Consider the following 72089-nt stretch of genomic DNA (forward strand, 5'->3'; position numbering starts at 1 on the left):
TGAATAAAACTTCAAAACTTCAAGGAAAAAGCTCTGAAAGAAAAAGAATGCAAGTAAAAAAAAAACTGCTACTATTAATTCGAACTTCTGTCGTTGCCTGTTTTGCTAATTAACGAGAGTCATATAGTCAAAATTTAATTATGACTCTTTAGAATAAAATGATTAGAAAAATAAAATCTTTCCACCGATTCAAACGGATTGAAATTTGAAATACTTAATTTTTTTTCTCAGCACTGAGGGTGGTTTGTTTCCTTGGCTCAAAACCACATAGTTTTGATGGCTTTAGTGGCATCATCATTTGGCACCAAAACGACGTCGTTTTGTCGTTTTGGTGCCTGTAGTTCCAGCAGTGCAGCAAGAGTTGCTGGATTCCCGAGTCCGAAGGTCCTTATTATCCTTAACTCAATAGTTCGCGTCTTATCCTTAATTCAATCAGTAACAAGCACAGCAATAAATCCCAAATGCACCAACCAAGTGCACTAATGGTGCACCGACCGTCATGCGGGGCTAAATATCTCTTAGGGCTAACTAACGAGAGCTCTAGAGTCAAAAATTAATTATGATCCTTTAGGATAAAATGATTAGAAAAATACGATCTTCGTACCGGTTTAAACGGATTGAAAATTAGAGCACTTACTTTTTTATATATTAATTTTTCAACGTATACCTCTTTGAACAGTTTATATATTAAAAAATATAGTTAAAAAATTAAGTATTTCAAATTTTAATCCGTTTAAATCGGTGGGAAGATTTTATTTTTTTGATTATTTTATTCTACAGAGTCATAGTTAAATTTTGGCTCTAGGACTCTCGTTAGTTAACCTAAGAGATATTTGGTTCTATGATTTTCTTAAGGATAATTAACGAGAGCCATATAGTCAAAATTTAATTATGACTCTGTAGAATAAAATGATCAGAAAAATAAAATCTTCTCACCGATTCAAACGGAATGAAATTTTGAATGCTTAATTTTTTTTTCTCAGCACTGAGGGTGGTTTGTTTCATTGGCTCAAAACGACGTAGTTTTGATGGCTTTAGTATGGCTTTAGGGACATCCTCATTTGGCACCAAAACGACGTCGTTTTGGTGCCTGTAGTTCCAGCAGTGCAGCAAGAGCTGCTGGATCCCCGAGTCCCTTAACTCAATCAGTAACAAGCACAGCAATAAATCCTAAATGCACCAACCAAGTGAACTAATGGTGTACCGACTGTCATGCGGGGCCAATTTTGGGTCCCGCACGGATAATCCGATTCGTTCAATAGTTTTTAAAAAACAAAATCGAGTAGACTCATAAAAAATCAACTCGACCCATATGTGTAGGCTCTCGATCCATGTAATCTAAATGAAAAAATAGATGCTTGGATTGAGAACCTACACGTATCGAATTGAGCTGATTTTCATTAGACCGACTCCTTAATTTTTAAAAAAAAATTATGGAACTACTCGAATTCTTCGTGCGTGATCTGAAACAGGCCCCCCTTAACGATCGGTGCACTGGTGCATTCGATGGTCGATGTCCGTAGCAAAGTTGTTTTGTTTTGGGGCTAATAATTTAGATAAACACAAAACAAAAAGCTGTTCGATCTTTCCAGAAGAGAAAATCAGAAGACCCAATAATGAAGACTCCGGCCTGTCTGAACGATACATGTGAGCCTATGAGGTGTCCTTATCCATTCCGACACGTGTCATTCAAAAATTCTTTTTATCAATCAGTGGCTTCGCTCCGGTCAAAGAAAAAGATCAGTGGCTTCGCTGTATGGATAATTGGTAGGCTTAAAAGTAAGTAGTAGTACAAGCTTATCTTTATAATAATTAAAAAAAGACAAAAAATCTGAATATACTTATGAAACCAATACCGCCTAACACATTTGTTCTTCACATTTAATCGCCATCTGATGTAATAACTTCGTCACCTGGCTAGTTACATGGGCTATGTTTAGCCTATCGTCAAGTTTAGGGCCGGTCTTGATTTTTTTAAAATAAAGTTTATAGATGAGACCATTTCTGTTGTACTATTATTAGAGCTATTAAAGTAGAAGAGTCCCTAAAATTCATAAATTTTTGAAAGGCTAAGGAACGCACCTCGAGTTTTAGTCAAAAAGATTAAAAGACAAACCAAAAAATATGAGACAGATTTTTTGGTATGAAAGTAGAAGGGTCCCCAATGTTTAAAGTTTTTAGGTCTCTAGATTTGATCAAGTTATGTGATAAGCCAAAAAGACAGATTTTTTAGTTTATTTTTGTCTTTATTTAAACAATATTGAGTTACGATCAAAATTTTGTACTTTTTGAATATCTCTCGTTGAGACAAAAAAATATTCACAAATATAGAGACGTGAACTAACAACTGCAAAAAAAATTCAATATAGAAAAAAAAAACCCCTACTAACTTATTTTAGCCAAACCAACCCTTACTCATTTTCATAATCGTCAGTCTCAAATTTTTAATGACTTGGTATGTTTTTTAGAAAACGCTTTTGCGCTTGCACTCGTACACGTGGAAACACATTATGTGAGAGAGCACCACCACTTATCACCTAAAACTTAACTTGACGAAGATGCCATGTGGAGCCTAATCTGAGCCTCACAAAAATAAAAAAAAAAAAAAATCATAAATTTTAAAATATTTTTTTATGGGGTACTATAAAAAAATCAGCTCTAATGAATATAAGTAGGTATGTTTTCTTAAATACGTAGGGACGAAACTTTCAGTATTTTATGAGATCCAGAATAGACCCCACATGACGTGGGATGGCCTTATATGGTGGTTCGGTACGGTGGACGTAGCACGTTTGTTTGATTTTGTAACCGGTTGAACAGGTTATAGCAGGTTAAAATGGCATGTTGGCATCTGAACTGATTATAAGTAGGCTGAACTGAGTGAGATACCAGAAAAACAATCACCACTCAGTGTAGTAGCAGTAACCTAACCTTTCCTCTTTCTTCTTGATCTCCTATATCTCCTTCCAAACTCCACCATCAAATCTCCATCAAACAACAATGCCGATCAACCGCATAGCCGTAGGCACGCGTGACGAAGCAACCCACCCGGACGCCCTCAAGGCGGCTCTGGCGGAGTTCATCTCCACCCTAATCTTCGTCTTCGCCGGAGAAGGCTCCGGCATGGCCTTCAACAAGCTGACCAGCGACGGCTCCGCCACCCCCGCCGGCCTTGTCGCGGCCGCGATCGCCCACGCATTCGCCCTGTTCGTGGCGGTTTCCGTCGGGGCTAACATCTCCGGTGGACACGTTAATCCTGCTGTGACGTTCGGGGCTTTTGTTGGCGGGCATATTACTCTCTTGCGTGGGATTCTCTACTGGATTGCTCAGTTGTTGGGGTCCACGGTGGCTTGTTTGTTGCTCAAGTTCGTGACGAATGGCATGGTGAGCTTGGCACTGTCTCTAATGCTTGTTAAAATCAGTTGCTCTGTGTTGCTATGACGAATGTGAATCGTACCTTAGGTTTAAAAAGATTCAAAACAAGAAGCATTATTATCATTATATATTATTACGTGTAAAATCTTGAGTTGTTTACTACATGTAGGCATTGATTTCACGGATTTGTTCCACTGACTATAAAATAAATCTTTATTTTTTAAAATTAAATGTGATGTTTTATGAGAGAATGATCTATCTCGTAAAATAGAAAATAAGTACTTAAAAGATAAAAAACCTTAGTGAAACCTTAGAAATCTGTCAAATAATAGATTTTAATATGCCTGTGTGGTATTTTGCAAGACAATAGGATCATACATCGAAATTTTATTTCGTTATTTCTAGATCTTTTATTGCTACAGAAATTTTATTTTGTTATGATTCAAAACATATTTAAAAATACACGATGTATGTTGGTACGCAAACTTGTGTTTTCTATGTAGAGTTTATATTGTACTTTCATTACTAACCTAAAAGTCTCAGATCAAAAAAATTAAAAATAAAGAACTCAACTTTAACTTTTTTTTCGTAAGTGACCATAAATGAACCAAATCAAAGCTATTGTCTGACGACTAATAGCAATCGAAATTGGGCCCACCTTTTTTTATCGGCAAAAAGAAAAGAGTATATTAATTAATTATTGAAACAAATTACGACGATTAAAAGGATTCAAAAATTAAAATTGGGCCGACCTTAAATTTTCCGATCGTCTTTCTTACATTTTTGCTACTTTAGGTACAACTTCTAACTGGAAGAGGAAGAAATAAAAATGCACCTTGAGTGATTTGGACTAAATTTATTATTTAGAGACAGTTAAGATTTTGGTGTTTTAGTGAAGAACTTCTATATATATATATAGTATAGATTTTGGTCATGACTTTTGGAATCAATTATTCTTTCAGCAATAGAAGTTGAAATATAGAATACGGACCAAAAATTTCAAAGAAGTTCTGATAAGTTGAACAAACTCGTTGTTCCTATCTCCAATAATTATTACCATAATTTCTTTTGAACATCTTTTTAGTATTTTTTTTTTTACTTTTCGTAATGATATTTTACATTTTTAAATTAAACTGATCAAGACAAATGAATATTTTGGAATCATTGACGTGAATCTAACAAACATTCGAAAAGGATCAATAAGAAATATAGTGGCAATAATTTTGGCCCAACTGTCTCTTATTTAAAGGAGATTTGGATCCTTAACCACCCTAATTTCTTGTTTTTCTTAATTGTTGTAGACTACATCGGCATTTTCGTTGTCCTCGGGAGTGGGTGTATGGAACGCCTTTGTACTCGAGATCGTGATGACCTTCGGCCTAGTCTACACCGTCTACGCCACCGCATTGGATCCGAAGAAGGGGGATTTGGGAATTATAGCACCAATCGCGATCGGGTTCATCGTGGGCGCTAATATTCTGGTGGGTGGAGCCTTTGACGGTGCTTCAATGAACCCGGCCGTATCGTTCGGGCCGGCCTTGGTGAGCTGGACGTGGGGCAACCACTGGGTCTATTGGGCTGGGCCTCTTGTCGGCGGCGGGCTTGCTGGGCTAATCTATGAGTTGTTTTTCATGACCCGCCACACCCACGAACAGCTGCCCACAACTGACTACTAAGGCCACTGATGAGTACTATTTTACTACTTGTTTTCTCAAGGGTTTATTTTCTTCTTGTCAATAATTTGTGAGCGTTGGTCTTTTCTGCCTTTTGTGGGAGTCATTGGAATAATTGTTGTTTGTGTGCTTTCTGGGATGTGGTCCAGTACTGTTCGGTTGTGTTGTTTGGTCGGTTGTGTGCATGATTCCACTTTTTTGGGTCTCGTTTCAATTTCATTATCACTTTCAACTTTCTTGTCCTTCTTTCATCTCATTTCTTTTCTACTCTTGTGTAAATAATAATACCATCAGCCGTTTTCCACGCGTTCCCTTTAGTTTTTTTTTTTTTTTATAAAAAAACTCTTATTCACAGATTAATAGAAATTCTCTTTAAATTTGCAGTTCAAAAAAATAATACTACCAGCCGTAATGAGCTCTGCTAACAGCAGAGACAATTCGCAGAGAACCACGAAGAGACAAACGCGTTTGGCCCTATTTCGGATCCCAAAAAAATCTAGAAAAATATCCATAAATTTTTGAATATTATTTTATGGGGCCCTGTAAAAAATCAGCTCCAGTGGATATCGGTAACTATTATTTTTTGATCCGTGGGGGCGAAACTGCTCAGTTCGCCCTTACGAATCAAAAAGTAATACTTACCGATATCCACTGGAGCTGATTTTTTACAGGGCCCCATAAAATAATATTCAAAAATTTATGAATATTTTTCTAGATTTTTTTGAGACCCGAAATGGGGCCAAACACATTTGTCTCTGCGTGGTTCTCTGCAAATTGTCTCTGCTCATAGTTTTTTTGGTAATTAATATTGTACGCTAATAAGTATTCTTTTTTTTTTTTTTTTGTCTCAGCGCTAATAAGTATTCTTTTGTACCAATATTTACTTCTTAATGTGTCAAGCATCAATCACATGAATATGGAGGTAAAACGTTTGATGTGGCCATTTCATTGATCTTCTATTAATTAATTGTAATTACGCAAAACAAAGTTTTCATGTGGCCACAAAGTAGGAGTATGGAAGAAGCTAAAACACGCTTGGTTTAATAGGTAAGCATATGAAGATTCTCGCGCGGCCAATATTTGGGTTCAAGTTTCTATAGTTGCTTGGTTGCACTAAAAATACTCTTCGACATTCACTTCAACCCGATGTGAGTCCGGTGAGATCTTGTTCAAATGAGTTTTGTGTGGTGCTTGCAGTGTTTGGATGACAGATATCTTTGGGGGAATGGGAATGTGATTCCGAAACTCTTACATTTCTATGTTTGTGAAGAATGAGAATTAGAATGAGATTACTGATGTTCCAATCCAAGAGGAATTACATTGCTGAATACATGAGAAGAATCTGATCCCTCCTACCCCCAATGGGAATCTTGAATTCCTGGCTCGATCAATATAAAAAGAAAACGTTTGACTTTAGGATATTTTCAAAATAAATGATTCCTACAGAAGATTACTTAATTAATCCAAATGTCGGAATAGAATTACTCTGGGTATCGAATTACTAGAAATTTGATTTATGGTAATCGAATTCATATTCCTACAAAAGATTATGGGCATCCAAACTGAGTCTAAGGTAATACTTCATAAAGAAAAGTATTAAGTTTCCGTTCTGCAAAAGTTCTTATTATTTAATTAAGTACTTACTTTTCACTTTACAGGACAGATTATTCTCTCACAATATATCTCCTTTAATTAATTCAAAAGATAAGTACTTATACCACGGTTATACAAATTGGTTATATATACCATTATGAGCAATATTTGGATCGACATTGCTAACTTAAAAATCTTTGAGTTTGGGTTACACCATTGTAGACACCCTTAAGCTAGCCAATAAACTCCAGATCTTTGAGTTTGGGTCGAGGTCGTTGGAGTTTTAACTGAGACGGAGCCTTAGCCTTAGGATGGTCTGTGATGGTGCAATTCGTCCTTAACTCGGAGCAACTCGTGCGGCGTGACTCGGTGTGACTTAGTGGGTGACTCAATGAGCTACTCGATTGGGTGACTTATTACAAGTTATTGACAGATTGTTCCTTTTTCTCTTTTTCAGATTGTAGCCTTTTGCCTTCGTTTTGAGGATTGTTGTTCTTGTATTTTTGTTGGGCCTCCATTGGGAGATCGTTGTTATTTGGTTTGTCCTACTCTTGTGCAAACATTTCTTCCCTTTCGTGAGACTTTTTCACCCTTTTGGGATTGTGTGGAGTGTTTTGATATGATGACAGTAAGTTTTCGGAGTGGTGACAATTCTGTGACGCATAATATAACTCAGAATATAATGGCCGGGGTGCATACTTGTCTTGTATCATGTTCCTGTTGTACTATTTTCTTGAACACAAAGACTATCATCAAGAGGAGAGAACCGTCAATGTTCTTGAAAAGAAGTGTCTAAATTGTCTTATTTAGAACATGACAAAACAAGAAGAAGACGTCCTGGAATTGTTAGGTAAACCAACCCATCCGACAACGTGACTTCTTTCATTTTTTCTTGGTTTCATTTCTTGATAGAGTTTCAAATCACCGAATACCCCTTTATAAAAAGGGCTGGATTTTTGGTCATGTCATGTCATTCACTTTCAAGAAATTCTCATTGGTTATCTAATTGTTTTTTTTTTTTTATAGACAACAAAATTTTATTAAAAACTTGACAAATGATACATCGAGAAGAAAGCAAATACAGACCACTAAGAAAGAGGTACTGTATAAGCCCGAGGGAAAACAAAAATAAAAAAGAAGATTACATTCAATGGAAATATAAGTACAATATTGTTTTTCAAACTTGATCCCAACAAAAATATATGTTGGTCTGCGGTTTAAATTGAAGAATAATTACTGTTTCCATATTGGATAAAACATATACCTACTCATTTTAATTTCTCTTTTTTACATCTTATATATATCTTCTCCACTGGCTATTATTTCACGAAAGTGATCCACAGTTTCTGGTCTGAACAAAAAAAAAGAAAAAAAAAAAAGGCTTCTGGTTATATATGAAGTACTGAAATGGTTGGAAGTCTATTGATCATAAGTTCTCTGGGTAAAATGACCATAGTAAAAAAGAGCATTATACAAAATCAAATGAGTGTATCGTATTCATTGTTTCTAAGAGAAGAAAAGAATTTAATGCTTACGCTCTTTCTGTCCCTCTGTCCCATGTTGTTTGCTAACTATTGAAGATCATGTCATTAATTTTGAACTCCAAAAATAAATGAGTGATGCTATATGTACCAACTACACAAAAAAGGAGTGCTCGGATCAAACACCCTACACATCTTGGATGCCGTTGATTCCCACGCGGGGCCCATCGGTTTTTTTTTATAGAATTTTTGGATGGCTTGGATCGGCCGTCCGGTGACCAGAGACGGCCCGCCGGTGGCCGTCGGTACGATTTCCCTCCCCCCTCAGTCGGTACTTATATCTTTTTCCAAAATAAATTACTTCTCAAAATAATTTCTTAAACTTTTTTGCACTGTTTCAAGATATTCCAATGAGTACTCTATGGTACAGAGAAGTTAATCCCAAAGGGCTTGGCTAGTGGCATGGGATAAGAAATAAGTGTTTGTATTCTATGACGGTATATGTTCGAATTTCACAGAGGTCAAATATTTCAAACCTTGGACCCACTAAAAGGTTTGCCAGTTGTTAACTTAGGCCCTGATACTTTGGTATGACGGCGAATAGTTGGGCTGGTAATATTGCTTGGCTGACACTTTGTAGTTGTCGAACGATATAAAGGAAGCAGCAGTTGAACATTTCAGCAACAATTTCAAAGAGGATATATATAGCAGTTAGACTAGTGCTGTGGGAGTCTTTCTCGGGAGGCTAACACCAGAAACTACAGTCCAACTTGGTAAGGCTTTTGAAGAGGGGGAGATACTAGTTGCTCAGAAGGAGTGCAGTAATCTGAACGCTCCGAGCCTGGATGGCTTTAATTTCTCCTTTGTAAAGCAAGGTTGGGGTTTCATGAAGGGTTTGATCATGCAGTTCTTCTCTGAATTTCATTCTAACGGTACAAAAGGTATCAACTCGACTTTTGTTGCTTTGATTTCTAAGGTCGATTACCCTTTGTCATTTAAAGAATATAGACCCATTACCATGGGAGGATGTGTAACGCCCCGATTTTCCAAAGAATTTCGGAAGCATTAACCCTAAAATACACTGAATTTTACAAAATATTAGGCCCCTATTTATCCTTATACAAAAATTACAATCTCAAAATAATACAAAAATCTATGTAACAAAAGCAACTCCAGAGCGACTCTAGTTTTGATACGAAATTCCAAGCAATGTTGGCCCAGACTCCGTTCCAGGGGGTCCCACCTGTATCAACTGCTCCACTGTGGAATCCTGCACACTCTGGCAAATTGAACGCCGAAGCAAACGATTTGCCAGGATACAAACGTATCCTGAGTGATAATTCACTAAGTAGAAATCCTAAAACCCAATACCACAATATGCAGATCAACAATATAATAATTCATAATACACCGAAGGTACAAAATAATAACACATCGTCTTTTTCTTTACTATCCATCATCTTACATGTAATCTAAGGATTCTCTCCGCGAGATCCTTTCCTCCCACATCCACTAACTACAATCGTCTCATGGGTCCACCCTTCCTCTTGCTTGTCCTGCACCAGGGTCCTAGGTGAGCGCATCTAAGTTATGTACCGAGTATGTTCTCACTTAAGACCATAACAGGAGGATCGAGTCATCCCATGACGTATCGTACATTAGGGTCGGACATCCACTACCCCACGCTAACTATAACCGTCTCATGGGACCCATTCTCTTTCTCCAAGAGAAACTTCTCATGACGTATCATACATTAACGTCTCACTAACTATAACCGTCTCATGGGACCCATTCTCTTCCTCGAAGAGAAACTTCCCATGACGTATCATACGTTAGCGTCACAACACCGGGCCCCTCAGGTAACCCATTTCAACACAGGGCCCCATAGGTTACCCTTGCCATCACCATGGCTCAAATCACAATCCACACAATCACACTTCCAACACTTTATCAATTTCCATTTACTTAACATCGTCTACATGAGTCACTACTCGTAACCACCCAGGGAACCTATTTGTCCAATCTACAGCCACAACAAAATATCGCACGGTTCAATATTTCAACTAAAAGTACTAACAACACATAACCATGCGATAAAATTAATCCTGTCATAGAATTAATCATGCGAGTAACAAAATAATATTCAGTCAAACAATTAATTACTACACTTAAAATTAAGTCTGTTTCTCTCATTTAGAAATTTTATAAAACATTTCTACTATTTATACATTTTTCTTTAACTATCGTATTATTCATAGATTTTACAAACAAATTTTTATTGGAAAATACTTATTGCTAAATTTAGTATTTACTAACTATATTAAATATTAATATGAGATTTTTATAACAATAAAATTATGCGAGGCTATTCTAGTTAATATTTATTAAAGTTAAAGATTAACTAATATATAATCTAAAATATTTCTTGTTTACAATCTAAATAAATTTTTACTAGTAAAATATTCTTGTTAATATTTCATAAACATTTATCTACCCCAATAATTTATTAAACACGTAAACGTCCACTCAAATACAAATTAACAATGCAACATCAATAATAATTTCACAATCAAACATTTGTTAAACGATCATAAATTTTCACAAGGTATAACACTAATCATTCCAGCACAACCAGATTAAATTTTAATATAAACAGGACTAAAAATAAATTAACAATTTAACAGCAGATCATCATCTTCAATAAACTTTAAATCTAAGTAACTCCATTAAAATGCAGATAAAGGTTTTGGGTTTCCGGAAAACTACCTCAAACGCGATTCTAAGTTCGGATAAGTGTTATACGGTGTCCGTAGATCGCTGTGGTGGTTTTGAAATCTCGAGGCAGCGTCCGGCGGCACTCTGATAGGGCCCACAGCAGCGGTATGCCCACGAAACTCACGGCATGCACACACCTACGGTCACAACTCTCTCTCTCTCTCTCTCTATTCTAGACTCAACAATAGAATTGGGAGTGAAATAATCTACTGGTGTTCAATTTTCGGATTATGTGGGTATGTATAATGAGAAAGAATAAGATAGTAAGAAGGTGAGAGGATAAGTGTAAAAGTGGTGGAATGAGGAAGGAGAGTGATACTGATAACGATAAAAAGATAGGGGACAAGTGCCACATTTGGGGGGGGTTTCAATTCTAATGTATGTGGACGCATGTATGTACAGGGTGAGAATGTATCTGGACGCTTTTATGTATAGGATGAGAGATAGAGAAGAGGAGAGTTAGTTTGAATAGAGTTCTACTTAGGGTTTAGATAGGAAAGATAAGAGATGAATATGAATCACTGATTTCTTGTATATCTAAAGTTTAAATACATATCTTATACAATAATGCAAATAATATCAATTGCACACATAATAATATATTTTAATTATTCAATCTAATTAATTATTGAATTAGGAATTTAAAAATATAAATTTGTATTAAAAAAAATTGGGTCAAAAATCCGGGTCGTTACAGGATGGGTGTATAAGATGTTATCCAAAGTTTTACACAATAGAATCAAAGCTCACTTACCATCAGTAATCGCAGAATCTCAAGCTGCGTTTATTGGAGGAAAATAAATTTTGGATGGAGTTCTTATCGCAAACGAGGTTATTCACAGCTGGAAAATAGCTCTCAAAGGGGTTTACTTCTTAAAATTGATTTCGAAAGGGCCTACGACTATGCTAATTGGGGTTTTCTTTTAGATCTTCTTGCGAAAATGGCTTCGGAGAGAAATGGTGTGGCTGGGTTAAGGAGTGTTTGTCTTCGGTGACCATGTCAATGCTGATTAATGGCTCTGCCTCAAAGAAATTTCAAACCCAGAAAGGTATCAAACAATTAAGGAGATCTGTTATCCCCATTTTTGTTCAACATTATGGTAGAAGGCCTCAACATTTTACTGGAAAGAGCTAGGGAACGAAACTTCATTAAATGAGCAAGAATAGGGGTTAATGGGGTTATGGTGTCTCACCTTCAGTTTGCGGATGATACGATTCTATTTTGCAACAATGACAGGGAAGAGTTGACTAACATCAAAAGAATCCTTAGATGTTTCCAACTTGTGTCAGGGCTGAAGATCAACTTCTCCAAAAGCTCCTTAATTATGTGGAGTTAAAGTACCTCAACAAGATATGTTTTCCCTAGCTCAAGTTATGGGGTTTAAAGTTGAACATTTGCCAATTAAGTACTTGGGTTTGCCTTTGGGTGCTAACCCCAATAGGATTAAGACTTGGGATCCCGTGGTGGAGAAGATGGAAAAGAGGTTAAGTTTGTGGCGTGGAAGATACAATTCTACTGGGGCAAACTCAGATTAATCAATTCTTCTCTTGCCAACCAACCTATTTACTTCATGTCCATTTTCAAAATGCCAGCGACTGTAGCAAAGGTGATAATTAAGTACTTGGGTTTGCCTTTGGGTGCTAACCCCAATAGGATTAAGACTTGGGATCCCGTGGTGGAGAAGATGGAAATGAGGTTAAGTTTGTGGCGTGGAAGATACAATTCTATTGGGGCAAACTTAGATTAATCAATTCTTCTCTTGCCAACCAACCTATTTACTTCATGTCCATTTTCAAAATGCCAGCGACTGTAGCAAAGGTGATAGAGAAAATACAAAGAAATGTTTTTTGGGGTGACACGATTTATAAGAGAAAACTTCATCTGGTTAAATGGGAGGTGATTTGTAAGAAGGAGTATGGTGGCTTAGGAGTTAAGAATTTGATGGTGCAAAACCTTTCCCTTCTAGTCAAGTGGTGGTAGAGGTTCAATAAAGATAATGACTTTCTTTGGGTGAAGGTAATTAGAGGAAAATACAAATTGGAGTAGGGCTGTTGGTTTCCTCATATGCCAGCTTCTGGAAAGGCTACAATTATTTGGAGAGATATCTGCGCACTAGAGGAAGTGTCCTCATGTATTGGTACTATCCTCCAGGAGGGTTTTAGATTACAGATTCACTCCGGTGTGGAGATTTCTTTCTGGAATCATGTTTGGCTGGGGACACAACCCTTAGAGAAAAGTATCCACGGTTGTATTTAATTTCTACTCAAAAAGAGGCGGCAGTCAGTGCGTTGAGCGGTGGTAGTGGAGATGAAAGATGGAATTTGATTTTTAGTAGAGATTTATGTGATTGGGAAACTCTCCAAGTGGAGGAACTACGACAGAGGTTACAATTAGCAATTCTGGATTCTTCTAGACGCGATTCTTTGCATTGGAAATGGTCCTCTGATAATCAATTCTCGATGAAATCATTATACAATCAGTGAGAAAATTGTGGTCTCTCAAGAAATCCGGTGATGGAAGCTCTAAGGAAGAACCTTAGCCCCCTTAAGGTATAGAAATCTTCACGTGGATGGCTATTCAGTCCAAGGTGGCAACTAGATTGGTGCTATTGGGCAGAAATTTGATTCCAGAGGGACAATCTATCCTCTGCCCTTTATGTTCTTTGCACTTGGAAACACCCTAACATCTTTTTTTGCATTGTCAATTTTTTTGGGATGTTTAGTCACTGATTCTGGATTGGTGGCACGTGAGATGGGTGTGTCCTGCATCTTTGGAAGATCACTTCATCTGGTGGGTTGATAATAGGTTTAGAAATTTGGAGAAACATTTGTGGGAAGCTACTTTCTTTGTTATGTTGTGGTCTTTGTGGCTGGTGAGAAATTATATATTATGTGTTTAACAGTGCAACAACAAGAGTTGGGGATGTGGGTGAGTTGATTAAAACTAGAGTCGCAATGTGGATAAAGGCAAAATTTGACATAAAGATGTATACGGTGGAGGAATGTAAGGTTTTTCTGGATGGAATTAGAATGGTGAAATTGTAATATATGTGGGCATTTGTTTTGAGGTGTGTTCCATCCAACTCTTTGTTGGATGGGTATTGTAAGATGTTTCTTTCTTTCTTTCTTTCTTTTTTTTTTTTTTTCTAGTTTGAACGAGTAAGTATTATAAACTTATTGTGTTCGAGCCCCCTCGATATATCCTTTCGAGTTGTTATAAAAGTTTTGTTTGCTGAGAGAAAAATAGTTGCTCAATCATGAAGTGTAATGGTGGCCGGACTACTCCATTGGCTGGAATGCTCTTAATCAACTTGATATGAAATATTTTGGTGCTGGCCCATAAGCTGAATGTCAATCTCTGGGCAGCCTAATTTCTTTTTGGTTGTAATCTGCCTTTTCTTTTCTTCTTCTTAACTTCTTGTTGGAAGTTTCTTCAAGCAAAGTGATGGTTACATGGCTTGTCATGTGGCTTTCATTTTGGCTCCCAGCTCTTCCTTTCTCTCTCGATGTACCCATTATCGAGTTTTTCAATAATAATTTTTTTGCCGTTTCAAAAAAAATTTAAACCCTGAAATTAGTCAATTAGGTGCGTGCAAGCTAGTATAAACATTCGGTTATTAAAAAAAAACGGTGCAAAAAACTTTGGAAAATTAGTCTTGAAATCTTTCTTTAGGGAAAAAAGACGTATGGAGGAAATAAAATGGACTAAAGAAGTATTCATGGATTACTCTCCGTTCCGTTAAGGTTCTTATTTTTGAAGTATTTATTTTTCGTTTTACAAGACAGGTCATTTTCTCTCATAGTACATTATCTGTAATTAAAAAAATAAGTACTTATTTTAGTTAATGGAATACAATTGAAATCTTTACCTAGATAATATTTGTCATGCATCCGACCACTGTGCCACCTTATAGTTTTATCATTCATTACTTTCATTTCTTGCAGTTAGTTCATAACCCAAATACCCAGATTAAGTTTGGCAACGACACTGCTTCATCATCCTTTCCATTTTTTTTTCCTGAATAGAAACAGACATACTCCATCAAATACCAAATGAACTAATTCGAATTCAACGGTACTCACTCTTGTCATTTGAGAATGAAGTATATTACATCAATCCTGTATTTTACATATATAGTACGTATTCGATCCTCTCATTTTTATATTTTCAAGGTCAATGTAGACGCGTGTTTACGCATGTTTAATACCGAAATATGAAGGAGTTTGTTATTCGATCGGCCATATACAGAAGCCCAATACTTAAATGTGAACTTTTAGGTATTTTTAGATATATAGCCAATGTAAGAATTATAATGAAGCTCCAAACCTCAAAAAGGGCTACCTTCCTTAAGATTTTGACAATAACACAACAAATGCATGAGTCAATATTCTCTAGTCCAAATGCATGAGTCAATATTCTCTAGTCAATCATATGGAATTCATTTTAAAACTACACTCTTTGTTGGCAAAATATGAAGAAAATAGCTGGCATTGTTATTTTGTTGGAAAAGACTACAATACACACATATTATTTGGGTGTGTATCGTATGCACTCCCAAAATGTTATGAATTATAGAAAAAATGTTACGAATCGTATTGCTAAAAAGTTACGAATCGTATAAAGGTTACGAGATATACCAAAATGTTATGAATCATAATGAAAATATTACGAATCGTATTGTTAAAAGGTTATGAATTCTAGAACAAAAGTTACGAAACACACTAAAATGTACGTTATGAATGAACCATAAAATAGGTGCATATGGTACACCCTTTTAAGGGGTGTGTATTGTAGACTTTCCCTATTTGTTATAGTATGAGTACAAAAAGAGACTACTTAAACTAAAAATTACTGTGCCTGTTTGGGCACTTATTTTTCAACTTCTCCTTTTTAAGTTTTGGGTGTTTGGCTGGTTGGGTAGAAAATGAGTTCGGGCAAAATGATTTCTCCAATATAAGTTTGAAGATCCGGAGCAAAAGCCAAAAAGAGGGAGGGAGGTCCTTTTCCACTTCTCTTTTTTGAACCATTTTTCTTAAAGTCAATTTTGCCCTCCACATAATCTGTAATGTTTACTGGTTTTGGAAGAGCAGGGTAATGGACCATCTGGAAATATTGACAACCTTTCTATTTTAGAGTATTTCCTTCTGGAAATGTACGTAGGCTTTTTTATATTGTGAATAGAAATAGTGTACATATAGTTTTTTGTGGGAAACAATAGGAAAGTAATGTGAGTTTCAATCACAAGCATCTCTTTTCTGCCACCAGAAATTGTGACTTTAATTCGTTTGAAAAGTTCTTGGTGTTGGTGGTAGTTTTTGTTGGGTATAAATTTGTAGACTTTAATTTGTGGACTTTAATTTCTTGTGTAAGAACTTAATTTCTTCAGTAAGACTTTAATATGTGTGACATTTTAATTGCTTCAAGTGGGTTCGTTGTTAGAAGATTGAAATTTGTAAACTTTAATTCGTTTGAAATTTTTTTGGATTTATCTTATTGGTATTCCTTCTTAATTATCTAAATAAAAATTAGAAGGAGACGGTTCAATTGACCAAGAATAATACAAATTAAGAATATAAATTTTACAAAATTGATTGAACCATCATTTATACATGTTATATTTCATAATAAAAATAATCAAGGGCAATATGGTAAAAAACCAAATCATAACTCATTTTCATCACATATCTTCCAAACATTACTCTTGTTACAAAATGCATTCTGCACATATCATCTAAATACTTTACCAGATTTAAAAACTTATTTTGACCATAATTCAAGAAGTCAAAAAACCAAAAAATTAAAAATGAAAAGTCAAAAAGTAGGTCTCAAACACTCCATGACATTTCATTAGCAATTAGCGCACAAAAAGATTAGAATAAATTATTGATTCATCCATAGCCACATGATTGAGTTCAGAATCAAAACATTCCTCTCTCTCTCTCTCATATGTGTATATATATATGCCTCTGTAGCTAGGATTCAAAGAAAATATATAGGAAAACGATGACACTGCACTACTAGTTGTGCCTGCTGATAGCACTCTGTCTTGTCAGTTATTTATGTTCTCCTGGGTATCATAGAGTTGGATCTCTCTAGTGTTGAGTGGTTGCAGTGGCCTTGCATTCTCCTCTGCGTACTGCATGGAAAAATATTCACGAAGTGTAACAATGTTTAATTTAGATCTCTTGATTTGTGATATGTGAGGAACAGTTACTTGTTTGAGATAAAAAATAAATAAATAAATTTGTGGACAGATTTGTTGAGAGAAAAGTTAGGCTGGAAAATTGCATTTTGGATATTCCGAGAAAATTTCGGAGTCGTTTCTGTTTTCCTCCATGCATTCTTAGTCCAAATACGGCATATCATATAGTATCTTGTCATGTATTCGATAACAGTTATGTCACTGTTCACTGTGTTGTCAATAAAACAAGAAGATACAAAAAAAAATACACAGCTTCTGATGTGGTATTTTTTTTAACACTTTTAAAGGCAATATAACACATAAAAAAACTGTGTTTTTTTTTTTTTTTAAATCCTTTTCTTTCCTTACTGTAAATCCATTAGTTGTTATTAGCATTTTCAATTTGATACAATAAAAAAAGATGAAGTTTAGCCACTTACGTCATGAACAGCCTCACGAAGTAACTTCACCTGATCTCTTGCAACAGTCCTCACCTGACCATGGTTGAAATATAGGTTACAAATCTCATGTTAGGAGCATAGTTAAAGGTGAGCAGAACTAGTATGAGAGAAACTTATTCACGGCTTAACTGTGAACAAGTTGTTTACAGTAACAATTAATTGCGACCGTTCAAAAGTGTTTTGGATGGTACGGATTTTAATGAAATTTTTCTGGGGAATAGTTTATCTCTTTTCCATAAAAGTTTTATTAACATCTGAATTGGTTGCGATTGGTTCCGTAAACAACTAGTTACGGCGGAAAAAGATTTTTTCAACCTGTCTATACATAGGTGAATGACAAGTTCTGGCGAGTTGAGTTTTGTTCACCCTCCACTTAAGAGGGTGAACATTATCTTCCTTTCTATTGGTTGAAATTGTATGAATCCTATTACAAAGTGATGTCATGCTTACTAAAAAGTGTATTACATGGTAAGCATGACATCACTTTGTGGTGGGATCCACACAATTTCAACCAATAAGAGAGAGGGTAATGTTCACCCTCTTTTAAGGAGGGTGAACAAAATTGCACTCGGTTCTGGCCCTGTTCGTCATTAAACATACTAGTTTATTGGCCATGCAGATTTCAGTAATTGGCCATACTAAACACACATCTCTTGTCCTGTTCGAAGACCTCATCCTTTGGCTGAATTTCTTAAAAATAATGTCTTGTTTCTATAATGTCTTGTTTCTAAAAATAAGCAGGTTTCAAAATTTGTTTGCCAAACAAATTTCGTGTAATAAATTTTTTTTTTTAATATGGACAGAAAATTTTTCATTTACCTTTCGGGCAATGGTCCAAATAACACCTTCAGTGCAAGGAGGAACAGTGAGTGAGCCCATGTATCTGTAGTATCTTTTCCCACCTAATTTAATCTCTCTTGGATCAATCATCCCCATGTTACCCTCTGCCTTCTCATCAATCATAGATGATATATTCTTCATCAACTGAAAGTCAAAATCATCAAACCCATTACTAGCTTATTAAAAGTAATAAAATTACAACTCAATAAAAATTATGTGTTTTGTCATACGGAATTACCAATACACAAAGATTTCGGAATTTGTTCCTTACACACACGATCTAAAAAATAAATAAAGAAAATCAAAGGGTTGTTGCAGTGGTTAATCGACTTGTCTCGACGGGGCTTACCATCTCAAGGTCGCAGAGAGTCGATTTCCCTCAATAAAAATTTGTCATTAGGGTCACCTCACCAAACACGCAGAGAGGACTGCAGGAAGGACTAGAGACACAGTAGTCCGGTCTATTATGACACTCTTCATTATCCCCAAAAAGTGAGTTTCGGTGGCTTCTTTTAGAAACTAGTTGAGGCTCGTTTCAGAACACCTTCTTAAAAAATAAGTACTTATTTCACATTTTTAAACTAAAAAATAATGTAAATGAAAAATAATTTTTTAATTTTTTTGCACCGTATTAAAAATCTCAATGAGATTTATCAAACAAGATCCATAGTGATAGAAAAATTATTTGTATACACACATAATTTTTAAACTTAAAATTATCTTTTTAAAAAATAAGTTTTTATTTGGGTTTCTGGAACCCACCATGAGCATTATTGAAAGGCTATTCCCAAGCATTTAAACCCTGTTCGAGCCCCTACCTAACCAAAGTTTCCAACATCTTTTTACACAGTGGACCTTTTTCGAATCTGGTCAAAAAAAAAAAAATCCCACTTTTTTAAAGTAGTAATTTAGTCTTGTCATTGGCAGACCTTGACCGTCTTGGGGAGAAATTAGTTTTCTTTTTTCTTTTCGGTTCCTTTACTGAACTTGTTTTGATTTTCTCCACTTAATTTTTAAATATCTTTTTCTTTTATCACAATTTTTAAATATCTAGAAAATCCCACTTTTTTTTATAGCTACCAAAATCTCTATTTAAAGACTTACACACTCACATTTTTCTCATGCGGGTTAATTTTCGTAAGCTTAAACTAACATGCTACAATTGTTTGGCTGGCTAGCACTTGTAATCTCACCCGGTAACAAAGCACTACGATTAAACAAAGTTCACAAAATTCCAGCCAACATATGATATCAGGTAGTAAAATATAGAGAACAACATTATTGACTTTTCACAAGCTTACGCGATTCTCGCAATCATTAATGATTTAAATTTTACAAATTTTAATTAGGCAAAGTATCAGTTAAATTAATTTTACTGTTTCATAATGTAACTTTTAGTTTTTTTTTTTTTTTTTTCTGTTTTTCTCCTCCCGATTTTAATTAGACAACACGAAAAAGCTTCTTGTGTAGATACAGTACCATATTATTAAACTTGTAGGGTATAATACCTGGGAGAGGAAAGGTTCAGCATGACCAATCTTGTAAAGGACCCCAATGACAGCGATCTTATTCTTCACATTCGAGTCCGGGCTTACGTGAACCAAATGCAGTTCCATATCATACCTATTTTGTATATGCAAAGAAAATTGTAGACTTGATTAATTAATTAGCTTATCAAACTGCTCAACCAAATACGAGAGAGAGAGAGAGAGAGAGAGAGAGAGAGAGAGAGAGAGAGACCTCCTGCCATTGATGGAGTGCTCAGAAGGGGAGTGCCAGTGGCCTTGTTGGAGAAAGTATTCAGTGCCATTGATCTTAATAGATCCAGCCTCTCCAAATACCCATTGAAGCTGCATATGGTCCACGTGCATAAAATGTATTAGTGAAAAGTCAGTACTATACCGAAAAATAGAAATTAACTGAGATGAATAATTAACGTTACAATACCAACAATTTAATTTACTTCACGTACTGAGCCGGACAAGGTTAACCATTTAAACAGTGGACACGGAAAATAAAGAAAAAACAAACCAAACTCGGGATCATTTGAAGGCACATTACGTGTTTTACATCTATAGTTTACATTTTGATACTCATGGGGCGTTTTCCATGTTCTAGGAAGATAAAGCTCTAACACAAGCTTAAATATTAGTATATATAGGCCATTTAGGCTAAGATCCGCTAAGATTTTTGAATTTTTTCTTGTTTTGTCATTATTTAAAAATCATAAATTTTTACTTTTTCGATTCTTCTCAAATTCATCTTAATAAGACGAATCAATAATTCACAAAAGTTAGCAAAAAAATTGAATAAGAACAAAACAATAATAAGCTCAAAAAGCTCTTAGCGAAACTTAACCTTAGTTGTTTGTGGACCATGTAGCTACGCGAGTCTGGAACCCTATATTTAGGGGAGTAATTAAAGATTCGAAACTTTCAGCCACTACACAATCATGTGGAATTCACATACTTAATCGTTGTCCCCGTAGGTCTCTGACTCTCTATGGTGGTTATGGGATCTCGGACCGCCAGTAACCATGTCAATGAATTATGTTGTTGTTTGGCCTAAGTCAGTGATGGCCCCTATGGTTTTGGAATTTCTATGATTACCTCCATGTACCACGAGTATTAGCACGAAAATTAAATTAAGAATCTCATTCTTTAGTTTTTCTTTCTCTATCCACGCTTAATCGATTTATTTTCTACGAGAATTAAATGTCAATTATTTATTCGTGGACACAAAACTATTACTACACAGAATATGAAAGCCGATAAAAATTTTGCTTACCGAAATATCATGGCCTCTGTTCTTGACAGTTGCATTGGCAGGCTTGTAATTCCTCACTAGTGCCCTTGATTTTTGAATTATATTCACCCTCTGATTCGACATATCAATCGGAGACTGGATTTCGCCGTTCTTACAAGCTGCCCATTCTTTCTTAAGATCTCCCCAATGCTGAGGTCCCTTGCCGCTCGCGTTCAGATAATCGAATTCTCTCTCATCCTCTGAACAATCAGATTCACACAATCATATATACATATACACAAGATGCACATAAACGAAGCATTAACGTAAAAGAGAGAACAAACAAACGTCTGATTTCAAATAACAGTACTATATTTTCGCGTTTGAGGGCATTACCAACTTCTTGCGCCGCGACCGATGTGGCTTGCCAGTAAAGAACCAAGAGGAGAAGGGACCCCAAAATGAAAATCGAGTTGCTCTGCTGCTGCTGCTGCTGCTGCTTCTTCATGCTGAATTTGTTGTTGAATGTGAAAGGAAGTAATAGCAGGTGAGATGTTAACAGGATCAGGTTTTGTTTGAAAGGCTTATATGTGTATGGTATATAAGAGGACTGTCCTATATAAATATGGCTCTGATAAATGATCAATTGCTGTATTTGATGATTTACCCTGTAAACGCGTATAAGGGTGTGCATGTATATATAGGGGAGTCATGAGCGTGGGGGCTGATCGATGAGAATATGGGACTTTCTTGTGAGTTTCTTGGATACAGCGTGTCAGGTATGAACACGAGAATTTTGGAGCGAGGTAGGAAATTGAGATGAAATTATTACTACTTATATATTTTTAGTACAGTAGTTGCTAGTTTTTTACAAGGGAGAAACGGGTAAGAAACAGCTGGTCGGTCACCACAATTGATGACGAACCAACCCCCTGTGATAACAAACCCATATTAAAACAAGTGTACAGTACTATAGAAGCAAATAAAAAAGGATTTTAAAGTACGTCAGTTTCTAATAATTCGATGTGTTTGGACCAATTTACGCTTATTTTGACAAATTGAGTATATTCTAGTGTCTAGGAGGAACAACAAATATACTCATTAGCGATTGAAAGGCTGGAATTGGGATTTAGAAGTAGTGTGATCAATTATATATCGAGAGTATATACATATATTTTTTGAAAATCCTACTCCCTCCGTCCCGATTTGTTTGTTCATTTTCACTATTTGGAACCTTTTATAAAATTGTCTATATGTTTCAATTTATAATGTTTTTTATATGCAATATGTATCTTGTTTGATAAATCTCAATTAAATTTAAAATATATATGATGTTTTCGAAATTATGTAAAATATTATAAATTGTGAGATACAGACAATTTTTTAAAAGGTACGTATATTAAAATTGGACAAACAAATTGGGACGGAGGGAGTATATCGTATATGGAGTATGGATGCCAATAGAAATTATATCTCATGTTCAAAAATTTTTCAAGAGCACCTAGAGCACCGCACAACACAATTACCGTACTCCGAAAAGAGAGAGTTTATCAGCAATCTTTGGGAAAAAAAAAAAAAAACTGTTAGAAATATTATTGATTTATGTTGCCCTTTATGGGATTAAGTCAGTTTGACCGTCTCGGGGTGAAAATTGAAAAACGAAATGTGAGGATTAATTCATTGTAATATTAAAACATTTTGTAACCTCAATGTCCTCATTATGGTTTTAAAAACATTATATATATGCATACATTGACGACATATTTCTAAATATACATATATATATACAGCTACCCAAAAATCATGTTTGGCTCACATAATTTTAAGTACTTTTATAGATTTTAGTGTTTAAGCATTCGGGCGGTTCTTGGTTTGTGAAATTTTTTTAGCTATATATACACAAACCTTTTCAGGGATCATTGTATCTTGAAAGTTGAATGTCATACAACTCGGTGCTGGCGGGACATATTTTATCTTAGGATAGCAATTTACGTGTGACTCATTCTACATGAATTCTCTCATACTCTTATTTTCTACTATTATTCAAATATGGTTTTATTATTTTATTGTCATGTTGTTATCTCCTGTAATTATAGTTTACAGAAATTTTAACGGTTATTTCCAACAAAAACTATTCAGCCCTCTCCCTTTTATTCACGTAGCCATAAATTTACGGATGAGACATGATTAATTAAGGAGTACGTGGATTGCGGTCTTGGTGTAGCTAGCTAGCAAGAGGTACGTTCACCAAAGCCAACGAGTATTTTATTTTATGATTAAATAAACAAAGATCAAGGAGTAAACAGAAAAGCTCATCTAAATTAGATGAACGCGAGTCTATATGCATGTGTTTTACTCATTCTTTACACAGTAACATCACCTAAACTAACACGTGCTATCTTTTTGAATTACATCTCCGCGCATGTTGAACCCACACATGCATTATTTCATTAAAAAAATAACAAGCGTTCTATCCGTGCTATACACGAGAGCAAGAAAATATTCTGTTATGTTTAATGTTATTTTTCGTTACGGGTAAAGTTTTTTTTTTTAATATTATTTATCCCTCATTATTTATTTACGTAATATTAAACGTAAAAGTTTTAATGGGAGAATGTTTGAACATGAAAAGGAAGTTTGAAAGTTTTTTTCTCAATTTTTTTATTTAACTTTCGATATTTCACAAGTATAGGGAAAAAAAGAAAATGAATTTTCTTAGAAGAATGCCCACATATGAGGGAGATTAAGTTTGTTGTCGATAAAAACAGAAGAGGATGGAGAAATTATTACTTACTGACTACCGTCCCGTGGTGCAGTAAGAGCCTTCTTAATTATTACTTACTTCTTGACTACCGCCCCGTGATGCAGTAAGAGCCTTCTTAATCATACGACTGTATGTGCCACATAAAGGAAAACTTTATGGAAGTTTTCGCAGGAAATATTTCACCAAATCCTTAACCACTACACAAAATGTCTTTTGTTTGTTAATAATCAAGTAAGGAGGCGATTTCTGACTTTGATTCCATATATGGCTTGACATTTAGGTATCAGCAATATTGGACACAAATGTATACGTAATAGGTGAGAGAATACGCTTGTCCTCTAGTTCACGTCAGCAGGCACCAAACCTTTTTGCTCTTTTTCCGTGGAAATAATTAAACAAGAATTAAGGAGGGTGGGGGGGGGGGAAGCGGCAAATATATAGAATCACGTTAAGACGAATTAGGGGAGAAATATCAGTGTTGGAGCCCCCGAATACCGCGTTAGGAAAGAACGGACGCAAAACAGACGGGCGGACTGTACTGTGCGAAGCTCCCTATTGTATTTTGGGCAAAGACTACGTGATTAGCCTCGAGATAATCTTAAGTAATTTGAACACAACACAAGTGGTGGTTTTTTTCCGGTTCTGCTAACAAGTGCCCTCGGATACAAGTTAAGATAAATAGATATGGAATTGTATCTAATATTTAATGTCATTTTCTAAAAAAAAGTCAACAATAATTTAAATAAAAGATACTTACTCTACGATTTTAACATGTAATTAAATATCTACCATAATAACAGATACTTTCCAATTCCATTTGGGTTCTCATTGGAATGTAATATATCTACTCCAATTTGTACAATATTTTCTTTTTTATCGTGAATCTCATTCAAGTCAAAATAATTGTTTTCTTTTTTTTTTTTTTTGGGTGAACTCACTGTGCAAAAAAATTTCATTCATTGCCCTATAATCTGAAACGCCACTACAGATAAAAAAATAATTAAAAGAAAAATTCTAAAATAATATGTAGCTGATAAAGGAGAAAAATTCATACTTTGTAATTGGATAAGAAACATGAATACAAAGTGGAAAAGGGAAGATGAAGTGGAGAAATTAACCCCGAATATAAGTCTAAATCGGACCAATACGGTATTGGCATATATTGGATATACGAACATAAAAAATATTTCGAAATCAGTTGTGACATAAATTGTTTCACAGATGATTCAATAATCAATAAGGAGGTCTAGCTTTCCAAGTATAAATACTAAAACCTCGCAAATTCGAAGTTGCCAAAGTGTATTCAATTACATTTGCCGATCTACGAATAAAGAGAAAATCATGAATCCTAACCGATCAACTTCTTAGTGGATATCTTCGATGAGATGACAACTTCCGCTTCCATAGGACGAGACCACACTCTAATGGCATGGTAAGTTAATCCAACCGATCTGATCGAACCATCACTGCCTCTGCTACTTCATCAAACAGCCATCACTACCACCTTATTCATAACCTAAAATGGCATCTCGATGATAAACGAGAAGCCAAGAGAAAGAGAAAAAGGAACACAGAGAAACTCTCAGATCTGAGATCGAGAGAGAAAAATATTAACCCACACGGGAAATGAGGGATTACTGAAAGCAAAAAAAAAAAATCATCATCAAGAAGGAAGGAAAACACCCATCAAGGGTAAAGCCCTCCCCTCCCGTTGCCATATTAGGGTGACGGAAGCCTGTGGGGGAACGGGAGGAAGAGAGAAGGCAGCTAGGTTATTTATTTATTTATTTTGATAGGCTAGGTTATTTTTTTTGCTTATCGAGTTGACTTAAATGGACTTCAAAAACCAAGGGTAGCAACCAAAACTGGTGCTTTAGGGACAAAGTCTTGCAACAACTATAGTTGTTACAGTTGTTCCACTCGTGATTGCTTTAGACAAAAAATTAGTGAACATCTCTAAATCGAGAATCAGTAAGCTATAGTACTTCATCCCAGCCTGTATATAGTTCCGTGGTAACAACTGATCTGTTTTCATTTTTAGAACATTAACGTTTGGTAACATTTTCAGTTTTCAGTTTTAAAAAAATTAGAAATAGAAATAGGTTTATGTTTTCATAAAAATAAAAATAAGAAACATGTTTGGTAATAATCATTTTGAAAACAACAAAAACTGAAAACACAAACATATTTGGTAGTATCATTTTTGTTTTTGTTTTTATTCTTCAAATTGAATGAAATTAGAAGAAATGAAAGAAAAAAGTTGCACATACAAACAATTAACAAAAACAAGAAACATGTTTACTTAAACCAAAACTCAAATCCATCAATCGCATACAAATGATGTTCACTTTGAGTTCAAACCTCAAATAAGGGTAACATAATTTTAAATAATGATAATTACATTTGCAATGGTATCATCCACTATGATTCATGCTAGCCCAAACAAATGTTTGGTAATCCCGATCACGAACATTGGACATACGACGGAGTTGTCTATGAGTGATATCAATCTGATCAACTGAATTTGGGAACTACTCCCGCTAGCTCTTTGACATTGTCCCATCACCATATTCTCTTTGGCTATATTCTCTGAATAGATCATCATTGTCATCATGCATCATAATCCAATAGTGAACCGTACAATAAACTGTGGGAATATACTTTTGTATTCGAACACTACATGGTGGCATTTGCTTCAATATAGGAAATCGAGCTTTTAGCACTCCAAAACATCACTCGATCGATAACATTACGTAAAGACGAATGACGAAAGTTAAACCACTCTTCTATCTTTTTTGGTCATCGGCCATGCCCACGGAAATTGTTCAAATGGTACCTCTCTCCTCAATACGGTGATAAAAAATCCGGCATATTAGTGTAATCCGAATCCACGGCATAGTACGTATTTACCTCTAAGTCATATTATCCATTAGCCTAAGCAATGAATTGATAATAAGATTAAGTTATAACAAGTTTCTAGTTTACCTTCCGGAGGCTTGGGAAATCCCACGGTAGGACTATTCACACATTCTAAAAAGACCCTTGAGTCATTAGAAGTTCCCTCCCAACCACTTAGTACGTATGTGAACCGCCTATCAAAAGAGCAAGCTGCCATTACATTCTGTGTCGTAACAGTGTGTCAACCACTTCTAACTTGCAAAGGACGAGGGAAGTACTTGGCATTGTGTCGGATTTGATGCGGGATGCTATCAAAGGACGGGGGTTGAATTATAACCACTCCTAGCTTCCAAATAGCCTTCAGTACTCGGTGGAAGTAAATAGATATGGTGTGTCCAGAATGTTGAAAAACCTAACAAAAATTCAAGTCCTTTTCGGAATATAAGATTGTCTCAAGTTTTTTGATCCAAGCGATTCTCCTTTTCTCAGGCATATCCAAGAACATTTTCCTCCAAAGAACGTCACCATGCAGCTTCTCCAAAACCTTATTTTGTATGAATCTTCATCCAAGTCCTGTATAGTATTAAGCAATGCTTGGCACTCTTTCATTTCGGTAGCAAGAGCGCCAATACCCATTTACCCTATGGACATACTTTCACTCACCCCACTACAAGGGATGGGAGCAATGCAATTTCTTTTCCATTACATCAACCATCCTCTTTCCATTTTCAGCAAATATGATTAAGGCACTTGAAATGTTTGCTGCAATGGAATCTCTCTTCTTATTTTTAGCCTTGGGTATGGTCTTTGAACCACCAACACTTTCAACTTCTGGCTCATCGATTATCTTGAATTCTGGATCTAAACTATCACTAGCAGAGGGGACTTTGTTTGAAGGGTGAGCATGCACTCCAGTGGCAGACGTGTCCCCAAATATGCGGCACAACTCATGGTAGTATGGCATCCCCTTTTTTTTTTTGAATTTCCTCACATTTTTATTAAAATATCATGGCATTATTATACGTGAGTTGAAATATAATAGTATTTTCTATCATGACTAAAGTGAACTGTCGATAACAAATTCCTACCTTGAAAAGTCTTTCCCAAACATCATCTGGAGCAGTAATGGTTAGAAGTGTGGTATCCCAATCAACACCGGAGTTTGCTTTCAATGAGTTGAAGCTGTTGAATAGAATATGAAGCGCAAAGTACTATCTTTTCACCTGTTCGTTTGTATAATCGTATGCGGTTAGCCTTTTCAACTCACTCTTAATCCTTTTCCAAGTTTCTCCTGTGAAAGTGCCAGTTTCTCTACTTTTCTTTAATTTAACCTCCTTGTCCATGAGTCAAATGAAGATTTTCTCATTTCTAGTTGTTCATGGGCCATCACAACTTTCTCCACTAACCTCCATAACCTCAATGTTTGCCATTTCCTACTTTTGATAACAAAAAATAAACAATGATACATGTAATGCCTCGCTATTTTCTATAAATAAATTTCAAAATACATTGTATTTTCAAATACTTCTAGGCCCCTATTTTCTCCATAAATAAATTACATCATCAAAATAAACTTAAGCCGCCTTCTAAATAATCTTCTAGATGCCCCAAAACTATCAACTCTTCCAAGACATCTCCAAATTAATCCTTAAATGCTCCGATTCAATTTCCACTAATCCGGCTCCACACCTGAAAAAGAAATTATCCGGGAAGTATACGATCCAACAAAATAACAAAGCTCATAAGTGGAATTAAGAAACGATAATCGACCAAATCGAAGCAACAATCACAAGGAACCTTATACCATGTCCTCCTCAGTACATGACCTGTGATCCTCCCCAACTCCTTCCTCACCGGGTCATCCTCGACCCATTTTGGCTATTGGTGCATGAGTTCACTCGATCCATGTACAAAACAATTCCATAGTACTCAATCAACAATATCATATTCAATATTAATTATTCCACTTTTCAACAATATTCCACAGGATTGAACGAAATTCACGAGATAATCAAAAGGAGTACTAAGGTGAGAGTGAAGAAAAAAATTTCCGGAAGTAGGAAGCATATCGTATACTTCCCGGATTACCTCAACTATGCCAGCCGTTACGTCTACGAATCAATGCCTTAAAACATTTTTTTTCCATTTTCCAACTAAATACACCACTAGCCCACCAATCCAAAACATCACTAGCTATTTATAAATTCTCAAACCTCTCTCTCTCTCTCTCTCTCTCTCTCTCTCTCTCTCTCTCTCTCTCTCTAAGCTAACAATGAGAAGTGAGGTGTGTGGAGGAGAGTGGAGGGATGGAGCTTATTTATACTCATGAAAGAAGAATCTTGAAAATCCTAACGGTATCTAATAATATCTTATATAATCTAATAAAATCCAACTATATCTAATAATATCTAATCAAATCTCAACAATATCTTGTAATATCTTGCCAAATCTTTCCAAATCTATATGTAATCTAACAAAATCCACTAGAATCTTATCATATCTTGTATAATCTAATAATATCCAACAAAATCTATATAATATCTAATAAAATCTTATCTTAATCATATCTAACCAAATCCAATCAAATCTTATCCTAATAAAATTCCAATCCAATTTAATCTTATCCCAATCCATTGTAATCTTGTCCTAGATTTTTAGGATTACGGACCAAATGCTAGGGTTTTATAATAGTTGGGTATAAGGATATCAAGGTTCAACATATGAAAAGAATAGAAATAAAAATCCTATGATATCAAAGGGTTTTTAATGGCTAGCTCCTAAGGTTAAATTATAATACAATCACTTTAATAAATGATAAAATAATTTTTAGTAAAAGAATTATAATAAAATATTTTTTTTAAAAAAATTGACGTGAAAATTCGGGTCATTACATCCTACCCCTCTTAAAATAATTTCATCCTCGAAATTAAAATGTACATAGTCAAAATAATATAATCAAAGTATCATACAATGTGCAAACGATTTTGTTTATTTTTTGAAAGGAAATAAGTCAAAATAAATTCAAAGTTGTACCATTGCCCAATCTGAGTAACTCCAATGTCATAATAACCTCAAATTCATTCTCTTGATAATGGCCTAGAAAAAATTATAACCACGCTTTCGCTGCGAACTCTGATAAATTTCTAAACCTTATAACCTCAAACAATAATTTCTAATGACATCCTCTCCTTAGTAACACCTCTAGATTATACCCAAGGTCCCGATTACTCCAAATTTCCTCCTCTAATAAACCTCAAATAATAAGAAGGATCTTACCCCCGAGCGATGTGAAACTCACACTTCCGGTCGGGACCCGCTCTGATACCATTTGTAACGCCCCGCTATTTTCTATAAATAAATTCCAAAATACATTGTATTTTCAAATACTTCTAGGCCCCTATTTTCTCCATAAATAAATTACATCATCAAAATAAACTTAAGCCGTCTTCTAAATAATCTTCTAGATGCTCCAAAATTATCAACTCTTCCAAGACATCTCCAAATTAATCCTTAAATGCTCCGATTCAATTTTCACTAATCCGGCTCCACACCTGAAAAAGAAATTATCCAGGAAGTATACGATACAACAAAATAACAAAGCTCATAAGTGGAATTAAGAAACGATAATCAACCAAATCGAAGCAACAATCACAAGGAACCTTATACCATGTCCTCCTCAGTACATGACCTGTGATCCTCCCCCAACTCCTTCCTCACCGGGCCATCCTCGACCCATTCTAGCTATTGGATAGGCTATTGGTGCATGAGTTCACTCGATCCATGTATAAAACAATTCTATAGTACTCAATCAACAACATCATATTCAATACCAATTATTCCACTTTTCAACAATATTCCACAGGATTGAACGAAATTCACGAGATAATCAAAAGGAGTACAAAGGTGAGAGTGAAGAAAAAAAATTCCGGAAGTAGGAAGCATATCGTATACTTCCCGGATTACCTCAACTATGCCGGCCGTTACGTCTACGAATCAATGCCTTAAAACATTTTTTTTCCATCTTCCAACTAAATACACCACTAGCCCACCAATCCAAAACATCACTAGCTATTTATAAATTCTCATACTTTTCTCTCTCTCTCTCTCTCTCTCTCTCTCTCTCTCTCTCTCTCTCTCTTTAAGCTAACAATGAGAAGTGAAGTGTGTGGAGGAGAGTGGAGGGATGGAGCTTATTTATACTCATGAAAGAAGAATCTTGAAAATCCTGACGATATCTAATAATATCTAATTAATAAAATCCAACTATATCTAATAAAATCCAACTATATCTAATAATATCTAATCAAATCTTAACAATATCTTGTAATATCTTGCCAAATCTTTCCAAATCTATATGTAATCTAACAAAATCCATTAGAATCTTATTATATCTTGTATAATCTAATAATATCCAACAAAATCTATATAATATCTAATAAAATCTTATCTTAATCATATCTAACCAAATCCAAGCAAATCTTATCCTAATAAAATGCCAATCCAATTTAATCTTATCCTAATAAAATTCCAATCCGATTTAATCTTATCCCAATCCAATGTAATCTTGTCCTAGATTTTTAGGATTACGGACCAAATGCTAGGGTTTTATAATAGTTGGGTATAAGGATATCAATGTTCAAGATATGAAAAGAATAGAAATAAAAATCCTATGATATCAAAGGGTTTTTAATGGCTAGCTCCTAAGGTTAAATTATAATACAATCACTTTAATAAATGATAAAATGATTTTTGGTAAAAGAATTATAATAAAATATTTTTTTTAAAAAAATTGACGTGAAAATTCGGGTCATTACAATACAAGACTCTATTTTAGAAACAAAGCTTGGAAAAAAAAGCAATTCAATGAAAGCCTAGGCCATTGTTTGACACATAACTCATATCAACCAGAAAGTGAAAATTACATGTAATGGCAGCTCTATGTTTTCTTTTCACCCAAGAAAGCAATTCAACGAATTCAAAGTGGGTTCACAGGTTTAAAGGACAAAATGCCTTCTAAACTCTAGTAATTTGGGAGTCACATATATAGCACAACTATGCAAATGTTGTGTCACTAATCATCCTTTCTCTCTTAGGATAGGTTTGGAAGTTGTAACGGCTAGACTGTAACTCCTTAAAGGGTGAATCTATAAAAAAAACTCCATTTTAGAGGCTCTTTTTGTGCAAAGAACTCTTTGATCGATTGTTTGGCTGAGTCTCAAAATGAACATTACTTTTAGGTGAAGGTTAGGTCATTTGAACTAGTCCAGTATAATCAGATGAGTCACATTACTATGGAGTTCTCATGAAGTCCAATTGTGAAGTTGTTGGTTTACACTGCCTGTTTTAACTGTGTTCTCAACTTTTTGTTCACAATATAAGGACAAACGCTGGATAAGTAAGAAATCTAGAAGTACGTTTCATGGGGGGATAATGGGTATGGGGTCCAAAGTAGGGATAAGACTCGTGCCCATTCTCTCTCCAAAAAAAAAATAGTACATCGATAATGAAAGTTCATACTCCTATTTCATTTCATTGGGGACCTTTCCTGCATAAAGAATATTTGACCAAAAGCTACTGAGAAAGTAGAAATCCAACTGAAATACTACTAACACCTGCTACCCTAATCCGTAGTCCAACAATGCATGCGAATAAATGGTAGATACATAACAACAACAACATCTATTGGCAACCAAAATTATCAGAATAATAGCAGTAGGAGAACCACCCAGAGCCAATATCATAACCTAGTAGAAGTAACAATAGAAGAACATAGATTTAGGCCGTACCTTCTCCTCAAAATGGTTGAATAAGCTTGTATTCTTCAATTAATCTACAAGAAGAATATAGGTTATACATATACAACTGCAAAATTTGAGTTTCATAAAGAGGAACAAATATCAATAGACCAAACACACAAACCCAAAGGGATCCATCTAGGATTTTGCAGGAGACTGGAAGAGAGGGAAGAGAGAGATGAGAGAGTTATGGGGAGAGAGAGACGAGGGAGCGAGCGTACCAGAACATCGCGAGAGAGAAAAACCATCAGGATCGACAACGGATGGGCCGAACTTCTGTTTTCAAAACAGTGTAAAACTCCCTTTTCTAGTTTTCATAATTTTCAGAAATTCTAAAAAATTTTTTTAAAAACAAAAGAGTAAAAATATGTTACCAAACAAGTTTTTTATATTAGTTTTCAAAAAAGTGAAAATAAAAATCAAAAACTGAAAATAAAAAGGTTACCAAACACCTGTGTTACACCACTTTAAAAAAGTTATACATCCTCCGGTGAAATGTTACACATAAATGGTATTGATTTTGTTATGCTTTCTCGTGATTTATGGTATACGTTGGGGGCGCCATAGCACTCTCCTGTTTTGTTAGTCAACTTTGTTTGCACCACATCCAAAACACATATCCACTTATACACACTCAAATTACATGAGAAGTGAGTGGGTGTGTATTTGAGTGTGATTTTAAAATTATTGTTTGTTACTTTTGTAATTTTTAAAAAAAATTCATTTTTAGAGGTACTAATAGATTTTTGCATGTTGGTAACTATTTCAGCCAAACAATTTATAGTAGAAGAATTAATAACTATTTTCACATATTGACAAAGTAATTAATTCCCGAAAGTGATTAGAAAATCTAATTTTGAAACAACAACCGATTCTCACTAACCTTAAATTTAGGGAATTGATTTTCACACTCCGCTTTTTAACTGATGGCGCTCCAATTTTATGGGAAGTTATTAGTATCTTCATGAACAAAGTGAAGCACAATTAATAAAAAGTTGAGCACGAATATTAATTTCCTAAATTTAACATTACTTATTAATATTAACATATAGTATAGATCAATTAATAGACATCTGAAAAGCACAAAATAATACCCCACCACGTCTTTTTGTTTTGGCGTTTGAGTGGTTTATGTGAAAGGGAAGATGAACCCACACGTTTTCTTTGAGCTTTTTGGTAGAGGATTCCAAGAAAGAGGGTTGCACGTACTAATAAAGAGAACCATCTGGATCAATTCTCGACATACCCAAGAAAAAAGCTGGAAAACAATTGATGTCTGCTGCCTGCTGGGTTGTAGTCATTTAACATTATGTTGGGTACGGTAATTTTTCTAAAAAAAAAAATTAAATTGCTGATTTTGCCATTCTTTTTTTTTTTTGGTTAATGTCACTTCCCTGCAAGTGTATTTTTTGTGCAAAAATACACTTGCAGGAGAGTGACGTTAACAAAAAAGGGAGTGACAAAATCATTTCTTATTAATTAATATAAGAGAGAGAGAGAGAGAGAGAGAGAGAGAGAGAGAGAGAGAGAGAGAGAGAGAGAGAGAGAGAGAGAGAGAGAGAGAGAGAGAGAGAGGATCCTTGTTAGAGCATCCGCAATGTTATAATCAAAAATGAATAATCAAAACTTGCTACGTTCGCTTTTGATTATTCATTTAGAGGGTTGCTAAAATTAGTAATATGAAGTCTCAAATTGTTACTTTTGATTATTCAAATGCCCAAATTTGATTATTGGTTAGGAGGTTGCTAATTTTGATTATTACAATGTGAGCACTTTTTTAAGGCCATCCACAGTGGTATAAGCAAAAACAAATTATTTTTAAAGTTTACAATGTTGGTGTAAAAAATGGTTTACAATGGTATAATCAAACTTAGCAACATTCTTTGAAATAATCAAATTTTGGGTTTTGGATAACCAAAACTAGCAACTTTTTTCAATAATCAAAATTTGTCAATCTCACACCATATAAGTTAATCGGTTCCAAAATTGTATACACGCATGTTTCAAATGATATTTTCTTTTTCGCCTATTCTATATCTCATTCTCTCTACCTACAAACTGTTTCTCTTTCTTTCCCTCCAAAAGTGAAGCTCATATTTTTCGATCATCTATGATTCAACTAATTGTCGCCGGATTAAGGTATTTCACTTTTTTTTTTTCCGTTTCTATTTTATTCTTTTTTCGTTCCTCTCCTTGTGATTGAGTACATGAAGAACCTTGCAGTCTTTTTCAAATTTAAGAACACATCTGATTTTTTTTTTTTTGAGTACATGATTTTTTTTTCCAAATTCATAATATGAGGAATGGAAGTCACCAATTTCCCCAAAATTAAGGAAGGTAATGGAGGGAAGTGATCAATGGTGAAAAACATAAGGAGAGAGTGAAATTTTAGTGAACCCCTTATTTTGGTTATGGACTAGAAGGGACCATTATGGACCTCAACATTGTTAAGCTTAGCAACTTCTTAAATGGATAATCAAAAGCTGATGTGTCAACTTTTGGTTATCCATTTTTGATTATACCACTGTGGATAGTCTAAGTACACATTGTTAACTTTAACAATCTTTTGATTTTGATTATTACATTGTGGATTTGGACTTTTTTTTTCGGTCAAACGGAAATTCGTTAGTTTTGGACTTTTGTCTGACAGAATATCAGCCAAATTTATCCCGCTACTCTCCAGATAATATAATTAGTAGTAAATTTTAATATCTAGTTCACCAATAAGTAAAAGATTGCTTATTCCAAATGAATTCACTGTTTACCTTGAGGGAGGAATGAGTATTCTATTTATAGGAAAAACTAAGAAACTCCAAAATTAATTACTAATTAATACCACTCAGGAAATTACTATTTACCGGGGGTTGTTTCAAGCGGTGTGTTGGTGTGGCGGCGATCCTTGCTCGGTGCTCCTCCTATCTTCATTCTTGGATGTTTGCGGGCTTGCCTAACGGTGTTGTGAGTTCTCCAATGGCTGGTGGTGGTTCTTCTTCCAGCGGGTTCGTCTCCTTGATCAATCCAGCATGCTTAAAGGTGATGGAAAGCCAATGGCATTGAGGTGGCGGCGGTGTGTTTGGCGCGACAGGTGTGTGGTTTAGGGTTAGGTTTCTTTAGGATGGGCTTCGGCTCTTTAGGTGTGGGCTTCGGCCCTTTGGATTTCTTTGATTGGTCTCTTGTCAATTGTCTAGGATTGGACACATAATTTTTCTTAGCTTTGTTAGAATTTTGATGCCGTTCTCCTTGTTTTTATTATCTTCGTAACAATTTCAAAAATTAATGAGTTTTTTTTGCCGTTCAAAAAAAAAAAAAGGAAATTACTATTACCATTCGCAAATTACTAATTCCATCCAAAAAGTACCAATGCCACCTCCTACATCCATTCCATTACAATAAACCAAATGAACTCTAACTGAATTTGAGCACAAAAACATAAATGACTAGGTATTTGTCTGTGCCTAAAGGCATGAAGCAATGCGCTCTAAAATTTTTTTTTTAATGAATTATCTTCTCTATTGTTGCCCCGCCAACCAAGCCGACGTCTCTTAGCTAGATGTAGTGCTTTAGGGAGAAATTGTTTAGACGAAAGGCTAAATATATGGAGTTGGTTTGCCCTAAGGCTGCAAACAAGCTGAGTTGAGCTTCAAGATGTTCAAGCTCAGCTCGCCAGAATTAAGGTCGCCTCAAGCTCAAAACGAGCTACAAATGTTGGGCTCGAGATTGACTCGACAGATTAACAATCAGCTCCAGCTTGGCTCACTCTAACTCGAGAGGTACATCAAGCGTCAAAGGTGTTAGTGAGCTGTGAATTCTGGGCCTCTAGCTTTAAAGGAAAATACGCTTTTATCAGGTAGGGTGAACAAGCGTGTGGGACCAAGGTAAAGGAGAAAGAGTACGCCTTTGGTTGTCCCACATCGGAAATGGAAGAACACAAGAGGCATCCACTTTTTCTATGAATCATCTTCACAGTCCACGCTTCGTCAACTGGTAGAATTTGCTCAGGAGGCAATTAAAACGTTGATAATTACTAGTAAGGAAATTGATTTTGGCATTTTATTTTTAGCTATTGACATTTTATTTTTTGGTTTTTTTTTCTATTTGAAATTACAACAATACTTTTTAAAGTGGATGACACTAACAAAATAAAAGATAATTTGATAATTTCACATAGAAAAATGACAAAAAAGTGGAGTGCTAATATGGCTAAATGATAAAAAGTGGAGTGTCAATATGGCTAAATGTGGAGTGGTGTCAAAATCATTTGTCAATTAGTAATTTCTTTAAAATATATAATACTGAGTAAATGTTTTGGGCTTGCAAGCAGACTCGAGCCAAGCCTCCACTGACTCGGGTTCGGCTCGTTTTCAAAATGAGCCGAGTAATCTAGCTTGAGCTTGCTCATTTAGGTCTGACTTGGGGCTTGGCTCTTTTTTAAAATGAGCCAAGTAATCTAGCTTGAGTTTGCTCATTTAATTCTTGAGTCGAGCCTCAAGCCGTGAGCGGCTTTGTTCGTTTGCACAATTGAACATGGGAATGTGAGTGGATATGCAAATCTTATCCATTCTAATTCCATCCAAATCTCAATTCCTTTCATGTATCCTTTCCCTTACAGTAAACCAAATGATCATGAGCTCTAACGGAATTTAAGCACTGAAATATAAATGATTGGGGATTTTCCTGTGCCTAAAGCCATGAAGCTAATGTTACTCAAATTATGGCATAATAATAGTCAATTAACAAAATTTGGAATAGCAATATATATTTTTATTCAAAAAAAATAGGGCCAAAATTAGGATCGTTATAGTCACACAGTTCTATATATCAATAAAGCAAGCAGGTTAAAAGTGAAAACAAACAATACACTAGAAACAAGAGTGTGGTTTTGCGGTTGGGGCATAACCAACTTCTTGTGCTATGACTAGTTTGGCTAGGCAGAAAAGAAGCAAGAGGCATGGAGAAGAGTCCCCAAAATAGAAATTGAGTTGTAGTTTTGATCCCAATTCATGTTTAGATTTTCAGCTAACTTGTTCAAATGGAGAAAGGAAACAATTGTGTGGCTTTGAGTTTGGCGCATTACCAACTTCTTGTGCTTTGACTGATTTGCCAATTCATGTATGGCACATCATGTTTAGATTTTTAGATAACTAGTTGCACCTTCGTGCACAGCACGAACGCACACCCGTTGAAAGGGAACAAATTTTAACACAGGCTAGATATGTCTTGTTTGTAATTTTAGAGCTGGAAGTAATAGAAGAGTATGGAAATAAGTAGGAAGATATATTACGTAGATTAATCAAAATAGCAAAAGCATTAGTTGATTTACATACGGACAACACAGTGCGTAGTCTATTTATAGATGCTGAAGGAGCATAACACCTGTAAAGCTTGCAATAGTCATAGATAGCAGTGCAAAAGTACTCGCAAAGGAAACTTTTCATAGCAAAATATCGTTCATGGAAGCCTTTGTGGCCTCAGTTCAACATCTAACTGAAATAAAAACGAATCATTAATTCATAAGCAACGATTTACAATTCTTTCACCCAACATTGTAAATCATTTTATGAAAATTGCATGTTCAAAGTTCTAACCTAGAAAAGACAATTTTGGACAATCAAAGGAAGTTGACGTCCCAAATTTTTTGGCTAGGGTACTTATCGAGCTTGGAGTGTTCAGTAGTACCAAAGCAAGTTGCTGGCTATGAAAAACAATAATACAGAATATACACAAACGGCTTGAAATATCATTCGAGCTCTCAAGTCGATCTCTTGCCAAAGCCTGAAACATCTGTACATTATTAACAAAGCTGGGTTAAGATATATATAAGCTAGTTAAGTTTTTCCATACACACCAAACCTACAGCTTGAAATGCAATCCAAGAACATGTAATGAACGAAGGACAGTAAGCCATGTGGACCATCGAATGGCTTGAAATATCATTGGTGGGATGAGCAATGGAAGAAATGCCCGCTGCTCAACAGTCTTCAAACAATTAGAGAAGAATATCGACTTTTGATTGACAAGAATGAAAAACAACTTATCCGAATTATTGCTTGTAGCCGTAAAAAATGACAGAATATACACACAAAATACCACTCGTTGATTTTTAAAATATTAAATCCATTTAAGCATCATATGGAAAAGATACCACATTCTGAAAGGAACTCAACTATCACAGCACAACTTGATAATAATGATAAAATGGACAAACAACCTTAAATGGCAAACAATAAAGTATCATCACGACAGCAATGTCGGTGATACAAATGAGAAGTCGAAAGTATAAATACGAAAATGCATTTCATCTTTTTGCGACAAATTAACAAGCTTTACCTTGTAAATGACATAATTAATAAGTCTCTCCCCAAGTTTTGAGTTTCAGATGAGTACAACTTCACGAAGAATATACTGTGCACGAATAGAACAATGAACATATCAATCAAGCAAGCAACAATGCCACTGTAAATGGCTACTTTGACGAATAAAAATAAATTTAATGTAAAAAACCAAAGCAAATCCATCAACCACAAAGCACCCTACAATAACGTTGCACTTATGACATGTTCACAATGCATATTTTTGAGATCTAGGTTACATCAATCTGATATGAGAGTGAAGATAAATGATAGTAATTATCAAGCTATGGGAAAATATCTTTGGTGTTGAAGAACCACTGACCTCAAGGTCGAGTTTTTGGCAATTGTATGGGATTGATCACCCAAGTGACGGAGAACTCAGAGGTTGTTGATTTCTTGATGATCTAAACAAACATACTATATCATTTTCTGAAATGTTACGGTTAAAATTTGCCGTTTTCATTAGTTCCAGGTTTCCAGCTATTCTAACCAAATAGATGTCTCTACCTGATGCGATGCTAGGCAGGTAGCACAAAATTTGACAATTTTTTATGTTGTTGTAGGGTTCTGTTAAAGCCGATAGATTCAGAAACCATTAGCTAATCAAACGGTGTGTGTATTCTCTTGTGCGTGATAAAATTCTCATCAGAACTAACCTTGTCATAAGCTTCGTTAAAGGATCGGGCATCTTCATCAATAGCCCCACCAAATCGGGGACCAATTGCTAGCAAACCTGTTTCGAAAAGGCATTTCAGCTGTGCTTGTTTTGAAAACAGCCCCGGGAAAAACTTTTTTGGCTAACATATCGTCATTACATACCTGCAACAAGGCTGGACACAGAGCCAAGTCAGGTACAAGGCCCAAGAGGCCTGGGCCTTGGGCATCCAAAAAAATCCCAAATCTTAAGGGCACTCTAATATTTTTACTATTTAGGTTTGAGTAGTACTCTTTTTAACAATTTTAGTAATACTCATGCGTTCTTGAGATAATATGTATTTGCTTAGCTAGAGACTATGTATTTTGTGTTCGCATGTAATAATTAGTATAACTTTATATTGGTTAAGGTTTCTCGTACTGTGATTGTTGCAGTAAAAATTGTTAAGTATTAACTCTAAAAGGGCACAGTTTTTTTTATTAGGCCTTAGGTACTAAAAACCCTTGGGTCGGCCCTCTAGACAGAAGATCTTTTCCTATCCTTGTAGTTACTATGGTGTTATGAGCACCAAATACACAGGGACCATGGTCGGCACATAACAATATGCAAATCGGGCAAGGTCACATGCGAGAGTGAGAAATAGTAGTCTACAAAATCTCTTTTACAAGCCCACGACCAAATTCAAAAATTAAAAAAGCAATTGGAAGGATTTTTTTTAGCACATGTTATCAAGAGAAAAATCATACCTTAATAAACTTTGTGCAGTAACGGGGGAGGTTTCGTTTGAACGACAATAGGAAAATAACATCACCCACCCCATATTCCTATTCAACGATGGAAGGCATAGGGATACCAGCGTATCATGACCTTCACCTGCAAATAGAGAGAAAATGACAAATATAATAAACTTATTTCCAGTTAAAAGTGAAATTCAGGTCTGGCTCCTTCAAGTAGCCCAGACGAAACAAATATAAAGGTCCAGATCATACCTTTGACATCAGAAATTGTAGAAATAATATGAGTTGGCGCTCGGAATTTTCCACTCTTAATAACAGGATTAGGATCCTCAGGGATTTGTGGAGGCCTAGCTTCCTTTACAGGATAAATCTTTCCCTCCCAATCCATAAGCGAAACAAAGTTAAAATCTTTCCGTCCTCAGCGTAGTCAATCCATAGTAGCATCCATAAGCGTTGTTATTTCTGATTTAGTAAGCTTTGAGCCCAGCTTAGTCAATCCAGCTTTGAGTTCATCGTATGTGATTGAGCCACTCCCATCGGTATCCATGTTTTTGAACGTTTGTTTCAAGCCCTTGATTTCTTCTTTTGAAACAGTTTCTCAAATAACCTTCAAGCAACCCAAAAATGTCAGCTACAGAAAACAAATACTACTATACCAAGGATGTCTGGTGAGCCCAATCTTGCCTTGTTGGCCTCAAAAAGGTAGGTTGCATGCTTTTCTTTATCACTTTTTTTCATTGCCTAAACCCATATCTTAGGACATCAAAAGCCAACTGTTTTCTACCGGTCTTCACTCAACATGACAAATTAACTCAACCTAAATATGCAAAATAGGCCAGCCTCATGTCTTGGGCTTCAACAGAATTGGTTCCATAGATTTGTGCTACATGCAAACTGAATTAGGTCAAATTAGAATCCACAATGAAATCACAATCCTCAGTATGAGTGACATAAAGTAATTCGTAATATCATTGAAACAAAGACAAGCTCAACCACATCAGTAGTTGGTATCTAATTTTGTGAATTTTGAGAACTTGGATCTTCAGAGCAAGCTTTTTCAGCTTGTTCATTGCTCTGAATTGCTTCATCCTAACAAGTACAACACTACAAGAGTTTTATGTGATGCCTCACCGCCTTTTTTCAGTCATGGATCCTCTGATTCACAGATGATGATCCGGATTAAATTGATGAGTCCAAACTCAAAGTTAGCTAGAAGTATATCATCTTTAGTAATAGAGACCTACTAACGCTTTGAATGTTGGATCCCCCAATACTCTATTCCTACAACCCTCTCAAACGCTTTGAATATTGGATCCTCCAATACTCTATTCCTACAACCCTCTCAAATTAATAAGCCATTGGATAATAAAGTCATCTTATTTCTGAAAATTTTCCTTAGTCTCGATGATCTGACAACTATGGGAAATTTTCCATATGGAATATAAACTCTGAATAAGTAATCAATTTATAAAATTGACAATCGATAATCGCAATACATTGACAAAACAAGCACCACAACTCCCTCAAGACATATAAACTCGTAGCAAAAATACAAACTTTATTCATTCAAAGACAAATTCCCTATGGAAATCACAGGTATATACGTCCAACTCAGACTTTCTTAATCCATAAACTGAAATTCTGGGGAAGAAGGAAAAGACATTTTAACTACAAATCACTTCAAATCCCTCAAGTCATCTAAACTTTATTCAAAGGCAAATTCCAAACAGAAATTACAGGTATATAATCCAAAGACAAATTCTGAACAGAAAATGCAACTATTTACATCCTAAAACAAACTCTGGGCAAAAATCACAGCTACATAATCTACCTACTGTGTTCCACCATGGCTCCTCATTGCTCAATCTTGTTTCTAAGGATTTGAAGTTTTGGAGTCCGTAAATTCCGACCTTATGATTTTAGGGAAACTACTAACTTGAAAATAGTTTGTTCATTTTAATGGTCCTTAAAAGCAGTAATATTTTGCACGTTGCCAAAGCCTTCATAACATCATTTTCCTCCATGTATAGTTTCCAGATCAAGCACGCTAGGTGTAATCAATACTTTGGTTATGAAATGCAAAATGAATTCGGAAAAAGATGCACAGTAATCCCTAACATCATTCGTTCATAGGTGGCAAAACTACTTTTGGAAAGTATAATAACTAAATTTCTGTACATCTATCGAAACAATGACATTACATTATAGGATACAAGCCCGAGGTTTCTAACCTTCTGATAGCAGACCAGCAGAGAAAAACAATGTAGGAAGCCATAATCCCTGAAGATAAAAGCCCTCTGTTCACCTGCTCAAAGCATATAGAGGACAAATTCGGTTCACAACAAATAAGTACACAATTTTAAGACAGTAGCATTTGTTAAATACTTGGACTAACTGGAATTCAAGTGACTTGTGAGATTGTAAAAAATGTGCTGAAATATCTCTCTTACATTATGGCGAAGAAATTATTGAAAAAGAGAGTAGGTAAGTAACTTAGTTCATTATCAGACCAATTAAAAACTATGATTCGAGGAATTCAACTTAATAGGTAGTAAATCATATTGACAGAATGCGCTAATGGGATTATATGTCTTGACAAACGCTTACCTTTGAATGTAGGGATATGACCAACATTACCAAAAGCAAGATTGCACTCCAACTGATGAAAAATATATTAAGTGTGCAAGAAGGCCTGGGGACGTAGTGCGAATACATAACACCAATTCCACATACAGACTACTGTTGACATAAATAATCCGACGAAGCAACTGTGAACAGAGACACAATGAACTATCAGAATTCTTGCAGTTACACAGCGCGAGAAACATACTTTGATACAATTATAAATGCAGTACATATACGACCTCATTGCAAAAATCCCTACAAAGGTAAAGCAAAAACTGGGGGTTGTCTTCATTGCACAGGAAAAAAAAAATGGAGTCCGTTGTGTTCTTTTCCCCTCACAAATCATTCCACAAATGCAAGATCCAGAAACACATAAGAAGGAAAACACATTTTAACTACAAATCACTACAAATCCCTCAAGTCATCTAAACTTTATTCAAAGGCAAATTCCAAACGAAAATTACAGGTATATACATCCAAAGACAAATTCTGAATAGAAACGCAACTATTTACATCCTAAAACAAATTCTGGGCAAAAATCACAGCTGCATACATCCCACCCAGAGAAATAAACACTAAAAAACACTCGCGGAGCCGGCAAATCAGATAAAAGTAATAAAATTCAAAGGAAACCCCAGAAAAGAGCAAGAGAGCTAGACCGGGAGAAGAAGGTATTATACAGGGAAAAACTCAGAAAAAACGTGTTAATAACAAAGACATGGAAAGCCGGCAATTCAGAAAAGACAAACAAAATTCAAACAAAACCCTAGAAGACAGCAAGAAGGACTGAGAGAGTAAGAGATATTACGCGGAAGAAAACTCCAGATATAGCGTGAAAGACGCCAAGATCTCGCATCTACCTCTCCCTCTTTCGGTCTCCAAACCTGTTCGTCTTTCGCTGCCTCTGTTCGTCTGTGCTGTGTGGGGGCAAAAAACAGAGATGTGGGCGAAAGTGAAGGGGTGCGCTGATGATCGCTGGAGGTGGTGGTGGGCGCTATTGGTGGTGGTGGTCGTCGCTCCGGTGGGTGGGTCAGTGGTGGTCGGCATCGCTCCTCCTCCTTTCTCTTTCTCTCTCTCTCTCTCTCTCTCTCTCTCTCTCTCTGTGTCGAATCCGCCGTATATTTGTGCGTGTGGGTTGTGTGAGAGAGGGGAGGGAAACTAATCTGGTTACGTGGCAGCATGTGGTCCATATGTGGCCCTCAAGCCAAAATTACAATTATGGGCAGCCAAGAAAAACTGAATGGGTTGCAATTGAGGGGTACAATTGGAAAAATTGAGCCAAAATTTGGCATCCCTCAAACGTGTTCTTATTATTTAGGACGATGGACATGTTCAAATGAAGAAAGGGAACAATGGTAGGTGGGAGCTAGTTAGGTCAGAGATGTAAGTATCAGATTAATTTTGTGTTAAGAGATGTAATATCAAATGCCTCAATTATTCCTACTACATACATACGTTGATGAGAGGCCTTGTGTTGTAACGCACATCATTAAGGGAACTTTCTTACTGAATTCTTGGATACAACTTGGGAGGTATGAACAAAAGAAGTCATAATTAACGAAAAAATAAATTCAGTATTACAGATACAGTAATATTATTGCATTGAATTACTGAAAACGTAATCACACCGTTTTATCTATAAATAAGAAAAGTGAAAACACACAATACATTGGCAACAATAGTGATAATGAGTTTGGCGGATGACCAACTTCTTGTGATATGACTAGTTTGGCTTGACAGAAAAGAAGCAAGAGGAGAAGAGTCCCAAAATGGAAAAAAAAAAATTTGAGTTGTTCCTTCAATGCCAATTCATGTTTAGATTTTTGGCTAACATGTTCAAATGAAGAAAGGGAAAGGATTGAATCACGGGACGCCTATCCTATAAGAATTTGTTCAACAGGCAATGGTAGGTGGGGATTAGGTTTGAGATGTAAGTATCATATTTTTGATAATTAGAGATGTAATATCAAAGAGATTAAATTCCTTCCGCTGCCGCGAAGGAATTTATTCTCAATATCAAATACTTATTCACTTATGCCTTCTATAATGATGATAGGCCTCATGTTGTAACACACATTATTAAGGGGACCTAATCTCTTCCAGAATTGTTGGATACAACTTGTGAGGTATGAACAAATAAAGTCATAATTAACAAAAAATTATATTCTGTATGAAAGAAAATTATATTAGTACTACTGAAAACGTAGTCACACGGTTCTATCTATAAATCAAGCAGGCTAAAAGTGAAAACCAACAATAGCTCTGTTTCCTATTCTCATGCTCCAAGATCCAATACCAGCTTGTTGTGATTGGTTCTTGGTCTGTTTTGACTCTTGTTTGTATGGGATATGCCCCTGTGCTTTGTATCTTGGGTTTCTGCTAATAAAATTTCACCTTACCCCCCCCCCCCCCCACCCCCCAAAAAAAAAAAAAACAAACAAACAAACAAAGTGAAAACTACAAACAATACATTAGAAACAAGAGTGTGGTTATGCGGTTGGGGCCGGCATAACCAACATCTTATGCTATGACTAATTTGGCTTGGCAGAAAAGAAGCAAGAGGAGAAGAGTCCCCAAAATAGAAATTGAGTTGTTGTGCTTTGGTGCCAATTCATGTTTAGATTTTCAGCTAACTTTTTTTTTTTGCTCGGCAAAACGAAACATATATATAAACTCGAAAGGGTACATCGAGGGGGCTCGAGTGACGAAAGCTAAACAAACTTACACAAACAATCAGCAAAAGCAGAAAAAAAAAAAAAAAAGAAGTCACGCCCCTTACAATGACTTCCAACAGAAAATTGGAGGAAAAAACAAACACCTCATATACCACTGCAAACAATCTTTACAGTTTCAACATTCTAATTCCATCCAAAAAAACCTTAAAATCCTCGACCGTGTACACCTTAATGTTGAACTTTGCCTTTATCCACATAGCAACTCTAGCTTTAATCTGCTCGCCCACAACCCTAGCTCCCGATGTGGCGTTAAAAACATAATCATTTCTCGTCAACCACAAAGACCACAACGTCGCAAAGAAAGTAACTTCCCACAAATTTTTCTCCAAATTTCTAAATCTACTTTCCATCCACCACCCGAAATGAGCTTCCAGAGATGCGGGACACTCCCATCTCAAATGCCACCAGTCTAGAATTTGTGACCAAACATCCCACGAAAAGTGACAGTGCAAAAATAGGTGTTGCGGAGTTTCCAAGTGCAGCGAACAAAAAGGGCACAGAGTAGTTTGGCCCTCTGGAATCAAATTTCTACCCAAAAGCACAGAATGCGTAGCCACCTTGGATTGCAAAGCCATCCAAGCAAAGATTTCCACCTTAGGAGGGCTAAGGTTCTTCCACAAAGCACCCAACACCGGATTTCTTGAGTGCTCATTGATTTCCCACTGATTGTACACCGATTTCACCGAGAACCGATTATCCGAGGTCCATCTCCAATTCAAGAGATCACGACAAGACGAGTCCAGAAAAATTGGTTGTAACTTCTTCTTTAATTCCTCCACTTGAAAAGATTCCCAATCGCGTAAATCTCTACTAAAAAACAGATTCCATCTATCCATTCCAATACCACCCGAAATTGCACTGACAACTGCTTCTTTTTGAGTAGAAATTAGATACAGACGGGGATACTCCTCCCTAAGAGTTGTGTCCCCCAACCATACATGGTTCCAGAAAGAAATCTCCAAACCGGAACGAATTTGGATTCGAAAACCCTCCTGGATGATACTTCCGATACACGAGGACACTTCTCCAATTGCACATATATCCCGCCAAAAATTTGAGGCCCTACCAGAGATTGGCATACTAGGAAACCAACAACCCTGCTCCAAATTGTACTTCCCTCTGATCACCCTCACCCACAACGAATTAGACTCTTTATTGAACCTCCACCACCACTTGGCTAGAAGGGACAAATTTTGCACCAACAATTTCTTCACTCCTAGACCCCCATTCTCCTTTTTCTTGCAAATCACCTCCCATTTAACCAGGTGGAGTTTCCTCTTGTCTATCGTGTCCCCCCAAAAAAATTTCCTTTGAATTTTCTCCAACGATTTTGCTACTGCCACTGGCATTTTAAAGATAGACATAAAGTAAATAGGTTGATTGACAAGAGATGAATTGATCAAGGTGAGTTTACCCCAATAGAATTGTATCTTCCACGCCATACACTTAAGCGGCGTTCCATCTTTTCAACCACAGGATCCCACGTCTTGAGCCTTTTAGGACTAGCACCCAAAGGCAAGCCCAAGTATTTGATTGGAAGGTGATCAACTTTACAACCCATCACTTGAGCTAGGGAAAGCACATCCTGTTGAGGAACTTTAACGCCACATAAGGAACTTTTGGAGAAGTTAATCTTTAGACCTGACATGAGCTGAAAGCATCTAAGGATTCTTTTAATATTAGACAGCTCCTCCAAGTCATTGTTGCAAAAAAGAATTGTATCATCCGCAAATTGAAGATGCGTCACTGTAACCCCATTAACTCCTATTCTTGTTCCTTTAATAATGTTCCGTTCCTTCGCTCTCTCCAGTAGAATGTTAAGCCCCTCTACCACAATATTAAATAGGAAGGGGGATAACGGATCCCCTTGTCTAATACCTCTCTTGATCTTAAATTCCTTTGAAGCAGAGCCATTTACCAATACAGACATAGATACCGTTGCGACACATTCCTTAATCCACCCACACCATTTCACTCCAAAGCCCATTTTAGTTGAAAGATCTAGCAGAAAACCCCAATTGACACAATCGTATGCCCGTTCAAAGTCAATTTTCAAAATTAGCCCCCCTTGCGCACAGTTTTTCCAACTGTGAATAACCTCATTTGCAATAAGAACTCCATCCAAAATTTGTTTTCCTCCTATAAAAGCAGCCTGAGATTCTCCGATTATTAAAGGTAAGTAGGCTTTGATTCTATTAGCTAACACTTTGGATAACACCTTATACACCCATCCCACCATACTAATGGGCCTATATTCTTTAAAAGATAAAGGACAATCCACCTTAGGAATCAGAGCAACAAAAGTTGAGTTTATACCTTTTGTGAGTCTACCATTAGAATGAAAATCAGAGAAGAACTGCATAATCAAATCCTTCATAAATCCCCAACCTTGCTTCACAAAGGAGAAATTAAATCCATCCGGACCCCGAGCCTTAAGGTTGCTACATTCCTTTTGAGCAGCAAGAACCTCCTCCTCTTCAAACATCCTTTCAAGTCGGACTGAAATTTCAGCTGAAAGTCTCCTAAGAAAAACTCCCCCTAGCACTGGACGGACAGCTCTAACCTCTTTAAAATTAATGCTAAAATGCTCGACAGCTGCTTCCTTTATCTCCTTCGGATTTTCTACCAATCTACCATTAGCCGTAATTGAACCCATCATGTTTCTTCGGAACCTACTGTTGGCAATAGCTTGAAAATACCTTGTATTTTTGTCTCCCAATTTCAACCAATTGATTCTAGACTTTTGCCTCCATAACGACTCAGTTAAGCGAGTAAGTCTCCAAAACTCCGAGTTAGCCTTGCAACGCAGAGCTCTTTCCTCCATATTTAGCTGTCTCTCCTCCGCTAACAAATCGAAACGGTGGGTTTCAGCTTCCACTACTTGCATAGCTGAGTTAACATCGCCAAATTCCTCTTTATTCCACACCTTGAGTTTATCCTTAACAGCCCTCAATTTTCAGCTAACTTTTGTCAAATGGAGAAGGGAAACAATAGCAGGTGGTATCTAGGTAAGAGATGTGAAGTGTCATATTTTGTGATAAGAGATATGTAATATGAGGCCTCACTTATGGTTACTATATTGGTGATATATACACCTTGTGTTGAAATGCACACAATTAATTAATTAATTAAGGGGACTTTCTTGCAGATTTCTTGGTTACAACTTGGGAGATTTGAACAGATCAAGCAGTCATAATAATTAACGAAAATTACATTAAGTACTGCAGTAGGAAAAGAATGCGCACCAACGGAAGCCATTAGCAGTTGTTCTTGTAAAAGCAGAAGAGAATATGTAAGAAGGAAATTATAGCTGGTCAATGTTTTGCTAAAAAAACGTTTTACACCGAAACAAACGGAGTCGAAGTGTTGGAAAAAATTATACTACTAGTATATTATAGTCAATACTTTGTTTTACTATTCCCTCCATTCCCGTTTCAACGTTAATCTTTTTTCAAGAGTTCGTATCATTTTTAAATTACTTATATCTATCAAAATCAAATTATACTACTCCTTCCATCTCATTTTGTTAGTCCCATATTTCATTTTGGGATGTCCCAAACTGTTGGTCTTATTTCAATATTTAAAGGAATTAAAAGTGTGAGTTTAGATTTTCAAAACTAACCCTCATAAATGTTTAAAGGTAACTTTAAAAGTGAAAATTAGAAGGCAGTAATGGAAATTGAAACCAACTCCTTAAGGCGACATGCATTAATTAAATGCATGTCACCTTAAAAAGTTGGATCACAAAAGAGACCAACAAAATGGGACGGAGAGGATATTTCTTTTAATTCTGAAAATGTTGTTCAATATAACTTATTTAAATTTATCAAAAAAGAAACGCATTATCAATTAATTAACAATGTGAATTACTTTTTACCCGGTCAGAATAGAATGAAGGATAAATAAATTGGGACGGAAAGAGTATTTTCCCTTTCCCTCTTTGTTCAAGTTCCATTCAAACCTTAAATATACGCTTTGACGGTGACTCTAAAGGGGAGGTGAATTTACACGGAGACTTTTATTTGGCGGAAGAGAAACGTTTTAATTTTCTTCTACTTCCATAGCATAATAAGTGGCCCTGAAGACCTCAAGAGATCGATTAGTTTTTGTCAGCTAGCTTAATCTGAACCGTTTGAATATTTTGATTAAATTCATGATACGACGAATCTATTCAACGAAGTTGATCTTTTGGGAAAGTGATGTCATCAATGACACACATCGTCAAAGTTAAAAAATGCTAATTATAAAGAAAATTAAATTGTTGAGGAAATAGAACAAATTAGGACTAGGTCTTAATTAATGGACAAAACAGTAGTGGTAGCAATCTCAATTCATATTTTTTAACATGCTTAAATCCGTCCACTTATAACCCAATCCAATTCGTTCATATTATATAATGGGTTGATATGGGTTGAACCCAAATCAACTCATATGTATGTGGGTTTTGGTGGGTTAAAACTGGGTTTAATATGAGTTGAATGGAAAAACTCAAAGCGCGTAATTGCAAAAGATGTGGTGGTGACTACTCCACGAAAACAAGACCGCATAGGTTCGACCAAAACATACCCCCTCAGCTCACTTTATCACAACCTCATCTGCGAAAAAATTACTGCTCCAATAAACACCTTTATATTTCAAAGAACTGTTTGGTTCATGCTTATTTCAGAAAAAAAGAAAAAGAAAACAAACTTCTCTCAATTTTGTCTCCTGAACAAATCGTCCATCCAACACGCCTCTTTGACGTAGAACATATGGAGGCCCAATTCTATATTCAATTGGATTGGATGAAGCCTCAGAAGCGTAAACGATGTTTAATTTTGGATTATCCAATTTGGCAAAATTCGGACAAGCTCGAAATAGGCCCAAACTTAGTGGGCTGAAAAGACTTTCTTTGTTACTGTTGCTAATACTAGTGGTACTTATATGCACTACTGGTCAAAGGTAGGCTATTCATGTGACACTAAGAAATTCACAAAAAATTACTCCATCTATCCGTCCCAATTTAATTGTTATTTTTGAAAGTTTGGGCCACTTTTAATTGATTACTCTGTATATTCATCACCACCCCACGAAAGTCCCTTGCAAATCATAATTTTGAATATTAAGTTAAAAATTCTGTCTTTTTGGCTTATTTTCGTTTTTATTTTAAAATAAATAAATTTTAATCATAATTTTTTGGGAAAATGACGGCCAATGACGTGTTTTGATAATTAATACCCGTCAAGGACATTTTCAGCATTACCGCCAATGACATTTTCAGCATTAACAAATGTTTTTAGCATGCCCTTGACGGGTATTAATTATCAAAACACGTCCTGAGCGGTCATTTTCCCTAATTTTTTACCTTTTAAATTCCTTTTATTGAGACTAATCAGAAGAGGGGGGGGGGGGGGGGGGGGGGGGGGGTTGGGGTTGTGGGGTTTGGCGGAGGTGGAAGGAGGTCCGGTCTGGTTTGGGTTTGACTTGACCCATATCAACCTGACCCGCTCCAACCCGTTTCCTATTTGATCTGCAATCCGTTTCAACCCACCCAAACCCTTCCATTTGTTACCTCTAGATGAAAGTTCTCCTATGAACTAAAGTCTTGGTTTCTGTTTATTAAGCAATTAAGGAGAGGCGATTTCTGACTTGGATTCGATCTGAATGGCTTGACATTTAGATATCAGCAATGGACAACTAAACAAAACAAAAACCATGAGGTGGGATAGGCTTGACCTGTATAGTACTTCAATTCAAACACCAAAAACTTCTTCTTCTTAATTACTCTTTAAAAACAGAAACAAACATATTTACGTTAATGAAAGAGATTTACATGCCATACGACTAAGCTGGCCCCCCTCGGATTAAAATCCTAGCTCTGTCTCAGCTTCTAACTGTTTCTCTTGGTTTCTTCTGATTCTCGCTCCTGACTCTTGATTTCTATTGATTTCTAGGAACCAAGATGTCTTGAAAAGATTAGATAAGATAGAGTTTGAGGGGAAATGTCGGCATAATATTATGAAGTATTGTGTTACCATGTTTCTAGGTTATACTATTATGTTTCTTGTTTAGTTTGGCTATTATTCTTGTTTCCCAGTACTTAGTCTTGGTTTTTTTATTATGCGTGATTTCATATTTTGTTTAGGCGTTTATTTGTCATCAAGTCTTGTAGCCTATATAAATGCATGTTAGGCCTACGTTTTAAACATATTAATGATACATCAATGAAAACAAGCTTCTTCTTAGTTCACTTTTTCAACAATACGGACTCTTTTGTTCCAACATATATATATAAATATATATATATATATATATATATATATATATATTTATTTATTTATTTATTTATTTTTATTTTTTTTGTGTGGTCCTAACGTATGAAGTTTCTTTATCCAACTGAGTTTATAGCTTACATTCGCTTTTGTAACTTAGTTTATAGCTTACATTCGCTTATACTGTAACTACGCCAGAGTCCTGTATTGCACTCATGATTGCTTTCTTAAAAAGAGAACAAAATCAACAGAATTGGAGAATCAGTTCCGACAACTTTATTAAAACACGTTTTTTAGCTAAGCAAGTCCAACATTCATTATTGGTTTATACGTATCTAGTTTCTCGATGTGCAATACAAAATCTAATTAAAACGCCATGCCACGTACTGCATTTTTTATATATGGAGTTCTATTTGCTTAGGTGATCTAATTCATACCTTCTGAATTCGCTAATAGTTTGTGCTTTAATCACATAAGATGTTTTTAGTTCGATAGTACTCTGTCTTAAGCTAGGTTAAAGTCTATTAACTGACTCCAAAGCTTTGCATCCTCTAGTGATGGAATTAAGGTAATACTAATTCTCGAGGATATTTTGCAAGCTTTTGAAAGTCATTCCTCTTCGTGGGGTTGAAAAGAAGTTCCTGCTAATTGTGGTTTATCAGTAAAGTACGTTGGATCATTGGGTAGGACCATTCAAGCTGTTCCTACCAATGTATTGAGTGTAACTCTATGTCACGGAGAGTACGTGCACATGTTAACGCGTTATCTGCATTTGGACGTGATTAATTAATGCGTTAATTAGATCAAGATCAATACCATTTGCATTAGCTTCGTTGGAAGCTGCATAATGCGGGAAAACTCTAAGAACTTTGGGTCTTCCTCTCAACATCATGGTTAAGCTGGTTTGAATGGTGTGTTATGTAATTGTGTGGGTGATTTTTAGTTGATATATGACATAGCTATTATTGTCAACTCAAGTATGATGGCGATGTGTGTCGTGCCTGATGGTCTATGGATCAATCGACGCTCTGGTATCCTGCACCTCATTGGTGAGATTGATTCTATATCTGTGCTTAATGCTTTTGTGTAGGAAGTAGCTCCAAGTCCGAACAGACTGGCTCAACAGGATGCTCTGGGATGCGCCTACTGGCTTCTGAGTTCTCCTCTATGCACATCCTCTTTTATTAATATCACAAGGCTAACATGCAAATGACTGGTTTTCAGCCAAGAATGCAACAGCAACTAGAGAATGTTTTGTTCTGTATACAGATTTTTATTGGAAGCTAGCTTTGCATAAAGATCAACCAGGGGTGGCATGATCCCCGCGTTTAGAACAAAACTACAGAGTGAATCGATACTCCCATCGTAGTAAACTAGTAATATAAAGTTTTGGCTTTTGGTTCTAAAGAAGTGATAGATTCGTCTGCAAAGGTACTAGAATTAAACTTGGGTTGTACTTCTGGTAGCTAGTCTGGTACTTACTGACTACTGGATTTTTATTTTTCAATTTTTACTCCCAATGGTAATACTTTCTCATGACTAATGGAATCTAATTTCCAAGGAAATTTCCCAATATCCAGCGTGAACCCTTTGCTTTGAATTAATTCACCTCAAACATGCTTTTGTATGTTTGGCAATGTCGCACGCATGCGTAAAATAGGCAGTACTGTATTACTATCTTTGTTCACTAATTAAATTATATAAACTGGACACACAAATAGTTGCTAGTGTTACTGTTGTGCGATGGCCAAACTGGAAAACTCCGATAGGTGGGCTTCATTTTAAGTTAGTAATTGCCAGTCATGTTGTTGGATTATGTAAATTAGACGTCGACCCCAGAATTTGGGATCCAGGGATGCTGCCAAGCAGCTTTCTGTAGAGCGGGTGCAAAGCGGCCGAACTGGCTGTTCATTTGAGCGCGGACGGCTGAGATCGAATCTGAGCACATACGAATCGCATACAAATGTGAACCCAATGGCAAAGCCAGGATTTTCACCCCAGGGGGGCCAGATTAATTGACATATTTTTTATCGAAACGTGTACTTATTATATCATAAAGTTTTTGTTTTACAATACATTACATTTGTATATTGAAATGATTCTAGCTTAATGTGTTTTTTCCTTTAGGCAACTTCAACAATCACGTGATTATTTTTTTGTTTATGAAAAATTTGAGAAATGAGATCAAATGTAAAATAACCGATTTTTTTAATCAAATCAAAATTATTCAGATTATAAATAGCTATACACGAATAATTATCATTAATATTCAAAATTAAATATAAACGAAATAAAAAATTTAAAACACGGGGGCTTGGAGATCGAAGGGCCGGGGGTTCTGCCATTGTCTAAGCCATCCATTGCTTGATTAAAATCCAAACTATTGATTGTCGATATAAATGGTTGGATCGGCCGCCCTGCACTGCTCTACAGGGAGATGCTCGGTGGCATCTCTCATTCCCAGAATTTGTGGATGACGAAACTTGACATACTTACTAGTGTTGGCTAGTCTACGACGCACTTAGCTATGGTTAACTACGAAATTAAAACATGTGCATTGGAGCTCCGAATGAAATTATCTAATAATTTCATATGTTACTGTTTTTTTTAATAAAATGTTACTGTTATCGATTAAAAAAAAAACCGGGACACGTCTAGTGTGTGTGCTGCATCCACCATCGTCTAGTAGGAGTATAAAGTTATTGGTCCAGCGTGAAAGTTAATTCCATTACCATATCTTTCAATGGGACAATGATCGATTAATGGGAAATGGAAGTGGCCATCATCTAATCTACTAATTGCTAATGTGGCATTTCCCCATTCAGAAATAGGACTTTCACCGTTAAACTTTATCTCACATCGCTCATTTAAATTATCCAAGTTTGGCTAATGTTTTTGAGAGACTAATCTATCTATTGCCAATTTAATTTTAGGCTCCAAGAAAATGTAACATGATATCAAAGTTAGGTTTTGGGTAGACTCACCTCACATCATCGAATCCGTCGCCCAAGACCTCCACAAGCATCAGAGCTGCACGTAAGAGGAAGTGTGGTAGACTTTATCCCATATCTTGGTTAATATATATTTTCTAAAGGCTATTTCACTTATTGTCAATTAATTTTAGATTGACATCCTCCAAGAAAATATGGGGCGGTTCAATGGACATCCAAAAAAATACCTAAAAAAATACCTCATAGTTCCCGATCAAATTTTGATGATCCGAGCCGCTCAATGTGATCAGAACGTGATTTTAAGGGTACCTGCGAAAAATCAGCAAAAAAAAAGACCGGGAAGGGCTTGATTCGAGCAGTTTTGAACAGTTTTTTATTGAACGGTTCAAATAAAAACTGCTCAAATTAAGCCTTTCCCGGTCTTTTTTTTTGCTAATTTCTCACAAGCACCTTTAAAATCACATTCTGCACACATTGAACGGTTCGGATCATAAAAATTTGATCGGAAACTATGAGATTGAGATTTGGAATTTTTTTTTAGGTATTTTTTTGGGTGTCCCTTGAACTATCCCGAATAAAATAAAACATCCACCACTGTGCATGTTTTTCCTCTCATTGGAGAGATTATTCCACGCCTCCGAGGTATGGCCATGTGGTGCCCCAGAATTTTCTGCACCACATATTTCAGTAGCCCACATATATTTGTGTGGTACAAAGAGCCCCTGGGGCGCCACGTGGCTATGCCCTTGGGGCATAGTATAATTTTTCCTCTCATTGAGAAATATCTATAGGCAGGCCGGCAGCACAAATATGAAATATGCAGCACTACGTTATATAGCTACTAGCTACTAGCTACCTAGCCACTAACTTCTAGCTGAAATCGTTAAATAAACCAAATTATTGATCTGACTTCTGATTTTGGTGGAAAGTCCAATATCAGATTTTATTTTATTTTAACCTCAATCTCTCTCCCTCCCTCTCTAACCGTTTTTTTAACCTATATATAGCGGGCCAACTTATGCATACGTAATTCAATTAAATTCTGTGAAATAAATTTCATATTCGTTAGTAGGGACTCATTTAAGGTCGGGACAAAATCACGTAAGGATTGTTAATTCCATATAGACAAAAATTGATATATAACACCTTAAAGATTGCGAATTTGACCCCTAGAAGGCTGCAAACTCTTAAGTCTTATGCCCCAAGATTCCCTCCCTAGCTTTACTATCACTATATAACTAAACAGCCTCATTGCTTCAAACCATAAAATTAGAGAAGTCTTTGATCGAGTCGAGTAGCCATGAAGATGGTATTTCTTTCATTGGTTTTGCTACTTGTGATCACAAAAGGCTTGGTTTCTGGCGCTGCTATCACTAGGAAGATGATGGTATTGGTGCCTGAGGATAAACCATACACAGCGGCCAGAGAGCAACACAACATGGAAAAAGGAGAGGCGGTGGCAAAGAGCTCAGCCCCGGATAGCAAGCTAGATATAAACAACCACCACGCCATCCCAAGGCCGTCATGGGATAGTAGCCAAAACCACGGACCAGACGACAATCAATCCAGCGGTGGAGGATCGGTTGATATGATCCACTCTTAGCAAACACTGGCTAATGGTAACCCTGTGAATATAACTTGTAATTTTATGGTATGAGGTAGGAGATGGACCTGGGAAGGAATTATCTATAAATATATACTGCGTAGTCTGTACTTGCTGAAAACAGTGAGACTTGAACCCGGATATCTGGCTTGGTAAGAGAGCATCTCGCAATAAACAACTTGTGTTGTTTGTTAAGAGTTGTGTCATGTAGCTAGAATAGTAGAGATTTCTCAGCTTATCTATGGGACTTGAATAAAGACGAAGTTTATAGCTAATAAGTTTGGTGTGTATGCACTGTGCAGTTCATCTTATAGATGCAAATTATCTGATCAAGATTTGTGTGAAGTGCAGAATGGAATATTTGGGCTGTACATTAGTTGGAATAAAACTAGTATCTATGCGTCGTGCGACCACCAAATTAACGAAATATGCCCTGTGGCATGCGAAAGATGTTAGAGGAAGAAAATAATCAGCTTACCAGCGTTAATATAATCAGACATGCAGACTCCTTATAAAGACAATGCTGATAAAAGGACATGTGGTGGCAAATTTTGGTTTTGAGGTACATGTCGCGTTATGATTTTAATTTAAAGAAACTTCATTATTATTTTGAATGAGAAAGAATATATATTTAATTAAGAAGAGAAATTCAGTACTAATTCAGGACTGTTCTTGTTATCTAGCTATAAGAGAAGAGAAAATCTTAACTAAGAAAGGGTAGTTGCATGGCAATTAAGGAGCCAATAAAACAAAATACACCACCATAAAAAACAGAACAAGAATAAAATCAAAGCATCAGTCTTCAGATGACCAGAAACGAAGTAGCATCGATCCCCAGGCTGGCCGGAAGCAAAATCAGAAAATAGAACTCCAACTAACGAACCCTCGAAGCAGTACGTACCACCATCAATCCCACTACGCAACTGTTAAAATAGCAAGCAGAAGAACCTTAACAACATACCGCCACTCAAAGCCTAAAGCTTTAGAATGCTTCGATGACCACATTTGGTGACTATGAGTTGTTTGTAAGCTTCAGAAAGCCTAACTCCTTCGTGCTGATAACCCGGCCCGTTGGCAAAACACACACTTCATGGTGCCCCTTTTATCAAGTTATAATTTTTCTTAACCATCTCTGAATGAGTCGGGTATTTTTTGTCTTTTCCTTGTTTTGTTCGCAAAAATAGACGGTGTGGTTTAATCCATAAACTACATGGAGTTATTTGATTAAGTTCAAATGTTAGGGAGGTAAAGTGCATGCACTAGGCCACCAACGGGGCTTTGTTCCGGCAGCATGGGATTGGGAGGGGTCTAAATGCCCAATAGTGGAATATTCAAAAACCAACCAAGGCGTAACTAAACCCAACCAAGGCATAACAAATAAGTTATGTCTTGCTATGGTTTTGGTTATGCCTTGCTATGGTTCTGTTATGCTTGTAATAGATTTTGGTTATACTCATAATGATTTTGTTATGCCAAAAGTTACGGTGTCCACGGTGTCCCCAAATGGAGGGTAGACACCGTAACATTTTCCAAACTTATATTATTCAGGAAATGCTGCAGTGTCCACCCGCCATTTGGAATTTTGGAGATTTTGGGAGTTATGCCTTTGTAAGGCATTGGTTATACATATCACTGGTCTTGGTTATGCTTATAATGGTCGGTTATGCCCAAAATTACCGGAGACGTCATAGCATCATCCATATTATATATTCATGTTCGCCATCGGTAAGCTAAAATGTTGGCTCTACTATCTTCGTAATGAAGCCCAACAAACAGGATGATGCTATGGTGTCTCCGGTCATTTTGGGGATACCGTAACTTTTGGCATAACTTCACCATTATGAGCATAACTAAAACTCATTACAAGTATAACTAAACCCAAACAAGGTATAACCAAGGAATATCCAAAAAATCAACCAAGGCATAACCAAACCCAACCAAGGCATAACAAATAAGTTATGCTTTGCTATAGTTTTGTTATTCTCATAATGGTTTTGGTTATACTCATAATAGGTTTTGGTTATACTCATAATGATTTTGTTATGCCAAAAGTTACGGTATTCCCAAAATGACCGGAGACACCGAAGTCATTCCCCAACAATAAATGGTCAGAATCCCGTGTGTGATCTTCTAAACCTCACAACTAAGTCATGCCACTTTTTGTATTTTTCAAGTCCTTTTGATTACCGAATTGCATGGGGTAGGATTTGGTTAGTAAAGGTAGCCCCATGGTTTAATTAAGCCTTCTTAATTAATTTCAAAATTTACTTGGGATTTGCCTTGTATTTCTGGACTTGGATAAGGGTAATTATCCAGGAAGAGTATTATTATGTGTGGCACAGGCTCCGGTCCCCTTCAGAATTGAGGTTTGCCGTAACGACTAATATATACATACTCCCTTCACTTATGAAAAATAACAACAACGAATCTTCTATGATTTCTATATGCGTTTCACTGACACTCTCAATCAACAATTGTCTGTATTCAATGAGCTAAAAGTGACTTATACATAAAAGTTCACCCTTTCTAAATTCTGATAATAAAAAGTGGTAAAAAAAAAACTATCAGCTCCACTTATTTTAAACCAAATACTTTTTTTTACCCATTGAAGGAGTTTTGATCAAAATGGAAAAATGTATTAATAACTATTTATTTTTACTACTTGAAAGATCATTTTTTTTAGTTAGAAAGACAAATTTATTACTTTTGGGTTCCAAAAAAATTGAGAATTAAGAGTCTTTTATTTTTTATTTTATTATATTAAAATGGGTAAATTTGTCAATCTAAGACACTTTGGCTAATTCTATCTCGCATTTGGTTGAACAGTTGTGTGTTGGGAGTCGGTGAACTAAACAATGATATAACAGGGGGTTTATAGTCGTTTCCAATTCAAGAGCGGAATATTTGTCATTAAGGCAAACCTCATAGGCGTCAACGAGATTTACCCAAGAAAAAATTAAGAAAGAAACCATGGGACCCACATGATTTGTAAAATTATGACAATTTCTTAACGAATGATCCCACTTTATGGGGCGGGCCCACACGGTGACTAGATCAAGAATCCACATTTTGGCAATCTTATGTTCTGTTTTTTTATCAGAATCTATGTACTGTTTGAAACTTCAAAGAAAATACTCCTAAAAGAAAAGAACAGAAAAAAATAGGAGAAAAATGAAAGGAAAAACATACCGTCCACAATTCTAAATATTTTTTTATCTTCTCTTCTTGTTGTCTCCAAACTAAACAAAGGGTGATAAATTTTTTTTTTTTTTTTGCCTATTGTCCAAAAAAATAAAAGCATTAAGCTTGAGTGCGATGTATCCTAAAAATTTTCCACCCAAGGTGGAAACCCCACATGGTGAGCTCCGGTGTGCATTTATTCCAGTAATCTAAAGCATTTATTTTGTGGGACCCGTTGAGTAGTATACTCACGCAAAAAATCAAATTGACCGGATATCGATAGGTACATCAAAAATTGAATATTAGTTCATAAAATGGAGGGTTATGCGTAATTTAACCTTTGAACTTATTAGACGTTTTCATTTTGGGAAATTTCGCAACAATAATTTGATTAAGGAAATCGTTGATTTTAGCGTGCATGTCTTTATTGGTTGTAGTTTTCATATTTAACGTTAAGTTAAATCTTCTGTTTTACCATTAACCAAAAACAAAATCTCCTTTATATCTTGATTGATCTTTCAGTTTTCTTTCTTTATTACTTCGTTAGTCAAAGTGGAATTAGCTGATATAGTACTAGGAAATAGTACTACTTTTACAAATAGGTGTGTAAGCATTTGAGAGTTTCCTCTGTTTTACATCCAACATTCAACAATCGTAGGCTTTCACAGAAATCTTTTCCTCAACAAATTCTAGCACCATTATTGTTGAATGTTGGGCGGCTGAAAATTGCAGGCTTTCACAGCGTTGGACAGAAACCTCAAAGGAAATATTGTGGAGACCTATTCTCTGGTTCTCACAAGGCTCCTCCATGACGATAACATTGGTAACTGTGGGGCTGTGCTTTCTCCGAACGAACTTTGGATGAAAAAATGGCTAGATTAATGTATCTTGGATATGGTTGAGTCCTGCACAGGTAACACCCGTGTTAGTGCCCAACCCCGGATCGTGGGGAGTACGGGATAGGCGCTCTAATGGTTAAGCCAATGAGAGGAAAGATGAGCTTTTTAAGTAGTTTAGGGTTTCATAGGGGAAGAGTTCATTACCTTTCCCTCAAGGAGGACTCCTCCTTTTATAGGCAAAGGAAACGTGGTGACCAACCCACGCGTACTCACCACGCGCTCGATGATTGGTTCGTCAATCGTGGCGCCAAATCAGGACCGCAGTCATAGGCCTATCTCGATCTCCACAATCTGTTCCTACAATAGGGGGAACGATGCCACACCGACCCAACTCTTCCTGACTTCCTCTATAAGTCAGGGAGCAGGAGTGGCTCAGTGGGTGTCGGTTCTACTATTTCTGGTAGCCCTGCTGCATTCGAACTTCCATACAGTTACCAATTGTTTCAGCGGGGCCACCGAGCAGGAGGTCATAACTCACTATCCCGTACCGCGGTTCACGTTTCCACAGTTGGTGAACGATTTTGGTCCGGCAATACTGGTCTGGCAGGGGCATGGTGAACACTGTGCACTGCCGGTCCATACAACCTTTATGCCTACGGGTCTTAGTCATTGTGACGCAGCCATCGCCTGGTTCACTCCGCCGAGCTAGTAACCATGTTCTTTGCACTGTTAATTATTACTGATTGCAAATCAATGCACCAGAGCCAATTGGGAGTGAAGTGAAGCACATCTTTCAGGGGAGCGAACCGACAAGCCAGGACTTTCACTACACGAAGGCGATCATGTATGCGAGATAAAAATAAATAAAAATAAACATGCATAATAACATAAATACAATAAAACTCAAAAAAGAATAAAATAGCAACACTCTATACCTATTCTCCTCTATTCCTATTTTCTCAAAACTGCCTTCAAAGTCTTAATGATTCGGAATTTTTGTGGGTGCAAAATTGGGAGTTTTATTAACTGAATGTTCATAATGCTAACCCTCGATCAAGTCCTATGTTTTGCTATATTTTAACCTTTAGCCTTTAGAAATTAATAATGTTGGTATCATTGTATTTCAAAGGTTACTATTATTTGATTTTTTTCCCCCCAAAATACTAGAGGGGCGCAAGCCTATACATACTTTGATAGAAAATTTATTTTTTGATATAATAGTAGAGGTTTTTTTTCTTTTAGCAGGGACGACCGTCCCTACTGGCCCCTTCCCTAGTTTGCCGATGCTAAAGCTAATTTTAGTATTTTGGGCAAGATAACCTCTTTCTGTTTTCATTTGTTCCTAACTGCATGCCTTGAGCAGCTTGTACTAGATGCTGCTATGGGGAAGAAATTCCCTAGAACTATGTCGTATGTTTAAGTTCTATGCAGTACCATTTCTCTTATATTACCAAAACAAAACAAGGAAGCAAGCCAAATATAATTACCTTTCATTGAATCTGCAGTTTTGTACTGTTCATGCATAATAGCCTAAAAGGTTTCAACTTTAGAATGATAAAACGGCAAAAGGTAGGAGACCCACGCTCAAAGAAGTTGTGGTCACGCACGGAGGACCCACATGTGTAATAAAGAGTCAAAAATGAGGTTCGATAGCTCGCATCTTCCATTGATATTTTTGGAAGTAAAGTCCTGTTTGGGAGGGAGGTAAAGCCTATGGCAAGTAGGAGTAAAAAAATACTCCTACTTCTTGGATAATTCCATAGTGGTATCATGCCAAAGGCACATGCGGGTTATCCATAATCCGGAAGAGTATAAAGCTTCCTCGGAATTGAATACAGAATTTAAAATGCAGAGGGATATGTACAACCGATCCAATGGTCATTTTATTTAATTTGAACCCAAAAAAAAATGAATAATTGTAACTTACAATTTAACAAACACAAACTTTTTTGTCCTCAAAAGATTGCAAGTTCAAATTCCACGAAGGCTACATTTCAAACTTTAGGCCGGCCAGTAGAGGTTTGGTCAATTGTTGGATTCCGGAATTATTCGAGGTAAGCACAAGCGGACTCAAACATCCAGCTAACAAAAAAAAAAAAAAAATGTATCATTATCATGGAGTATGTATTAAATATTTTTATTCACCAAATTGAAAATCTTGCTCAAGACCCGAGGGTAGTGCAATTATAAGGAGGTGCCCGAATACCAGACAGTGCAGGCCTACCACAATATTCTTTTCTTTCCTTGTAGAGATAGAGAGATACATAAAGCCAGCATACATACATACATAAATACCTATATATGCTTCGGATAAAGGTGAACACAGGCCGGCATGCACAAAAAGATCCCATGCAGATTTTCAAAGATACCCAATTTATATTCTGAGACAAAAGTTGTACTACGTAGTAATTATGAACCACGAATATTTAAAAACCAACCTCATTGAAGTTTTTGGTGGTTAAACAGAGTAATAATGGAGTTTTCAAAGTCAGGAAAGATGAAAAAGGTATATATGGTTTCTGCTGTTTATTGAGATAAAGGATATAGAAACCTAAAACAAAAAATGCTAAAAATAGCCAATTGGGTTGGTATTGTGATTGCAAATGTGTGACATCAAATACATAAAAGTGTCTTGAAAAGTGTAAAATGTGCATTGAAGTTTGGTTCTTTTATCAAGTACAATAGCTTATCGGACATTAGTATAAGGACTCATTTAAAACAGCGTTAATATCACATCATTTTTGGCAAGCACCTCAAAGATTACATGTATAATTAATATGGATATATATTTGTATTTACCACATACTTCATCATAGCTAGTAATATTATCCAACAGAGTATAATTAACTTTTTAGCTAATAATAATAAATAAAGTATCAGAATGCTTCAGTAAAAAAATTAAAATTAAAAAGTACGTATCAGAATGCCAAATAACACGACAACCTCACACTAGAAAATTAGAAATGGATTAACAAAAGTTCCATAAATCGGGGCACATGTAATACTCAGTTTATAGCCGACCAAAAAAAAAAAAAATTACTCAGTTTATAATCGTGCTTTAATTTCATAATCAACCAAGAAATGGATTAACAAAAGCATATGCATTCATTACTAGACAGAATCCAGAAACTAAAAATTACCTCTCGCATATTAATAAATCGTAATCTCCTTTTCACTTGTTTTCCAAATTTTTTGCGAATTAATTGAAATAAGTTTAACAAGCAAAACATGCGCACAATGAAAATAGCAGTAAACATTGTAGTTGATATTATATTCCTAATTCATCAGGTCCTAATTAATAACCAACAGTGCCGAAATAATTTGTAAAACCAACATTCAATTAACTTATATGAGGTTATTAAGATCGCAATTACACTTCTTTCTCTCCCTAAAAGGGGAGAACTTCTCTCTAACCCTAGCAGCCGCCACACTTCCTCTTCTCTTTCCCCTCCTTCCCCCTTGGGTTTATACCCTAATTTGGGTGGTGGGAAGGGAGAGACCAATCCCTGCCTGCAGATATGATTTCCCTTTTCCCTTCTCCGCCGCACCGCTTATGAGTTTGCAGCCGCGTTGTCGCCGATGGCTTTTTGGATCACTAGCTTGGGAGCTTGATCAGTAGGGGGCTAGGCAAGAGAAGGGCTGCTCAATGACGGAGGAGAGTGTATTTTTTTTGCTTTATTTTGTTTTTGTCCGAATTTAGTCTGGTCTTTGTCCAATGGTTTGTTGGTCATGCTCTTGATATTAGTTTTATTTTCTGCGAACCTGATCTCGCTTGGCAAGTTTGAAATAGGGTTGCACATGCATGCATACTGTGCTCTGATTGACCTCTCTAATGGTTTGTCCGATCTGTGGATGCCCATTTGCCCCATGAAATTCCTCTTTGTTATGTATGCTTTCACCTCATAGTTGAATACAACTTCTCATATTTGGGAAAAAAAAAACTTACAATTAACTTTCATAACATGGAGAGTGACTATAATTTTACAGGACTAGCAAAATTTTCAAGGGGGGCGACTATTCGCAGCCCCGTATTTTTTTCCGTAGCCCGTTACTTCACATAGCCCATTTTCAATATTTTAAAAAAGAAAATTTCCTCCATGTAACCCATTAAATGTACCAAATGTTCCCATTATACCCTTCCCCTCTCAAAAATTACCCTTTTAACTCTCAGCCTACCCAAATACTAAACCCTAAACAACCCCCCCCCCCCCCCCCCCCCCCCCCCAAAAAAAAATAAATAAATAAATAAATAAATTTACATCTCCCACCATCTGACCCACCTCCATCGCCCACACTCCATAGCCACCACCGCCATTACTGCCAGAACACCGCCGCCGCCCTTCCCTCCTCTCTTCAAGGTCTCTCTCTCTCTCTCGAAATGCGCTGAAATCAACATGTGCTCAATCAATCATACCAATAATTCCGTGGAACATGATAGCCTGAGACTGAGACCTAACTGTTCTAAATAAGCATATATTTTGGCAACGAAATTTATTCGGTATCCAAGTGCTGAAACATTATAAAAATTTCGGGTTGTAAATGCTGAAACGAAACATTACACAAAATTTGGTAACTTCATGTTAAAAATATGTATAAAATTCGGTAACTAACTGCCGAACTACTATATACAAATCCTACATACATTTCGGTAAACAGCTGTTGAAAACAAGATTATATTTCGGTAACTACATGTCGGAAATTCATACACATATTGGTAATTAACTGCCAAACTTTAGTATAACAAAAAAAAATACATATATTTCGGTAATTGAATGCTGAAAATGTATCTCAATTTCGGTAACCAACCATAGAGTATGTTAATATTTTACAGTGGTTAGCTACCGAAATTACTTAATTTATTCGGACCTGAAACATCGAAAAACTGGTTTGAAATTTTGTAAATCTGACATACATCAGACGGCACTGTACAACAACAACTCGCGTGGCTTCCAAGATACAATGTCCATCACAATATCTTTCTCCTTCCCAGCCATTATATAGTTGCCAATAGAATTTGATTCTATTTCAATTTCAAAATCCAAACTTATAAGTGGGTCATCTTGAACCTTTCATTGATACAATATTTGGCCATTTCTCCTCCTCCATTGGAAAATTTGAGAGAGAGGATAAAGATGAAGAAGAAAGAGAGCTTGAGAGAGAGAAAGAGAGAGGAGAAGAGAAGATGAAGAACTGTCGACTGGTGTGTGTGTGTTTTTAAACAGTCGACTGATTTTTGAGGGGGAAGGGGGAAAATGATAATTTAGGGTTTTGATCATAAGGGCATATAGGTTATTTCATGTATATGTATAAGGGCAAGTAGGTTATTTTGCATTAGGGGGTCATGTTGTAATTAGTTGAAAAATTTTAACGGGCTAAGAGAGAAAATAGAGGGTTGCGAATAATCGCCCCCTTTTCAAGGGGTAAATAGCAATGTATGCTAGTAAAATAGTGTAAATTCCAAGTTTTGAGTGGGGTTAAATGCATGCCACTGAATCCGCCAACAATTACGACGGTCAAACAAATTATAAAACACCAAAGTAGCTTTAGTAGATAAAAATGCTACTTGCACAACCGTTGTGTTGGTTGTGTGCGTAATTCTGACCGTCTAGATGTATTTGGACGGTCTAGATTTTATAAAAGCTCTACCAAGGAAAAGTTTAACTTTTATGGGGAAGAGTTTGAGCGAATCCTGGCCATTTATTACAGCAATGGACGGCTAGAGATTGGTTGTGTATTGTGTTTTACACAACTGTTGTGTGTGTAGCACTTTTGGTTTTTCAGGTTCGATTTTTCTTGTCAATAACTATTGGGGTCACCTCACCCCACGCTTTACGCATTGTGAAACGGTTGCGGGAGGGGCTTTAGGGATTAGTTTGAGGTGTGTGCAAGCTGACCCGAGACACCCTGCATTACCTAAAAAAAAAAAACACATACATTTGGCTAATGTGGATGGGATTTTATTTTCTATATATCTATCATTCGAAATCATGTAAGAGGTCATACAAAAAAATACCCAGCCTATTATGTAGTCCAATATATTATTTGTTATTTATTAAGATTGTAAAGTGGTTGTGGTATGGAAAAGAAAGCAGGTATATTGTTTTTTTTTTTTAATTCTTTGTTTTGCCTTTAGCGTGATTGGTTCTAATAATTGAGATTTGGTAATCATGTTGAGTGAGAATTTCAAAAGATCGGTCATAACTAATTAAACTAAATTACTAGCATGCCCTAATAAAAAGTAATGTTGAGTGACAATATCAACCGGGCTATATGATTGTCTCAACTTTGATTTATTTTTTATGTCACGGTCAAAAAATCCTGAGTTTAAGAATTTTGAAGGTTTAGTTAAGTTTTAGGTGTTGCTAGGGGTGCAAACGAACCGAGTCGAGCCGAATTTTACTATGTTCAAGCTTGTTTAGTAAGTTTTTAAGGAACATGAGCTCGAGCTCGAGCTTAGTGAAAACTTAACGAGTCGAGCTCGAGCTTGTTCACGTGCCTCAACGGACCAACAAAAAATGTATATATATCCTCGCATAGGCCTAATACGACCAAAAATATTTTGATTGTGAAGGTATATATCTTTCACTTTCTTATGGAGAGATGGTGTGCTGGTGTACGTGTGCTCTCACCTCCCTTAATGACTAAAAACTGAAAACGAAAAGAACAAATTATGAAATAACAATAAAAATCTTTTAACTTAAGTGTATATACCCCGGCTCGCGAGCCGACTCGAGCCGAGCTTATCCTAGCTCGAGCTCGGCTCGTTTACAAAACGAGATGAAAAAATCGGCTCAAGCTTGTTCGTTTAACTTCCAAGCCGAGCTTGAACGAGCCACTAACGAGCCGAGCTGCAAGTCACTCGCGAGCGGCTCGGTTCGTTTGCAACCCTAGGTGTTGCACAAGAATCTTGAAATGCTAGCCAGCACCTTTCAGATTTCTACCCTCCCAATACAATAAAAGAGTTTTGTTTAAAAGAAAATAGGTCAACTGGTGTTTAAATTTCTATAAAGGTAATTGATTTTCACACTTTTTTTTTTTTTTTATCACCACACTTTTTTTGTCGTCCTCTTGTGATTTGAATTTACAAAAATAACTTAGTATACTATTTCACACTTGGAAGGACAACATTATAAATTTGCATTACAAAAGGACAAAAATGGAATGGTGTTATAAGAAAATGAGGGAATGTGAAAATCACTACCAAAAGAAATATAAGAGAATATCAAAGTGTATCATAGTAACTCACTCTTCTAAGTTGTACTTCCTCCATCCCAATTTATTTGTCCAATTTTGACATACGTACTCTTCAAAAACTTGTCTATACGTCATAATTTATAATGTTTAATGAAATCATCATATTATAGAATTAATTGATATCTATCAAATAAGATTCATATTACATATTTCAAAATCATCATATTATAGAATTAATTGAGATTTATCAAACAATATCTGTATTGGGTATATAAAACCTTATAAATTGAAACATATAGAAAATTGCGTATGAGATCTCAAATAATGAAAAGAAACAAACAAATCGGAAGGGATAGAATATAATTTCCACCAGTGACCACGGTGAAGATGCATAAATATACATACTAAAAGATGAGAAATGATATAGGTACCGACCATGGAGGAGAGAAAACGTACCGACGGCCGCCGGCGGGCCGTCTCCGGCCACCGGACGGCCGATCCGAGCCGTCCAAAAATTCTAAAAAAAAAAACCGATGGGGCCTACGCGAGGATCAACGGCATCCGAGGCGTGTAGGGTACTTGATCCGAGCACTTTTTTTGTGTGTATATACACGTATATACATATATACAAGAAAAAAGGGTGCTCGGATCAAGTACTTTACACACCTCGGATGCCCTTAATTCTCGCGTAGGCCCCATCGGTTTTTTTTTTTAGAATTTTTGGACGGCTCGGATCGGCCGTCCGGTGGCCGGAGACGGCCCGCCGGCGGCCGTCGGTACGTTTTCTCTCCTCCATGGTCGGTACCTATATCATTTCTCCTAAAAGATTGCCTTGCTTTGGAAGTGGTGGCGGCGGCCCCATTTTGGATAAAGAGCTAGTGGGTACCTTTTTTTTTTTTTTTTTATTAACAGTAGAGTACTATTCACTATTTACCTTTACCAGTAGCGGAGGAAAAGGATATTCATAAGTCCGTATTTATATTTCTTCTAGTATGATTTTGGGAACTGGAATAATTTTTTCAAAGATAAATTAAACATTTAAATGCTTTGAATGATTTCTATAGCCTTTTCACAAAAATATTGTAAATGGAGGACGATAAAATATAAGGTTCCCTGTATATAGAGGGGGCCAATTTGATAGCCGTTGCAAAATTGTGGGATTGTATCCCAATTAACTATCTAAACTTATCTCCTAAACGGGGCTATTTTTAATGGTGGGTATTCTAGTTCGAGCATCCACAGCGGAATAATCAAAAGTGGATAATTAAACATGCTACATCAAATTTTAATTATCCATTCAGAGATTGTTAAAATTAGCAATGTCAAATCCTACATTGGTTATTTTTTGCTCATAATAAAAAACAATGGGCCCCTTGCTTCCTTCCCTAAGTTTCCTCGAAACCTTTCCCCTTCATTTCACATATATTTTTTGAAAGAGTGTTGCTATAGGTACCGAAAATGGGGGAGGGAAAACGTACCGACGGCTGCCGGCGGGCCGTCTCCGGCCACGGACGGCCGATCCGAGCCGTTCAAAAATTCTAAAAAAAAAACCGAGGGGCCTTGCGCGGGAATCAACGGCATTCGAGGTGTGTAGGGTGCTTGATCGGAGCACCCCTTTTCGTGTGTATATGCCACATACATATACACACGAAAAGGGGTGCTCCGATCAAGCACCCTACACATCTCGAATGCCGTTGATTCCCATGTTAGGCCCCTTGGTTTTTTTTTTTTAGAATTTTTGAACGGCTTGGATCGGCCGTCCGGTGGCCGGAGACGGCCCGCCGGAGGCCGTCGGTACGTTTTCCCTTCCCCATTTTCGGTACTCATAGGTTTTCTGTTTTTGAAAACCTAGTTTTTGAAAAAATAGTTTATGTAAAAAACAGTTTATTAAACAATTTTTGGAAAAATAAAAATAGTTTCAAGTTAAAAACAGTTGTATAAAAAAATAGTTCATAAAAAAATTGTGTAAAAAAAAACAGTTTTGTGTAAATACAGTTTTTTAAAAAAATTAGTTTTTTTAAAAAAAATTGAAAAAACAGTTTTTATTAAAAAAACATTCATAAAAAAACTGTATTTTTTTTAAAGTGAAAAAATAGTTTTTTAAAATTATTTTTTGAAAACATTGTTGAGAGAAAGAGAGAGGTTTTTGTGTAATGAGGAGTATACTTGATTGAGAAAATGAAAGAATCACTAAATTTGGTTATTGACAAAATGTTGCTAGTTTTGATTATTCAAAGGTCAAAAATTAATGAGTTGTTAAGTTTGATTATTCCAATGTGATGGCTTTTTTAAATAAACATTGCTAACTTTATCAACTTTGTGGTTTTGCTTATTTTACTGTGGATGCTCTAAGAGCATTCGTAATGGGAATAATCAAAATGTGTCACGTTAGCATTTGATTATCTATTTAATTCATAATCAAACTTAACAACATTTCCCTCCATATTGGTTATTTCTGCATTCCTAATAAAAAAAAAACTCCCACAATACACAATGCACATATGTCCAATCGCAAACGAGTTCCAATCACGCTCCCGATAACACCAAATTATTCATCTCGATGGGACGATTCCAATGTGGAGTGTTTTTGAATTATTGAGTTTTGAGTTTGGTTATTGGTAAAAGTTGTTAAGTTTGGTTATGGAATGGGTAGAATTTGGTTATTTGCTAAAAGACTTATAATTTTGTTTATTATAATCATACAATGTATGGTATTTTTTGAGCATTGTTATTATATTTGCTTATCCACACCCATTTACTTATTACAATGGGCATGACCGGCTCTAGGCTAAGGCCCATGAGGCGCAAGCCTTAAGCCCCCAAAAATGTCCAAAAACTAGGGCCTCCACTTGTTTTTAGTACCTAGTATATATGTGTTACTATAGGGCTCATTTTTTAACTTATGAATATGTTTTACATAAGGCCCAATGGCCCAGTAAAAATGGAACAGAGGAAAAAGCGAGAATAAAGTTGGATCATGGGACGTCGGGATCGCTGATCTCTGAGAAAATTATTCATTAACATGGATACATCTTTTCCCCTTAAATGATAATTCCCATTGCAAACAAACCTAACGAACTAACGAAGAAGAAATTATACGTTAAGTGCTAGAATATTAAGGGCCCTATTTTTGAAGATCTGTCTTAAGCCTCCGAAATTTCCGAACCGGCCCTGACAATGGGGGTGCTCTAAGAGGGTAAATATCATGTTTGCAACACTCTTTTTAGGAGTATCTCTCATCACCCCCAGCCCTACTGAACATGGCATGAGATTACCACTTTGGAGCAAAATTTCATCATATATATTTTTTTTGCTCGGCAAAATTTCATCATATATTCCTAGCTAGGTTTTCGTATTTTCCTCATACTATATATCAAATTTAGTCCCGCAATAGAAAATTAGCATATATACTATCAATAGTAACATCATCGTGTTTTGAAGTATAGAACGTCGATCTATACTTCACGATTTCCATGAACGTGGTGGATATCTTGCATGTGAAGAGGTATTAGTCCCACTATCACGATTTCCATGAACGTGGTGGATAACTTGTGAATGTTTCTTAGAATATTGTTTGTATGTACTTGAAAAAGAATCTAGCTAAAAATCAACTGAAAATCGTACAAAAAACAAAAGAAAAAACAGGAGGCACTGAGGCAGGGATACTAAAAAAATGTAAAAACCCTACAGGTTGAAAAATAGACATAAGAAAGTAATAAGTGTTTGACCATGACGTGGATGTTTGAGTCTCATAGAGATCAACCATCTCTAACCTTGGAGCCAATGAGAATTATGTCTCGTTGTTACCTTCGTAGCCTCGAAATTAGTCGAGTTATGCGCAAGCTGACCTAGACATTAGATTTGTAAAAAAAAAAAAAAAACTAAAAAAGTTGTAAAAGCCTGCGATGAGTCTTAAAAAGTGGTAAACAATTACCGAAAAGTCAAGTTATTGACAAGGAATAGTAAGTAAGGGGCCCTGAAATGCTGGTAAAACCCAAAAATTATGGGAACTGTTTACCACGCTGGTGAGCTAATTACGGGGCAAAAAGCAATAAAAGGTTTAACAGAAAAATTAAAAGCAAATCCAATATTATAAATAAATTAAATATTAACTAACCCGGCCCCTTGACTGTCTCGAATGTGGACCATTAAACCTAGCTATAAATTAAAGGAGATGACAATGGGCGCCCTCATTGTTTGCTATCCCGAAGATCAACGCCACACACTCAACCCCATGAATCAGGGTATGGATTGAATAAAATTTGAATTACATTTATCGGCCAGATGATTCAAAAGTGGATAGAATAGCTTATGGGACCAAGAAAAGAGCAAAGATTAATGGGTAAAGTACACTTTGCACCCCTATACTTAATTTGTACTACTAAGT

General features: G+C 36.1%; 2 protein-coding genes and 1 long non-coding RNA gene across 3 annotated transcripts; 1 reads left to right on the top strand and 2 right to left on the bottom strand.

Annotated features, from left to right (window-relative positions):
* Window positions 1–2793: 2793 nt before the first annotated feature.
* Window positions 2794–5284, top strand: LOC131324703 (aquaporin TIP1-1). Its single transcript, XM_058356783.1, has 2 exons — window positions 2794–3384; window positions 4677–5284. The coding sequence occupies exons 1-2, from the start codon at window positions 3001–3003 to the stop codon at window positions 5049–5051; spliced, it is 759 nt and encodes a 252-aa protein (XP_058212766.1). The 5' UTR covers window positions 2794–3000; the 3' UTR covers window positions 5052–5284.
* An 11433-nt stretch (window positions 5285–16717) lies between these two features.
* LOC131324704 (alpha carbonic anhydrase 7-like) lies at window positions 16718–21959 on the bottom strand. The gene is made up of 7 exons (XM_058356784.1): window positions 21522–21959; window positions 21168–21385; window positions 20121–20230; window positions 19889–20003; window positions 18360–18524; window positions 17520–17573; window positions 16718–17034 (listed from the first exon to the last, which is right to left on the bottom strand). Exons 1-7 carry the CDS (start codon window positions 21817–21819, stop codon window positions 16948–16950), a joined length of 1047 nt encoding a protein of 348 aa, XP_058212767.1. The 5' UTR covers window positions 21820–21959; the 3' UTR covers window positions 16718–16947.
* Window positions 21960–27872: 5913 nt separating this feature from the next.
* On the bottom strand, window positions 27873–32736 carry LOC131324705 (uncharacterized). Its single transcript, XR_009199418.1, has 2 exons — window positions 32574–32736; window positions 27873–28223 (listed from the first exon to the last, which is right to left on the bottom strand). It is a non-coding gene; the product is annotated as an uncharacterized LOC131324705 (long non-coding RNA).
* Between the last annotated feature and the right edge of the window lie 39353 nt (window positions 32737–72089).

The sequence above is a fragment of the Rhododendron vialii genome, chromosome 4a, assembly GCF_030253575.1.
Source record: "Rhododendron vialii isolate Sample 1 chromosome 4a, ASM3025357v1".
NCBI classification, from domain to species: Eukaryota; Viridiplantae; Streptophyta; class Magnoliopsida; order Ericales; family Ericaceae; genus Rhododendron; species Rhododendron vialii.

Bases quoted from the DNA above. Each gene is read 5' to 3' on its own strand.
- LOC131324703 (XM_058356783.1), top strand. From the start codon at position 3,001: ATGCCGATCAACCGCATAGCCGTAGGCACGCGTGACGAAGCAACCCAC. The intron at 3,385-4,676 runs GTGAGCTTGGCA...TAATTGTTGTAG, and splicing joins AGTTCGTGACGAATGGCATG to ACTACATCGGCATTTTCGTT.
- LOC131324704 (XM_058356784.1), bottom strand. From the start codon at position 21,819: ATGCACACCCTTATACGCGTTTACAGGGTAAATCATCAAATACAGCAA. The intron at 17,574-18,359 runs GTAAATGAAAAA...AACCATGGTCAG, and splicing joins TTTGGACCATTGCCCGAAAG to GTGAGGACTGTTGCAAGAGA. The intron at 17,035-17,519 runs GTAAGTGGCTAA...TTTTCCATGCAG, and splicing joins TTCGTGAGGCTGTTCATGAC to TACGCAGAGGAGAATGCAAG.